At 38.6% G+C, this 72,089-nt stretch overlaps 3 protein-coding genes and 2 long non-coding RNA genes across 14 annotated transcripts; 3 read left to right on the top strand and 2 right to left on the bottom strand.

Annotated features, from left to right (window-relative positions):
• Positions 1 to 9,157: 9,157 nt before the first annotated feature.
• LOC137249672 (uncharacterized) lies at positions 9,158 to 16,583 on the top strand. The gene is made up of 11 exons (XM_067781402.1): positions 9,158 to 9,188; positions 9,817 to 9,882; positions 9,944 to 10,108; positions 10,485 to 10,711; positions 10,772 to 12,230; positions 12,289 to 12,629; positions 12,683 to 12,933; positions 12,986 to 13,145; positions 13,208 to 13,322; positions 14,940 to 15,288; positions 15,348 to 16,583. The coding sequence occupies exons 2-5, from the start codon at positions 9,838 to 9,840 to the stop codon at positions 10,845 to 10,847; spliced, it is 513 nt and encodes a 170-aa protein (XP_067637503.1). The 5' UTR covers positions 9,158 to 9,188; positions 9,817 to 9,837; the 3' UTR covers positions 10,848 to 12,230; positions 12,289 to 12,629; positions 12,683 to 12,933; positions 12,986 to 13,145; positions 13,208 to 13,322; positions 14,940 to 15,288; positions 15,348 to 16,583.
• Positions 16,584 to 30,443: 13,860 nt separating this feature from the next.
• On the top strand, positions 30,444 to 34,678 carry LOC137247864 (uncharacterized). 3 transcript variants are annotated; one of them, XR_010951913.1, is made up of 4 exons: positions 30,444 to 30,471; positions 30,527 to 30,738; positions 32,265 to 32,376; positions 32,536 to 34,678. It is a non-coding gene; the product is annotated as an uncharacterized lncRNA (long non-coding RNA). The 3 variants fall into 3 exon arrangements; XR_010951912.1 differs by having other exon boundaries at positions 30,527 to 30,753; XR_010951911.1 differs by lacking the exons at positions 30,444 to 30,471; positions 30,527 to 30,738 and having other exon boundaries at positions 31,863 to 32,376.
• A 1,538-nt stretch (positions 34,679 to 36,216) lies between these two features.
• On the bottom strand, positions 36,217 to 38,972 carry LOC137247863 (uncharacterized). Its single transcript, XR_010951910.1, has 4 exons — positions 38,708 to 38,972; positions 38,574 to 38,651; positions 38,309 to 38,494; positions 36,217 to 38,255 (listed from the first exon to the last, which is right to left on the bottom strand). It is a non-coding gene; the product is annotated as an uncharacterized lncRNA (long non-coding RNA).
• Positions 38,973 to 44,744: 5,772 nt separating this feature from the next.
• On the top strand, positions 44,745 to 53,004 carry LOC137249671 (protein transport protein Sec24C-like). Of its 6 annotated transcripts, none has more exons than XM_067781397.1 (10): positions 44,745 to 45,035; positions 45,589 to 45,656; positions 45,718 to 46,180; positions 46,245 to 46,471; positions 46,532 to 46,761; positions 46,819 to 47,158; positions 47,212 to 47,708; positions 47,766 to 47,916; positions 51,522 to 51,773; positions 51,833 to 53,004. In XM_067781397.1, exons 4-5 carry the CDS (start codon positions 46,326 to 46,328, stop codon positions 46,701 to 46,703), a joined length of 318 nt encoding a protein of 105 aa, XP_067637498.1. In that variant the 5' UTR covers positions 44,745 to 45,035; positions 45,589 to 45,656; positions 45,718 to 46,180; positions 46,245 to 46,325; the 3' UTR covers positions 46,704 to 46,761; positions 46,819 to 47,158; positions 47,212 to 47,708; positions 47,766 to 47,916; positions 51,522 to 51,773; positions 51,833 to 53,004. The 6 variants fall into 6 exon arrangements, with proteins under 6 accessions (XP_067637498.1, XP_067637500.1, XP_067637499.1 ...); XM_067781399.1 differs by having other exon boundaries at positions 44,745 to 45,656; positions 47,212 to 47,500; positions 47,566 to 47,708; XM_067781398.1 differs by having other exon boundaries at positions 44,745 to 45,656; positions 47,212 to 47,500; positions 47,556 to 47,708.
• Positions 53,005 to 56,438: 3,434 nt separating this feature from the next.
• On the bottom strand, positions 56,439 to 63,522 carry LOC137249670 (PHD finger protein 12). Of its 3 annotated transcripts, none has more exons than XR_010952480.1 (7): positions 63,366 to 63,522; positions 62,991 to 63,181; positions 62,465 to 62,898; positions 62,148 to 62,410; positions 58,925 to 60,549; positions 58,479 to 58,857; positions 56,439 to 57,140 (listed from the first exon to the last, which is right to left on the bottom strand). XR_010952480.1 is itself a non-coding variant. In XM_067781394.1 (6 exons), the coding sequence occupies exons 1-6, from the start codon at positions 63,405 to 63,407 to the stop codon at positions 58,683 to 58,685; spliced, it is 2,730 nt and encodes a 909-aa protein (XP_067637495.1). In that variant the 5' UTR covers positions 63,408 to 63,522; the 3' UTR covers positions 56,439 to 58,682. The 3 variants fall into 3 exon arrangements, 1 of the variants encoding a protein (XP_067637495.1); XR_010952479.1 differs by having other exon boundaries at positions 56,439 to 57,113; XM_067781394.1 differs by having other exon boundaries at positions 56,439 to 58,857.
• Positions 63,523 to 72,089: the final 8,567 nt, after the last annotated feature.

Raw genomic sequence — 72,089 nt, 5'->3', positions numbered from 1 at the left:
TGAAACCACCGTTGCATTCTTTCTGGAAAATTCCTTCAGTCGTTTTCGTGCGTCCCTTTGGTTCTGTCAATGCCAGTGGTTCTCTCGCAGGTATTTTTGATTTCTTTTTTTTGACCCATTCGTTCCATCAACCTTTACCTTTGACTTTCGTGGTCTTCTTTGCCAACTCTTCTCCACCAGTACTGGATTACTGCTGAACCCATTTTCCAAACTGAAGCTAAGTGGCACATCCTGGTTCTTATACCGCATAATCTGATGTCATGGTCAACTAAGGAGTTCACTCCAAATATGACTTCAACAATCTCCGCCACAATGAATTTGTGTAGAACCATGACCTTTCCAATTAATACTTCACATACCACTTCTCCTTGGACTTGATTATACTCGCCAGTGACCGTACGCAACCTTGCTCCGTAACGGTAACGGTTTTACTCTCCTGTTGACCAAGTCAGATGGATTAAGGAATGAGATGCGCCCGTATCTACAGTCAGTACACGCTCCTTGCCATCCAGCCTTCCTTCGACGGCAAGACTGCTCAATTTTCTTCCAATTTGCAACACAGATATCACAGGACATTCAATAGCTGGGGCAAGTTTTCGTTCTTTACATCTGACACGCTCTTGCTTATCTCCTCCAGCTTTGCGTTTACGGCCACCCACATTGTTGGAACTATTAGGACCAAGATCGCAATGACGTGCAATGTGACCGGGCTTCCCGCATTTGAAGCATTTGATAACTCTTCCACTACGCTTTTGCGACCCTTTCAGCACCTCCAATATTGCGTCTACCCACTCTGGCCTTTCTACTTCCACACGGCGTGGTTTGGAAACTGGCTTACACAGAGGCGACGCTGTTTCCTGAATCAGAGCTTGTGACACCGTTTCTGCGAATGTTGGTTTTGGGTTTGCGTATGTAGCTCGCTTTGTTTCACGTCCCGTATGCCATTTATAAAGCTCTGAATCTTTATCCTTTCAGTGTATTCCACGGGAGCGTCCGCATTCGCTAAATGTGTCAGCCTTTCCACATCCGACGCAAACTCTTGCAATGTTTCACCAGGCCTCTGGAAGCGATTCAGTAACTCAATTTGGTATATCTGTCTCCTATTCTCAGTTCCCTATCGCCTCTCTAGAACGCTCATCAATGTTTCGTAGTTGTTCCGCTCTCTCTCGGGAATAGTCTGTAGGATTTCAGCAGCAGATCCTTTCAATGCTACGAAGAGTGCGGCAACTTTATCTTCAGTATTCCAGTTGTTCACTGTTACGGTCTTCTCAAATTGTAGCTTAAAGACCTGGAAAGGAACAGAACCGTCAAAGGATGGTGTTTTACCTTTGGATTACTCGTTGAAACTGCTGGGCGATTTAGTTGCAACTGCTCCATACGTCCTCTCAAAGCATCCACCTCGGCCTACATTTTTTCTTCAAACTGTAAAATTTTTGTATCTTGCGCCTCCAACTTCGAGGAAATACGTCCTTCTTGCTCTTGCAGTTGAGCACAGATCTGCGATGATATCTGTGCTGAAATTTGCGCCGACATTTCGGATATACGTGCCTCTTGTGCTTCAATCTTCGCTGTTATTTCAGATGACATTTCTGCAATACGTGTCTCCTGTGATTCCATCTTGGATGCCATATATGTCTTCTGTTCTTCCATCTTGGACGTTATGCGTATATCCTGCGATTCCAGTTGAGATGCCACTGTCGATGTTTGAGCAGTTACAATATAATAAGAGCCGTCACTTGTTATTTTTTAGGCACTTACTCGATGTGATGTAGTCGCTACTTTTTTATGATGGACATTTTTGAATTGCCTCCCATTTATCCATGCGGTGTTGTCACTTTTTGCAAACGTGATTTTTGGAAAGAGAATTAAATAATTTATTAAATACAGTCGGAAAAATAAACACAAATACCCCATGAAAATGTATAGAAGACATTTATAAACATCTCGCCCAAAAAAAAGTAGTGACTACCTCACAGTTTACATCGAGTAAATCCTAAAAAATAAGGAGTGGCGGACATTCGGACGGGACCTACATGTTTTATGCCGACTCCGAACGGCATCTGCAAGGCAGATGAGTTTTCACTGAGATCTTTTCAAGGCAGAAATACACTCGGAGCGCTTGCCAGTCACTGCCGAGGGGCGACCCCGCTTAGAAAAATTTTCTTCTAATTGAAAAACCTTATTTCTAAAATTTTGATGTTGCTTTGCCCGGGAGTTGAAGCCAGGGCATACGGTGTGATAGGCGGAGCATGCTACCATCACACCACGGTGGCCGTCGAATTATTGGGAGCGAGGCAAAACGCGTCTATTAATACCCCCTCAACGGTTTTGGTCGTGTCTTAGCAATCGTGCCCGGTAATAAAGTATCACAATTTGTTAATTAAAATTGTCCAAAACATATGGATTTTAAAGAGAGATGGAATTAAGTGCTCATTTGAAAGTAAATAAGGATATTTCTTTGTAATTTTGCAACAAAAATTTTACACAGTTTTCGTTAGCAGCTACTACACTTTTCTTGGACCTAAGAAGTACAACAGTGCCAAATAGCATCCACACAAAACACGAACAAGAACAAGTATTTTATCAGGTGAGCGTGGCGGTGTATGTGCGCGCTGCTACATATCCTACTTGTAGACCTGTACTATGCTCGCTTAAGTGGGCATAACTGGAAAATCTGGGTTGCCATTACTGTTTCGGTTGAAAACGGTCAGTTAGGGTTCTGTGCAGAGACGTAAAAGATTGAAACAGGGTTTATGTAGTCACAAAAATGTTGCTCCTGTTCCACAGCATTTTAATTTTATATCATGGCGAAAAGTGTTCAGTTCAGAGTTATTGATTTTCATTAAAAGTTTAATTTATTATGGAGGGTTACTCCTTTAAGTGTAAAAAGCAGAGAAAACGTGGAGTTTTTCAAATTATTGTGAAAAACTTTTTAATTTGAATTTCTGTACCCAAGTTCACTATATTTGTGTAACAAAAGAATCTGGAGGTCAATTCCTTAACTATGAAAAACTGAAAAATGTACACTTATTTAAAACTCATTTGCATACACAATTTACACTTTGAATTTAGTTGTGTTTTTATGCGCAAAATTTTGAAACTAAAAACAAAATTTTCATTTGTCAGAAAAACTTAATAAAAACAACCTAATGTCAAACAACCCTATCGAAATACAAACTGGCTTGATTGTTTTTAATGAACTATGTTGTATTTTTCTTGTATTTCGTTAGTTTTTTTTAAATATAGTTCACACACCTACACCAGTACTAAACCTTATTGGCTCGTTCGACAAAAAATGTAAGAGAAAATACAAGAATGGAAAATAAAGTAGTGTCATATAGGAGTTTGATTTGTTTGCACACAGACGCTTTGGTTGTGTTGCATTCATTAATTCATCCGTCGGGCAAAGTATCGAAAAATTTACATAAATGCTTTGGTTGCGTGCCTACGCTTTGACAACGCCAGACGAAAAACAATGAAACGCCGTACGTTACCTTTGCTTTGAAGCGACCAAAGCGTTTATATAATTTTGCCCTTATGCATTTGTGTAAACAGCCTTAGAAGTGAAAATTTTCCATGTTACTCGTGTGGCGCTTTATATTTTGACTCCAATTTGAATAAATTTTGCTTTCCGTATGTTTCCGCATTGTTGCAGGCTATTTCGTCTATAAATACTACAAAGTTTTATTAAACTATCAAATGCAACTCATCATGAAGTATCTTGCGTACCAAAAATGCAACTCTAGCCCTGCGATTTGCATCAGGTAATCGAGGCTGTTTGTAGTTTTGACGTTTATCGCTTAGCTGGCACACTTGTATAGGTACACTATGGACAGGATGTTTTTAGCTTTTTGACAGAGTGTTCAATATGGCGGCGCCTATCTTCAGCGGGTGATAGAAAGAGATACAGAATGAGACAGCGATAGTCAATTACAAATCAGGTGATCCAATCACTTTGGAATTTTGACGTTTATGCAGAAGATATCACACTTAGTTATTATTCACAATGTTGTTTACCATGATTCAATCACAAGAGGTTTGCTCGACAGCCAAAATTTTTGACAATTGCGGCCATCTTGCTCCCAAGTTGAACTGACATTCCCTGACTGTGTTGCTTCTTGGCAAGTTTGTTTAAAAAAAGGACTTAAAGGCAAAATCTTAGAATAAAAATATATTTCAGCAACACTTATATCTATTTGACGTTGTAATTTTTATTTACTTTTGAAAAAAAAAAACTGTTTTCATCACATGAAAATTGGTAAGTTTAAACAAAAATTTAATAGTGAAGCAATATACAGGAACTATTCTTCATTTTGCAGGTGTTAAGCATCAGGAAATACCCGCTACTGCAGTTTAATTGTTGTGCATTCGATTGCTTAGTTAGAGGTAAGACAATTAATTGTAAAACATAAATTTAAAATTTATTCGTGACCATTTTTCAGATTAATCAAAAATAAAGGACACCCATCCAAAACCACTGGGACGGTGAGCGACCGGTTCTGGACATTTTAAGTGTATTGTATACCTTTTCCTTTTCTATTGAGCACGGCTTTAATAAATTTTTTTGCAAGATCTCCAATGGAGTGCTATCCCATCCCAATCCTTCGTGTTCTGCTAAAATAAGTCATTGTTTTGAAATTAAAAGGATGACAATCTTCTCCTAAGGCCTTTTTACAAGCTCTCAATCGGGTTGAGGTCAGGGGTTTGACTTGGCCATTGCATACATGTGACAATTCCATTCCTGAACCACTGAGATACCAACCGAAAAATATGTCTTGTACGTTATCTTGGTTATAACTCAATGTGAGTGGCATGTTTTTCCATTCATATGTCAGCTTAACATTTCGCAAAATATCCCTGTACTCCTCAGTAGACATTGCGACCTTTATCCAAAATAAAGGACCCACACTTCAGTCTTTCGCACATAAACCTGAATAAATGTAGAATGTTGTTTCAGGAAATGATTGAGTTTAAGTAACTACTTAAGCATTTGAAACAAATAAACCGCGTTTAATACATATATTAACTCTTTAATATCATTATATATATAAGTCTTAGCTTTCTGAACTTTGTTATTGATTTAGTAAATGTGAAATGCCGAAAGCAAGCTGTACTTTGTGTAGAAGAACCTGGACCCAAGAGGGGTTTAAGATGTTACATGTCCCCAAGAATGAGTTAAAGAGAATGTACTGGTCCGAATTGTGCGGAGAGCTCCTAAGCGAATCTTCGAAAATTTGTATCCTACATTTTAGTTCGGCTGATTATTTATCAGAACCAAATTCCAAACGAATAAAGTTAGCAAACGACGCGTTACCTATGCGTGTGGAATTACTCGAAGACTCTCCTCAGAGTATCGACATAGGAACCCAAACAGAGTAAATATTCAGTAAATAAAAAAAAAAATGTCTACTAACTTATCCTTTAAGAGTCAGCATATATAGTGGATCTAAATCCCCTGATGATGAAATTATCAAAAGCTTAAAAGCGCGCGTTGAAGAGTTGGAAAAACTTGAGAAAGGAATTTCTTCAATTTTCACGAAAGGCCAAGTAAAGAAATTATCTAATTCGGCAAGAAGTACTGTTTGGGACTGGGAAGATATATCTGCCGCCATTGCGCTTCATGCTGCAAGCCCCAGGGCATATGGTCATTTATATAAAAGTGGATTCCTATTGCCAGGTGAATCAACCATTCGAAAATGGTTGCTGAAAGTGCCCTTCCAAGAAGGAATTTTGGGTTTCTCCTTGGGAGTTCTGAGACACGTAAACCAACTGCCTCTTGCAGACCGGTTATGTATTCTTAGTTTCGATGAGATGAAAGTTCAAACCGTTTATGAATACGATGCTGCGCAAGACACACTTCGGAAACCCTCCAACAACGTACATCTAGGAATAGTGCGCGGATTAAAGTCATCCTGGAAGCAACCAGTTTTTTGTGCATATGACTGCAAAATAACTAAACAAATTTTGGAAAACTTATTAATAAAAATTCAAGCAGTGGGATATACAGTGGTCGGAGTTGTCTCCGACATGGGCTCAAAGAATATTTCTCTTTGGAAAGAGCTAAACGTTACGATTGGTATATTGAACTGTCTATTTAAATATTTCTTGTTTTTGTAGTTCATATATTTAACATATTTTTTCAGAGCAACCATGGTTCCAAAATCCGGCCATCAGCGGAAAGGTTTTCGTGTTTGCCGATACTCCGCACTTACTAAAACTTATCCGTAACCATTATCTGACCACCGGTTACGATGTTTTTGGCAAATTTCTTACCCCTGTCACTCTTACCTCAGGATCAGATGCATCGATTTCGTACAAAATAACTGAAGAACACCTCACAGCCCACCACGCTGGTCGTCAACAAGTCAAGTTGGCTGCTCAACTGTTTTCGCATAGTGTCGCAAGTGCCATTCGACGGTGTATGATTTATACAATCCTGTGGAAACCGCCGAATTCATTTCGACGGTTAATGATTGGTTCGACGTGTTTAACACTAAGTTTAGCACGCTCCAATCACATCCAGCAAAGCAACCTTTCGGAATGAAAATATTTGAGCAGTTGCACATTTTGGCAAAAATGGACGAATATATAGTAAACATGAGAGCACATGGTCGCCGGTCGTTGCTACCATTTCAAAAAGGGGTTCTTATGAGCAATAATGCACTAAGGGGGTTGTACGACTACGTGAGGGAGAGTTATGGTCTGCAATATATTTTAACATACAGACTAAATCAAGACATTCTTGAGCATTTATTCGGCGCCATGCGTGCAAAAGGTGGCCTCTTTGACAACCCCAGCCCTATGCATTTTAAATACCGACTACGAAAGTATTTGCTAGGTAACATCTCACAATTATTTCTTTTAACACCTTTCATGAAAAAGAATGGTTTATTTAGTTTGTTCCGAACCTCTAAAATTCTATGTGCTTAAAGGAAAAAAGATAGATTCTGCAATAAGTGTTCAGAATTGATGAGGATGATGAGTTTAGTTGATTTTACAATGTCCTTCTGCCTGTCTCATTGAACGCAAAGAAGTCATAAATTTTTTAGATATCTTCATATTCATAGAATATGTCTCCCATAAAACCTATCTTCACATGACAGGATTTTCGCAATTTCTTCCTTATTTTGTTAGCTTCTAACATTTCCCACGATGCTTACATTGTTGTCTAAAAAAATCATAGAAATCAGTCGTATATGTATATATAATTTATATCCCATACAAAGTGATTGTTCAGACTTTATGAATTTTTTAAATTTCATCAGATTATTGCTAGGCTTCATTCATGAAAAGTAAGAGGTCCTCGGCACAGCCGAAGACAGCCCCGTCCCTATCTTATTTAAGCACAATATGTACCTAATTTTAGCACGCAGTACTGAGTACCTAGCTGGTCGTGGAAATGTAGAGTCCGACGAAACTGAGTGGATTCGCCTCAGTGACACATCTGTGGAAAGCCTTAAAAATATTCTTACTGATGAAGAGGTGGTTTTGAAGGAATTCGAACTTTCGGATGAGTTGGCATTTCCAGAAGAGATGCTACAGGACATCGCAATAAGCGAATTTCATGAAGACGCTTTGGAATATATTGCAGGTTTCCTTATAAGGAAACTTGGATTATCAAACCAAGTTACGAAAACGGCAACTTTTACGTATGTAGACGAAGTGTCAATGGGTGCATTAACCAAGCCGTCCAGTGAATTTATGAACACTATTAAAAGACTTGAGACGATATTCACTTCTTTTAATGGTGATCAAATAAATACATGCGCAAATTATATGCAAAAACTCCTTGATTGTTCCGAGCACGTAGATGCAGGAATCGAAATAAAAAAATTATTTTTCAAAACACGAATGTACCAACGCATAAAGAAGTTAAATAAATCGGTAAAAAGTAAAGACAGCCGCTATTGAAAGTGAGCATAAATGCAATCTTGTACAATTATTTAACAGGTATTTAATATCAAATATATTTTAGTGTTCTATTCTGCCGTGAAAATTAAATAAGTAAACACATAGTTTCAGTATCATTTCGCAACTATCCGCAGACCAATTCGCCATTATATCGTGATCATTTCGGGACGATCTCTAGATCATTTTGGGTTTGTTTTTGAGACTATACCGGGACCATTTGGCGAATATCTTCTAGAGGTTTACGCTTTACTACCACTTTATCGGCTGCGGCGGCAAAGCTCTATTATAATCGGCCTCTAAACTGAATAGCTGGACTTCAGAATAACACATTGTCCACAACTAATGAATATGGAAGCATACTGCTGACGTCAATAATATGTTTGACAATCTGGAACAATATCGTAAAGTTGGGATGAGTATCTGGGAGGGTTGTCAAAAAAATAAAAATATTGGGAAGAGTTTTCTTATACGTATGTAAGCAAATCGACGTTTCGGCCATTTGGAAAGATCCGCGGGTTTTGCCTCAAAATCGTCCTAAATAATGCACTGCAACGAACTAGTCAAAAACCAATAGCCGGCAATCGCGGACGCGCTCCTTTTGGATAACTTTGCATACCAATCATGTATTTATTGTTAAATGTTTGTAAAAAGTGAATTTTGTAAAATCATTAATAACTAAAGAAAATATTAAAAACTGAAACTATAACGTCTTGAAAAAACTAAACAATCATCTTTTTATAAGAGAGGTCAATTATTCAGGTACAGTAATACGATTATACATATGTACTTATTTATTTCGTCTGTGCGTGTAAGCATATATACTTTAAATGCAAAATTTATAACTATTAACATACTACCTCTCATACTAGTATACTACCATTCCTACCATCATGGGGAAAAATTATTCCCCTTTTTGCTTCCTACAGAAATGCAACCCGGAGTGATTTTAGAATTTGGGAGTGTCAAAGCTCTGCTGTCAGTTGGAGAACAAACCTCTTGTAATTGAATCATGGTTGTTTCCCTGCAAAAATCGTGTGACCAAAAACGCACACAGCCACACGAATTTTTGACAAGGGTGACGATTTGGAATGAAAAATCCCCCAAATGAAATAGCATGTTAACAAATTTAGCTTTCCCAAAAGGTATCGTGCTCTCTCGCACCTATTATTTTTATAGGGATAGCAAAATACGTCATTTTTGCGTGCATAAAAATCCGCCATTTCTAATTCAGCAGAGACAGCAAAACATTTCGTGGTGGAATTTTCAGAGTTTTAAGTGTAATATCTCCGGAAAGATTTAAACTTAAGAGGGAGTTCTCCAGATCACAAATACATATATTTTAAAGTGCGCAAACTTATAACTTAAAAGTTATTTGGTGTTAAAGTTTGCAAATTTCTATACAAATTTTATATGTGTATACGTATATATATGTGGCAGAGCACAGCTTTGTAATGTCAAAATATATATATATATATATATATATATATATATGTGCATGTTGCTACAAAAGTGCTATTGATTTAATAAAAACATTTATAATAAATAAAAACAATGCAAAAATGAAATGTGAAATATACAAAAATGCAATTTAAGTTTATCGTTGCTAATTTATATAGATATGTATGTGGATTAAGGTTTTGAAAGATGTGTAAATTGTAATTTAAAGTGCTATAGAAATTTGTTAAATTTGCAAATTTTAACAACAAATAACTTTTAAATTATAAGTTTGCGCACTTCAAAATATATATATTTGTGATCGGGAGAACTCCCTCTTTCATTTGATACCAATTTTTACCCCGAACTCGGGGGGTGCTATTCTAAAATTTTCCCAGTCTTTAATATACAATGATTTTTGCTGTTTATTTCTACAAAAACTTTTGATTTGATTTTTGTGCTCATGGAAAGAATTCACAATTATATAGCACCATGCCGCGAATTATGATAAAAGGTGGTATGTGGAGAAACACTGAGGTAAGCATTTGACGCGACTGGTTACTCTTGGCCGTTTATTAACTAAATTGAAAACTTTCAGGATGAAATCCTCAAAGCAGCTGTAATGAAATATGGCAAAAACCAGCGGTCACGTATTGCATCACTGCTGCACCGCAAATCTGCCAAGCAATGTAAGGCACGCTGGTACGAATGGCTTGATCCTAGCATAAAGAAGACAGAATGGTCACGGGAGGAGGATGAAAAGGTTTTTATTTTGCCAAATTAATGCCAACACAATGGCGTACAATTGCGCCGATTATTTCAGAGGGTTAACTGGCACCAATTGTTCACACCAAATTGTTAGGTACAGGATTCGCCACGGGTAGGTGAGGTTGGCAATCACAACCCCTTGAATCATTTTGGTCGGCAGGTATGCCGCGGATATGTTCTTGGCACTTGTTATTGATGGCTTTTATGATGCCACCAACACAACCTGGACAGATGCCAATGCTCAGTCAACCACCCAAGCCGGGTCAACCCCCAATACCCGGACACGTCCGGACGCCCTAGTTATAATATATGCTAATACAACTAATAATTTACAAATTTGCTGATGATTATTTTTGTGTTATTTTCTTTAGGAACCACCTGCATCTGTTACTGGTAAATATCAACAGCCGCAACAGTATGATCAAGCCCAACGCCGTTTAGATCCCGATCAGATACCAAATCCGATGAGCGTTATCATTGAAAATCAAAAAAACGCTGGTGGTGCTTTTATTACTAATGAACAGGGTTTATTACCACCATTGGTGACCACAAAATATGTGGTAGAAGATCAGGGTAACTTCTCGCCACGTTACGTTAGGTATCGATAATCGAAATTAATGTTTTGTTTGGCAATTACATTGATCTTTCTTCTTTGCAGGTCATCTTTGTATTGCATACATGGCGGACAAAAAATTTACGGTGTCTGTCTTCTTGGATTTAAAACGGGCTTTTGAAACTGTCGATAGATCTGAGCTATTGGAGGTTATGTTTAAAATTGGTATAAGAGGAAAGGCTTTGGAATGGTTCCGGAGTTATTTGGGTGACAGAAAACAGAGAACGATAATTGGAAAGGAGGTTTCATCAGTGGTGGATGTTAACATTGGTTTACCACAAGGCTCGGTCTTGGCGCCAATATTGTTTACATTGTATATCAATGATATCAAAAGATGCTTAAAATATTGTAAAATACGTCTATTTGCGGATGATGCATTGCTTATCATAAGTGAAAAATATGCAGAATGTGCCATGCTGAAAGTACAAGACGACCTGGATTCGCTATACAAATGGTTATGCCTTAGAAAACTGAAATTAAATGTCGAAAAAACTAAGTTCATGATATTTTGTAAAAACACTAATATCATAAGTAACAATAGTTTAAATAATATTACGCTGAAGGTAAAAAACATGGAAATCCGAAGAGTAGAAAAAATTAAGTATTTAGGAGTTTTGATTGATGATAATCTAAATTTTGGAGAGCATGTAACTTATCTGGAAAGGAAAATTGCACAGAAAATAGGCTTCATGTATAGAACATGTAAACATATCAGTCAAAGTCATAAAATATTGGTATATCGTTCAATTATTGAACCACACTTTATTTATTGTCCTACTATTCTGCTATTAAGTAATGATATATATATTAAGAAACTTCAAATACAGCAAAACAAGGCAATGCGATTTATTTTAAAATGTCCTCCAAGAACGCCAAAAATTGTAATGCTCAATAGATTAAACTGGCTTAGTATTAAACAGTCAGTTAGTTATTTCACATTGAAATTTATACACCAACTTAGGTTAGGAATGTTACCGAATTACCTGAGTAGTAAAATACATTATAATCATGAAATCCACAATTATGGAACAAGAAATTGCAATAATATAAGACTGCCTAGAATAAGAACTGAGTTCGCCAAAAGGTCTCTTGAATATTTAGGGTATAAAATGTATAATGAGTTACCTTCTGATTTGAAAGACTGTGAAAATATTAGTAAGTTCAAAGAAAAATTGTTTTTATATTGTACGTCACTAAATGTGACATGAGTATTTATGTTTTATCTCTTATTTTAACCTAAACTAGGTCTTAAAGACCGTAATAATAAATAAATAAAAAAAAAAAAAAAAAATACCTGCAACAGCTGATTTATTAAAAACAACAGCTTTGTCCAGTACACTTGCCGTCTCACCAATGGCACGCACGGCTGAGGGTGAATATGAGCCACCCATTGTAAATTTTGGTGAATTGGGTGCAATTAGATGTAATCGTTGCAAGGCTCATATGCAACTTGTAGATGCTGGTCGTCGTTTCCAATGTCTAATGTGTAAAGTAACAACAGATGGTAAAAAAAAATCTTTCACTTTTACTTGTGTTCATTGATCAATATTTTTTCTCAACAGTGCCAACTGCATATTTCCAACATTTGGGCCACACCGGACAGCGTGTCGATAAATATGAACGTCCTGAACTTGTATTGGGTACATGAGTATTTGTGAAAAAAATGTTTGGGTACCGATAGCTCTCAAGGTAAACCTCAAGTCATATCCAACATCAATGCCTCGCATTCAATTGTGGACGCTGTACGCACTACATTGGGTTCACGTAGTATGGACAAGCATATTGTTGATTCCAGTGGTAAGGCCACAATTTCAAATGATGGGGCAACAATTATGAAACTATTGGATATTGTCCATCCAGCCGTAAAAATCTAATCGACATCGCCAAATCTCAAGATGCTGAGGTAAGTTTTTTGTTATATTAGAATGTGTAGAATAAAAATGTTTCTCTTATCAGGTCGGCGATGGCACCACTTCAGTAGTTAAACCATATGTTGAGGAAGGCGTGCATGCACGTATCATCATTAAAGCTATACGTAAAGCATTACAATTATGCATGATAAAATATGACATGGCTGTACATGTCGAAGCGCCAATCAAAGGAACAACAAAGTGCTTTATTGGAAAAATGCTCTGCCACAGCAATGTCCAAGAGTATCAGAAAACTGTTGATGCTGAATGGCGTCTCCTGTACAATAAACTAGCTAAGTAAGGCGCCAATGTTGTGTTTTCTAAACTACCAATTGATGTTGCTACACAGTATTTTGCAGATTGTGATATGTTCTGTGCTGTTCATGTACCAGAAGAAGATTGGAAACGAAGAATGAAAGCTTGTGGGGGTGCTGTTATGACTACAGCTAATGATATTATATCAAGTGTTTTGGGTCAATGTGATTACTTTGAAGAACGTCAGGTTGGTGGTGAGCGTTTCAACATTTTCCAAGATTTGATAGTGGGTTTGACATTAATTTCATTTTTATAGTTTATAATTATTTAAAGGTTGCGTTAATGTTAGAACATGTACATTGATTTTACGTGGCGGTGCCGAAAATTTTTTGGAAGAAACTGAGCTTCGTTACATGATGCTGTTGTTGCTGGTAAGTCAAAATACAAATTGAAAAAAATTTCTAATCTTAAATTGTTAAGTAATATTATGAAAAGGTTGTGTCCAACTCCGGAAGAAAAAACTATAAAATTTGTGTCAGTGAAATGATAATTATTGCTTTTGGTTGTAGTTTTGAGGCGTCGTCTTCGAGTGCCTTCTGGTCGTATATGCCGTTTCTTTTACCAACTACCTGTAAGGCGTTAAACTGATCAGTAACGTCGCCGTGGCCTCGTTCAGTGTAATGTGTAATGGCGACCCCAAGTTCCTCGTGTAAATAGGGGGTGGGGCGGGATGGCTTAGGAGGTTTAAAGTGATGATATTAATCGTTCCCGAGATGGTTGTTGTTGTAGCAGTGCGTCGCCCCACCTAATAGGAGCGACCGATCACAAATTGTCATCGATATCCTCTAACGGGAGTCCAAACTTGCTGTTTCAACAGGGGTGGACTATAATGAAAGGGGTGTTAGAGGCGTTGGTTCCACATTACAATTAAAGAGATGGTTGGTGTCATGTGGGGACACATTGCAAGCGGGGCATACATTTTGTATGTCGGGATTGATTCTGGATAGGTAAGAGTTTAACCTGTTACAGTATCCATAACGAAGTTGAGCTAGAGTGACTCGCTTTTCCCTGGGGAGTATGCGGTCCTCTTCCGCAAGTTTTGGGTACTGTTCTTTGAGTACTTCACCGGGCAATTCCTAGCATAAAGGTACGACGCCTGTTTGTGGAGTTCACTGAGGACCTGCTTGTGTTTTTTTGCTTCATACGGCTGAGTTCTCAGGTGTCGTATTTCCTCATAATGCTTACGGAGATTACTCTTTAAAGTCCTAAGTGGTGTTGGATCAACAATCAGCTGTCTGTTGGGATGCCCAGGTTTCTGGGTATTCTACAGAAACTGTTTGGCTAGCATTTCATTTCTTTACCTTATTGGGAGTTTTCTCGCTTCATTGTGCAGATGGTGTTCCGAGGGCAGCCCGTAGCGGTTTTGGGGGCAGCATTTTGGCAGGCCTGTATTTTCTTCCAGTGAGTAACCTTTAGGCTTGGCGACCATATCGGAGACGCGTACCATGCAAACGTCTATTTATATTTACCCCAAGTACTGCCGATTTATCGAATTATATTAAATATTTGTTACAGCTCTGGGTAATGTCATATGGTCGACATTTGGCGCGACCATGTTTTAAATAAGGTCACCAATGATTTGGTTGGTGACAATATCAGGTTTCGCGAGGCGACAAAACTGGAGAGATTGGGGAGATAGCTGTTTTTTTTTATTACAAAGCTCATCGATGTAGGAAACAATAGCATAGTCGTAGAAGCAATAGTGACTACTTGTGGTAAAGGTAGCTATTGATATGTGGAAGTTAAGCAGAAGTTTGAATATGAGTTTTTTAAGTTGCAAAAAAAGCGTTGAGGGTTTTTATTATCTTACCAGGTACCTTCGTACATGTTTCTAAGAATGAAGAATAAAACCTATTCAAACTCAATTTTGACCAGGACAAAGCCGCTGAGACTTCGCTATACCTTAACATACAATACGTTACCCCATTTTAGCACAACTATCATTTTTTGATTTTATTAAATTTTATAAAATGTTTCTTCCTCTACAGTTCCATTTCGGTATTGGATGGTAAATATGTGGAAGAAATCTATGCGCGTAAATCGCAACATATTATCTTGGTGGAGCGTTTCTTCAATAGCTCTCTAGTGGTGATAGTGACAGCAGAGAAACCCAACTGTTTACAAATGTTACACTTCAAAAAGAATCAAAATATCTGCCATTGCGTCTACGGCTCAAATACCCACAGTATATGAATGAATCGATTGCACCTAATTGTCTGCCTAACGGATAGTATACATATTCATCAAATCGAAAATATTGCACCAAACGACTGGGTCTGAATACTGAAACAGTACACATATTCAAAATCGATGAGAAGGCTGTGATGATGGTATAGGGTGAGTTGTTGAATAACATACGAAAACCACTTTAACCCATCTATATATTTGCATTACAGCTCAAGCTTTACAAACAAAAATTGCTGGCGCCAAGCAATTGGAAAAGGCAGTGAAGCATTCATCACACTGTACGGATGGTGCAAAGTTAGAAACTGCTGTTGTAACTGCTGCCACCGACACAACGGTCATCTCTACTTCGCCGAGTAGCGGCTCGTCCGACTATCTATCGAATACAGTATAATCATATCTTTTGCCAACATAGGTTAGCGATATGCTTGCACAGGAAAATATTTCAATTGGAAAGCAAAAACCAATTAAGAGAGTTTATTTATTATTAAAATACTTACTTTTCTTTATATGAACTCTATTAATTTAAGTTACAATTTCATGTACATATATAATAAAGTATGTCGTGGAACGATTGCTGTTGGAATTAGATTTGAAACCAATCAATACTTCTGCTAAGGGTAGCAGATATATTGCTGGAATGATTAGATTTAGAACAATAATAAGTCTGACTCAATTACTAGTCGTACATTTTTAAGTTCGCCAATTACGACAGCAATCTGATTCCACAACACCTTTGAATATTCTTGATCTGAAAAAAAAAGTAAACCTAATCTGAATTTCTACTAAGCTTTAAGTTGTAGATTATTCAAATAATTGTAGTTTTTCTAAAGCTTAACATTATTTTCTGTTCGCTTGGAAAAGATTTCAATTGGAAAACAAAAACCAATAATGCGAGTTTATTTGTTATTAAAATAATTACTTTTCTTTATATCAACTTATTAATTTAACTTACAATTTCATGTAAATATATAATAGGGTATGTCGTGATCCGATTGCTGTTGGAATTAGACTTAAAACCAATCAATACTCCTGCTAAGGGTTGCAGAATTATTGCTTGAATGATTAGATTTAGAACAATAATAAGTCTGACTCAATCACTAGTCCTACATTTTTAGGTTCATACTTTACTTTATTACTTTCAAATTCAATTACGACAGCAATCGGATTCCACGACACCTTTGAATATTCTTGATCTGAAAAAAGAGTAAACCTAATCTGAATTTCTACTGAGCTTTAAGTTGTAGATTATTGAAATTATTGGACTTTTTTTCTAATGCTTAAAATTATTTTCTGCTCGCTTAGAAAAGATTTCAATTGGAAAACAAAAACCAATTAAGCGAGTTTATTTATTATTAAAGTACTTACTTCTTTTTTGTATGAACTGTATTAATATAAGTTCCAATTTCATGTAAATATAATAAAAATAATAAATATTGAAAATTCAATTTTTTTGGTTCATATTCTATTCATATGGCTTCTCCAGGTAAAGTAAATCTGCAGGTAACATTCACGTTATATGGCGGTTATATAAATGGTAAAACCGCAGTAAAATTGATTGTCAAATGGCTCGAAAACGTAGAGTTAAATGACGGAAAAATGACCGCCATTTGACGAGCATTGTGACGTGTGTGAGCAGCACAGTGCTATGCTCACATGTTATAAGTGGGAGCGGAATGCACGTTCACATTAATAGGAACGAAACGGAAAATTTGGTCACAAAACCTAATCACGCCATGCAAAAATGACTATGAATATAACCGCTGCAGAAAGTCACAATGACCGTAAAATGGCTAGTAAAATGACGTGGAGCGTTTTTGCAGGGTTACTACATGATACAAAAAAGAAGGTAGTTCACTCAAAATTTTTTGACGTTTTTGGGGATTTTTGAAGTTTTATAATGTTTGTTTGTTTTTTCAGAAGCGTTGCCATACCGTTACTGTTTAAGGCGAAATTGTGGTTTTTCGAGATGGAAATTTTTTTAGGATGAAAAGGCAATGGTCATTTGAGACAATGATAATATGATTTAGCACGATTTATGTGCATATATATCGATTGAGAATACAGTAAAACATGCAATTTTATTGAAAAATAGTCGATAATTACTCATACATTGGTTAATGACTCATTTCTTTATGGCAGCTTGACCCCTAGATAGAAAAAAATACACGAAAAATCCTGTCGCTGCTAGCATCTCCAAATGTACCACTCTTCTACTACGTGGTTTTCCAATGGTTTATATGCGGTAGATGGTGTCACTGATCATCACAACTTTGTACGGGCCTTCCCAACTGCACCAAATTTGGATGGAACACCTTTCCGCCGGTGCGGGTTGTATAACAGTACCAAATCTCCCGCCAAGAAACCTTCCGAATTATTGTTCTCATCGTACCTGTGTTTCATCATACTACTTATTACACTGGTTCGTTCCTTCACACTCTGTTGTTTGGCCAATGAACTACTTCGCATAATCAGTATCGTTCCCACGTTTCACAACAGCGGTGCGCCCTGGCTTGAAACCACCCTAGCATTCTTTCTGAAAAATTCCTTCAGTCGTTTTCGTGCGTCCCTGCCAGTGGTTCTCTCGCAGGTATTTTTGATTTCTTTTTTTTGGCCCATTCGTTCCATCAACCTTTACCTTTGACTTTCGTGGTTTTCTTTGCCAACTCTTCTCCACCAGTACTGGATTACTGCTGAACCCCTTTTCCAAACTGAAGCTAAGTGGCACATCCTTGTTCTTATACCGCATAATCTGATGTCATGGTCAACTAAGAAGTTCACTCCATATATGACTTCAACAATCTACGCCACAATGAATTTGTGTAGAACCATGACCTTTCCAATTAATACTTCACATACCACTTCTCCTTGGACTTGATTATACTCGCCAGTGACCGTACGCAACCTTGCTCCGTAACGATAACGGTTTTACTCTCCTGTTGACCAAGTCAGATCGGATTAAGGAATGAGATGCACCCGTATCTACAGTCAGTACACGCTCCTTGCCATCCAGCCTTCCTTCGACGGCAAGACTGCTCAATTTTCTTCCAATTTGCAACACAGATATCACAGGACATTCAATAGCTGGGGCAAGTTTTCGTTCCTTACATCTGACACGCTCTTGCTCATCTCCTCCAGCTTTGCGTTTACGGTCACCCACATTGTTGGAACTATTAGGACCAAGATCGCAATGACGTGCAATGTGACCGGGCTTCCCGCATTTGAACCATTTGATAACTCTTCCACTACGCTTTTGCGACCCTTTCAGCACCTCCAATATTGCGTCTACCCACTCTGGCCTTTCTACTTCCACACGGCGTGGTTTGAAAACTGGATGACACAGAAGCGACGCTGTTTCCTGAATCAGAGCTTGTGACACCGTTTCTGCGAATGTTGGCTTTGGGTTTGCGTATGTAGCTCGCTTTGTTTCCACGTCCCGTATGCCATTTATAAAGCTCTGAATCTTTATCCTTTCAGTGTATTCCACGGGAGCGTCCGCATTCGCTAAATGTGTCAGCCTTTCAACATCCGACGCAAACTCTTGCAATGTTTCACCAGGCCTCTGGAAGCGATTCAGTAACTCAATTTGGTATATCTCTCGCCTATTCTCAGTTCCGTATCGCCTCTCTAGAACGCTCATCAATGTTTCGTAGTTCTTCCGCTCTCTCTCGGGAATAGTCTGTAGGATTTCAGCAGCAGATCCTTTCAATGCTACGAAGAGTGCAGCAACTTTATCTTCAGTATTCCAGTTGTTCACTGTTGCGGTCTTCTCAAATTGTAGCTTAAAGACCTGGGAAGGAACAGAACCGTCAAAGGATGGTGTTTTACCTTTGGATTACTCGTTGAAACTGTTGGGCGATTTAGTTGCAACTGCTCCATACGTCCTCTCAAAGCATCCACCTCGGCCTACATTTTTTCTTCAAACTGTAAAATTTTTGTATCTTGCGCCTCCAACTTCCAGGAAATACCTCCTTCTTGCTCTTGCAGTTGAGCAGAGATCTGCGATGATATCTGTGCTGAAATTTGCGCCGACATTTCGGACATACGTGCCTCTTGTGCTTCAATCTTCGCTGTTATTTCAGATGACATTTCTGCAATACGTGTCTCCTGTGATTCCATCTTGGATGCCATATATGTCTTCTTTTCTTCCATGTCTTCTGCGATTCCAGTTGAGATGCCACTGTCGATGTTTAAGCGGTTACAATATAATAAGAGCCGTCACTTGTTATTTTTTAGGCACTTACTCGATGTGATGTAGTCGCTACTTTTTTATGATGGACATTTTTGAATTGCCTCCCATTTATCCATACGGTGTTATCACTTTATGCAAACGTGATTTTTGGAAAGAGAATTAAATAGTTTATTAAATACAGTCGGAAAAATAAACACAAATACCCCATGAAAATGTATAGAAGACATTTATAAACATCTCGCTCAAAAAAAGTAGCGACTACCTCACAGTTTACATCGAGTAAATCCTAAAAAATAAGGAGTGACGGCTCTTATTACATCTATCCTCTTTGGTGAATGCAAAGAGGATAAATACAATAAGAGCCGTCACTCGTTATTTTGTGGCGAGTATCTCGCTGGAAATTGAAAAAATTGATGGCGAATGTTTTCTGAAAGGGACATTTTTAATTGTCTCGCATTTATCCATGCCGTGTAGGCCCCTTGTGCAACTGTGATTTTTGGAAAGAGAATTAAATAAATTAATTAAATACAGTCGAAAAATAAACACAAATACCCCACGAAAATGTATAGAAGACATTTATAAACATCTCGCCCAAAAAAAAAGTAGCGACTACCTCTCAGTATACATGGAGTAAATGCCAAAAAAATAACGAGTGACGGCTCTCATTGTATTTATCCTCTTTGGTGAATGTGCGAATTTTTACCGATCAGCTGTTGCGCTACTTGGTATGATTTACAGTGGGATCAAGTACATTTGCCGTCTTTCAGTAAGTTTTACAGCTCAGGCTCACGCTCAATTCTGACGGGAATGCTATGGATCATTGAGAGACTTGAGAAGCAGATGTCGTGAAATTTTCGCACACGTGAAATGTGATAGGCAGATGCCGCCGCTGTTTTTCATTTAACTCATACGCAGGGATGCACCTTAACGTTAAGCTAATCGTTTATCAAAAAATTTCCACCGTTTCCGTTGAAACACTTCGAAATATTATCGATTAAGAAATTATCAAGATAAATTGCATCTCGTTTTTAACCGAAACGAAAAGCTTTCGTTAACGTTAAAAACGTCAACAAAAACGTGATACTTTATGTTTGAATTGTGCTGGCAATGCTATAGCCATGGTGAAGCCGTAAGGTGGTAACAACGAGCGCACATACACACACAAAATCGATATAATTTGTTTGCGTAATTCGTTGGTGGTAATGTCAAAAACCCTATGAGAAATGTTCCTGCTGTCAAAATTGATGAGAAAAGTTGCAATCAGCTTGGCTAATGCTTTCACCTTTAATGACTCCGCCATCAATCAGCTTTGCCAGCATAGTTTGAAATTAATAATCAACATAAACGATTTGATTCCGTTTTGATACGGCAGAAAACGAAACGAAATCATTTCGTTAATTTGACGTTCTTAACGTTAATAAACGAAACGAAATGACTTTGTTTCGTTTATTAACGTTAATTATCGTAACGAAATGATATCGGTTCGTTGGTTAAGCATGCCTGCTCATACGGCGAAAGGCAAAGCAGCGACATCTATTTTTGAAAAAGTAGGTACATTAAAGGCCGCGTTGCCAACCTAAAAAGAAGTAATTAACAAATTATCTGTCTCACAAATTGAACCAGGGGGTCAATTCCGTAACTGTGAAAAACTGAAAAATGTACACTCATTGAAAACTCATTTGCACACACAATTTACACTTTAAATTTGCATGCGATTCTGTAAATTATTGTGTACATTGTTTTGCTGAATGAGCGCTGAATGTAAAGTCTTATTTCAGTGAGAAAATATTCATCAAACGCCATGAAAACAAAAAAGTCATTCTGCAACAGTGCGTATGAGTTTTGAATGTCAGAATAATGTACACTGGCTGCCAAGAAAACTCACAAAGTTTTTATCAGTGAGTTTTTTTCACAGTTTTGCTTTACAGAATCAGAATTTCAATGTTTACACAATTTCTTGTGTACATTTGAAAACACACAGTTAGCGAATAGGGCCCCAAACTTCTATCTGGATTTATCTGGCTCAAATCGTTGTTGTTGCATTTACATCATTGTAAATTTTACCAAGTAGCGCAACTAACAGCTGATCGGTGAAAATTCGAACATTCACACGCACAGTTCTCGACTCAGTTTCAAAAAAAAACTTTAGATTATTTAACTCAAATTTTAAAGTGAGATAATCCTTACGAATTTATGTATATAGAATATATAAGGCGTTTTTGTTGTTATTAAAACAATAGTTTTATTTATATTAAAGCTTTTATCATTTTTGTTTAAAACATTGAAAAAACTCCGAACACCATTCCTTCATTATATGACATTCGACTGCCTAGTCCACTGCCTTCCACTCTATTCGCAACATAACCTCTGTTTAAGCTGCCAAACTATATAGTAAACAATGATTTACATGCAAAATTATTTATCTGGCTCAGGATTTTGCCACCGGATGATAGCTGTTGTAAACCATGGCGGAACCATACCAGGTGGCAGCATGATCCATACCTACAAACATAAATAAAAGTTCCATGTACTTTGTTTTTGTAAATTCGATGGTCTAATGTCAAAATCGTACTGCGCTGATGTATCAAATCAAATAAAAAAAGTACAAATCAGCTGTCCCGTGCCACCTTGCATAGTTCCGCCATGTTGTAAACCTTAAGGTCCATGCACATTATACATGTAGCGACAAAATATTCTTTGCATGTATTCTTACGGAGCCATACATATCTCCAATTAGACAAAAATGCCGCGAATATTTTGTCGGAACGTGCCGCTACATGGCGCTTAATTTTTCGTACAAATTCTTCGAATAATCTAGTTTTCTGTAAAATTTTGTCTATATTCTGTTAGAGAATACAAAGTTACGTTATTCTTTTTGGCTGAACAATTCTAGTAACGGCTTATATCAAAGAGGATAAATATAATAAGAGCCGTCACTCATTATTTTTTAGGCATTTACTCGATGTAAACTATGAGGTAGTCGCTACTTTTTTTTTGGGCGAGAAGTTAATAAATGTCTTCTATACATTTTCATGGGGTATTTGTGTTTATTTTTCCGACTGTATTTAATAAATTATTTAATTCTCTTTCCAAAAATTACGTTTGCATAAAGTGACAACACCGCATGGATAAATTGAAGGCAATTCAAAAATGTCCCTCATAAAACAAAAGTAGCGACTACCTCACAGTTTACATCGAGTAAATGCCTAAAAAATAACGAGTGACGGCTCTTATTATATTTATCCTCTTTGCTTATATAGTTATAATATTTCTTAACGTATAGTAAAATCTACGACGATCGTAGTAGAACTCAAAGGCAGTTCTGTATGATAGACAACCCTCTAAATTACGCATGCCGAACTTGTCAGAATAAGGGAAAACGTCAACGGGATGAGAACACCTGAATATTAATTTCAACATGGCGCGTCGTATAATTTGCATGAACCTTTAAAACATGGTTCAATTATATGGTTGGCTCATCTCATCAGCTGATTTTATTTATTTCATTGCATAGTCGATGGGATTGTCAAAAGGAGATGGAAAACATTGTGAATAACTAAATATGATATCTTCTGCATAAACGTGGTGATTGGATCACCTGATTTGTAATTGACTATCGCTGTCTCATTCTGTATCTCTTTCTATCACCCGCTGAAGATAGGCGCCGCCATAATGAACACCCTGTCAAAACGCTAAAAAGTAGCCATATTGAACATGCTGTCAGGCAGTTGACAGATAAGATAACACACTTAGTCATCATTCACAATGATGGCAAACTCAAAATGAAACCAACACATTGGCAACGTTTTCTTACACATATAAATACTGCTAAGTTTTAAGGTACGCGCACATTACGCTGCGCGACACGTAGCAGCAGCGGCGCCTCACAGAGCGACAATTTTGGCAATTCACATTAAGCGGCAATCGAGCGACACATTGCGGCAAATGTTTGTGTTTATTTTTGTTTGCAAAATGTACGACACAGTTTTTGAAGCTGTAATTATTTCATTTTTGTGCGAAGAAGAGGAAAGGAAAAGAGAAAGGTCGTGGCTATGGGTCCAAGGCATCTCATCCTCAAGATATGAGGAAGGAGAGTTCCACACTCTTTTGCCCAGATTGAAAAAGGTGGTGCAAAATTCTTTGCATGTATTCTTATGAGGCAATTCACACCTAACGGCAGCAGCACTGCGCGACACTTCCCAACGCGGCTTTTTTGCCTAGTTGATCAAATTTGCCGCGCTGTGCTGGGTCGCGCAGTGCTGCTGACGCTAGGTGTGAATTGCCTGGTATGAATACATGCAAAGAATATTTTGTAGTGCAGTGCAGTGCTGCGTAGTGCAGCCTAATGTGGCCTTACCTTTATGTTTCCATTCCATAGCATTCGCACCAACACCAATACACAGATTTTTACAATTTGAACAGACATATTTTGTTATTGTATAGATGAGCCAACCATATACATAGTGTACAAGTACAAGTGTGTTGACTTCTTCTGACAGGCACTCGCTTACATGCCAACCTAATAAAACCGCACTGCATTTTTTTAGCGCACGCAAACACCCGGCGTTTTTTGCCCTGACCCAAATAAGCATGCGTTGCGACAATGTAAAGCATGTGTGCAAACGTCAAATCTAAATGTCACGCAGAACAAAAATTGGAAATCGAGTTAGGTTTTCACGCAGCACATTCAATTCGGGTTGCTCTCATACAAGTTGTATGTGCATGAGACATTTTTGACAGAAAATGACTTGCGTGCGTTTATATTAGGTTGGCATGTTAAGTGAGCATAACGGGAAAATCTGGGTTGCCATTGTTGTTTCTGTTGAAAACGGTCAATTAGGGTTCTGTGCAGAGACGTAAAAGATTGAAAAAGGGTTAATGTAGTCACAAAAGTGTTGCTCCTGTTCCACAGCAATTGAATTTTATATCATGGCGAAAAGTGTTCAGTTCAAAGGTATTGATTTTCATTAAAAGTTTAATTTATTACCGAGGGTTAATCCTTTAAGTGTAAAAAGCAGAGAAAACGTAGAGTTTTTCAAATTATTGTGAAAAACTTTTTAATTTGAATTTCTGTACCCAAGTTCACTATATTTGTGTAACACAAGAATCTGGAGGTCAATTCCTTAACTATGAAAAACTGAAAAATGTACACTTATTGAAGACTCATTTGCACACACAATTTACACTTTGAATTTAGTTGTGTTTTATTCGCAAAAATTTTGAAACTAACAAAATTTTCATTTGTCAGAAAAAATAAAGAAAAAACGGCCTAATGTCAAAAAACCCTATCGAAATACAAACTGGCTTGTTTGTTTTTAATGAACTACGTTGTATTTTTCTTGTATTTCGTTAGTTTTTTTAAATATAGTTCACACACTTACACCAGTACTGAAACCTTATTGGCTCCCTCGACAAAAAATATAAGAGAAAATACAAGAAAAATACATACAAAATAAAGTAGTGGCATATAGGCGTTTGATTTGTTTGCACTTAGATAGATAGATAATTAATTGAGGATCGCACTGCGACCACTGGTCTTTTGTGCCCTCATCCGCTTCACAACACCTCATCCAAGCCGACATCTCTGATGAACCCTAGCAGTTCACCTGACTTGAGGGATTTGATGTGAGAATGTTCTGGCCATGGTGAGCCCATAAACTTAGCTCTACGTCTTGAGATTGCATCACACTCCAGGAGGATATGGTCCGCCGTCTCCGCTGATCGATCACAAAATCGGCATGTGTTGTTCGATATTATACCCAGCTTTTGCATGTGGCTGTTCAGTCTACAGTGTCCTGTAAGAATAGCTGTTAGAATTCTTAGGTTATTTTTCGAGAGGCCTATAAATGCCCTGTATCGAGTTGTGCAGTAACCCCCTAACAGTAGCTTAGATTGTCTCAGGCCTGGCATATTACGCCATTGTTTTCCCTCTTTTCTTTTTCTTCTGCTAATAGATGCTCCCTAATTTCCTGCGGGCCTACTGCCAGGAACGGCTCAGGACCAATAGGTCGTATCGTTGCTGCCTCTCTGGCCAGGCTGTCCGCCTGCTCGTTTCCCTCGACTCCCCTGTGGCCAGGAACCCAGGCCAGCAGTAGTTCGTTGTGTGCTTCTAGTTGATTCAGCTTTTCCACGCACTCAAGGACTAGTGCTGATTTTATTTCAAATGCCGAGATGGCCTTGAGGGCGGCCTGGCTGTCACTGAGTATGGCAATTTTCTCATTGGAGTATTTTCGCTGAAGGTTCAGGTCCGCGCACTGGCTTATGGCGAATACCTCCGCTTGAAAACTGCTCGGGTATGCTCCCAGGGGTATTGATATCTTGGCTCTGGGTCCAACTACTCCAGATCCAATCCCCTCTGGGATCTTCGAGCCATCGGTATACCATACTATACTGTTTAGCTGCTGAATGCTCTCAATTCTGTTTTCCTCCCACGTACCCTTGTCTCCCAGTTCTACTTTATATCTTTTCTCATATACTATCTGCCTGAGGATATCATCCCTCGGGAGTTGAGAGATTGGGATCTTCTCTCTCAATTCCTCCATGTTCCGGGACGATATGACTTTACCTTTGTCCGAGCCCTCCTTGACGATATTAAGGAGGGCTCGCTTGGCTGACTGCTCTATCGATATATGCAGCGGGGTTAGATCGAGGATAGCTTCCAGCGCTGTTGTGGGGCATGTGCGCATAGCTCCCGTGATGCACACACATGCCAGTCACTGAAGTTTTGACAGTGCTTGCCTCGTCGTCGCCCGAGTTGTTCTCGATGCCCAGGCTATTGAGCCATATGTTATCATAGGTTTTACTATCATGGTATACATCCATCTTAGCACGTGTGGGCTACAGCCCCATGATTTGCCTGCTAGACGTTTGCATACCATGATGGACCTCGTGGCCCTAGTCTTCATGGAGTCGAAGTGTTGTTTCCATAAGAGCTTGGTGTCAAAAATGATCCCCAAGTATTTCACTGCGGTTCCATATTCTAGTTCCACGCCATCTATTGTTATTGCTCTCAGGGCTGGTAGGACCCTTCTTCTGGTGAAGGGGATGATGGTTGTCTTAGATGGGTTGATGTTAAGACCCACATTGGCACACCATTCCCTTGTGATGTTCAATGCTCTTTGTATTATGTCACAGAGCATACTCTCGAATTTACCCCTTGCAATTATGACGATGTCGTCAGAATATCCTTGGCATCTTATGCCACTGTTTGATAGCTTTTGCTCCACAAAAGGGGTGACAGGACACCTCCCTGGGGGCACCCTCTCGTGGTAATAACCTTAACTGCGCTGCTGCCTACTTGGGCTTCAGCGATTCTTGTACGGAGTAGATTGTCAATCCATCTCTGGATAGGCAACTGAACTCCTCTTCTCTGCAGTGCTATGTTTACGCTTTCGTGAGATGTGTTGTCAAAGGCACCCTCGATATCAAGGAAAGCGCAAAGCACTGTTCCTCCTGTTTCGAACGCCCTCTGTATTTCAGATGTTAACTGGTACAGAGCTGTGTCCGTGGACCTACCCGCTCTGTAGGCATGCTGGGTATAATGTAGGGGCCAGCTCTTGAGGGCGTTCGACCTGATTTCTTGGTCTATTATCTTTTCCATTGCCTTCAAGACAGAGGAGGTTAGACTTATTGGTCTGAAGGACTTTGCTTGTGAATAGTCCTTTTTACCTACTTTTGGTATGAATACTACTCTTGCTCTTCTCCACATCATGGGTATATATCCCAGTGCCAGGCTATCTCTCATGATCCTGGCGAGATGTGGGATGATCTGTGTCCCTTGCTGCATTAGCGCCGGGTAGATGCCGTCCATCCCGGAGATTTGTATTTCTCAAAAGATTCCACTGCCCATCTGACTCTGGCCTCACAAAAGAGGGAGTTGGCTAGTTGCCAGTCTGTTGGGGTTGATCTATCTCTGGGGAATACAGGTTTCGGTACTTGCGGGGAGGCCTCAGGAAAATGCGCCTGCAGCAAGGCCTTTGCTCGCTCTTCCACCGTTTCGGTATAGGTGCCGTCTGGGAGCCTAATTGCTAGGTTTGTCTGTCTCTGCTCTTTGGCTAGGGCCTTGTGTAGCCTTGCCGCTGCAGGCGTGCTGGAAATTTCCTCACAGAAATTCCTAAAACTTTCCCTTTTTGCTTTTCTTATCTCCTTATTGTACTTAGTTAGATTTTGGGTGTATTCCTCCCAGTTGCCGGTTCTCCTTACCTCGTTAAAGAGTTTCCTGACTTTCCTTCTTAGCAACGTAAGGTCATAAGACCACCAGGGGGTTGCCTTCTTATACTTTATCAAGGAGAAACGGCAACTGGAGTTATATGCATCTATCATTATTTGATTTGCCCTTTCCACCCTGCTCTCTAACTCGGTACTTCTGCCTTTACTCTTAAGGCTATCTATGTTAGCTTCTATAATGCTTTTGTAGCTGTCCCAGCTGTTTTCCTGGGATTTCTTCTAGGGTTGGTTTGCCCCGATATAGCACCCAGCTCAAACCTTATGATTCTGTGGTCCGAAAGGGAGGGTTATTCTGAGACCCTCCATCTCGAGATCATATTCTCAGTTAGGTTGTTGCCGAGTGTTATATCAAGGACTTCTGCCTTAGCTCTCGTAACAAACGTCGGTTTACTCCCGACGTTGTATATACTTAAATCATTGCTGGCTATATATTCTAGCAAACACTCACCCCTTTGGTTGGTATCGCTGGTGCCCAATTCCGTGTTGTGAGCTACCAGCTTCTGTACGTTATCTGGGGGGACCATGTTATCGTCCCCTGGGAAGTAGGCTGCGGCTAACACAATGCTGGAGTCTTCACCATTGACTTTCGCATCTATTTGTACCGCCACCAGATCTCGACTTAAAAACTCTGTAATGCAAAAATAGTTAATATTTGCTTTAAGCATTACACATGCTCAGCTGGGAGAGATCCCAAATTACTCTACTGTTACTTACATTAAGGCCCCTCACCTGTCCCTTGTATGCCAAGGTTCCTGTATGAGGGCTATGCCCAGATCATCCGAGGCAAACCTCCTCGCCAGTACAGCCGAAGCTGCAATGGCGTGGTGGAGGTTGATCTGGGCTATCTGCATGCTTAAGCCGGTCATTTTGGCCCGGCTGGCCTCATCGGGTCGTCGTAATCCGACAGCCCGCTTTCGCTATCATCCCGCTTGTCCAGTGCCAGCTCTTGGAGGTCCAAGCCCTCAATGAGCTCCTGTGGGGTGGGTATGTGTTGGTCTGTTTGTTCCGCGACCTCATCGCTATTACTCGCTGCGGAAGGAGAGCTTGTAGTCACACGTGCCTTGATGGTGTCGGTGCTCGCGTCCGACATCTTGTCTATGTCGACGCCCTCTACCGCCTTGTCTTCCTGCCGCTCACTATTCCCTGGTAGCTACTGCCTCCAGGGTCTTACTTGGATCAAGCCGTAGCTGTAGTGCAACTTGAATCCATTCCTACGTGTGAGCTGGTAGGATTCTTCATCAATGCCCACGTCGAGACGTAGGCCCGTTTCTTCCCCGCTGCTGTTTATAACACGGCACCTCTGCGCCTTAAGGCCCTCGTTCTGGTTAGCGAGTGGCCGGATCGCAAATTCTCTGGGGCGGTCCGCACTCCTGGGGAGGAACATTGTCACGTTATGCGTGGGCGGTATGTCATCCCCGCGCCTTGTGCATAATTGTGTCCCTGTCCACCCCTCGAGTGTTGGCACTACTTCCTCGAGCCACCTTGCGGTTTTCTCGTCCTCGCAGTCAACAAGGAGGAGCCCTGCTCGGAAGTACACCCCGAAAAATACTAGAGCATGCCCACACCCCTGAACACTCTATCCATAATTAGCTCCTGGAAATTTGTCAGGTCCTCTTGACTTAGAGCATCCGCTGGGTAGTTCCTGGGCAGCACAGCCACTCGGGTACCCCTGAGGGCGTCCGAGTAGCTCTGCTGTCTTGGTGCTGCTTCAGCGGGTCTCCCAGTCGCCCTGGTCCAATTCTCCCGGCGCATGGTTGCCGTGTTCTGCGGAGCATGAGGCCCGTTGCCTCTTTGAACTGGGAGTTTCCTCCGGTGTGATCTGCCCGATCTTACGCTTTCCAGCGGGAGCGGGTGTATGCTGGCCAGCTGCCGCTGGATGTTCTTTACTTCCGACTCTGTTTCTCCGTTCGGATGTCGCTGTACTGTGCTCGTGGGCTGGTTTATGCCTGTGCTCGTCTACCCTGGCTCTTGCTTCCCTGGGCGACAGGCCCTCCTCAAGGTATCGGAGATACCATTTTACCATGCGAGGGAGATTCATCGTCCCTCATATGCTCTCAAAAGAGCATTTCCTCCTCTCTCGAGAGGCTCTCCAGGAATTTCCTGGAGTCAGTAGTTGTCAAATTATTTAAATGGGGAACTGGGTTGGTCCGCCGCGGCAGAGCCCCTTGACGCGGCAAGGCCATGATTACTCCCCAAGGTGGCCCGGTGTTGGGGAGGCGCCGTTATAATACAGCCGGTGTTGTGGACCTCCTGGCTGCAAACTAGTCCAATGGGTACGGTGACGCATGACACCCTGGATTAGAAGGTGACAGTCCCTGGTTACCGATAGCATTCGACCACATTTGTCAGGTGAGCGCGGTTGCGCCGCTCCCATCTGACCAATTAGTATCAAATGCGATCGGCATAAGCCCCTGCACCGCTACAAGTTGACTGTCTTCGCAGGGGTTTGTTTGCACTTAGAGCACCATTTTATTTGCAGGAGACTTTCACAGCTACAAAAATTAAGGCGGATTTACACAGAAGCTTTGGTTGTTTTGCATTCATTAATTCATCTGTCGTGCGAAGTATCGAAAAATTTACATAAATGCTTTGGTTGCAAAACAATGAAACGCCGTACGTTACTTTTGCTTTGAAGCGACCAAAGCGTTTATATAATTTTGCCCTTATGCATTTGTGTAAACAGCCTTAAGCGTGGTACGCAGATCACAAGAAAGTAAAAATTCCATATAAAAAACGCTCAAGGAAATTCCTTGTGGTAAATTTTCTTGAAGTAGTACGCAGTTTACAAGAAATTTAGTACGATACTTTACTACTATTTTTCCATTAAATTTACATACGGCAACACCGGTTTCCGCAAGAAATATGTCAAGTGCCATATATTTCTTGAAGAAAAAAAGGTAAACAACTGGAAAAATTAGGTAAGCAAATGGTTTTTTAATTTTTCTGCAATAAATAATTATTATTTTATTTCAGAAATGGAAATAAATATTGCTGCAGCACCAAAACGCAAAAAGCGCGTATTAAATTTCACGGCGGAGGAGAAACGGGCTCTGATAAGGGAAGTGGAGTGGCCCAGGATATGGGATACTTCTGATCCATTGCATTGCAACAAAAATGCAGTGGATCAGGCCTGGGTCCACTTAAGTAGCTCCCTTGGGAAAGAAGCTATGTTAATAAAACTTTTTGTATGTATATTTGTGGTAATTGTTTACTTTAGCTCACAACTGCTAAAACTCGTCCAAAAATATCGGGAGACGAGTAAAAAGACGCGCTTTTCACCCAGGATCACGAATCCGAAGGCGGAAATTCAAAATTTTATTTCGTTTCGGAGATATTTGGGTAATAGTCTAGTTGAGGGATCGACTGCTAATACGCGTCAAAATATATCGAGAGAAGTGTCAAAAGACGCGTATTAATCTCGAGAACAATAATCCGAAGGCGGAAAAGAAAAATTTTGTCTCTGTCCGGAGATATTTGCAGTTGAAATTGGCGATTTTCATGTGGTTGTTGTTGTTAGTACCCCCAAAAAAAATTGTGTATCACCGTGGCGGTAGCCACGGTTATACCACACACTCGGACTTGGCATGGCGTAGCCCAGGGTTATTTTTTATAAGCGCGGCCGAAGGCCGCCAACGCAGAAAGGTGTTCTGCGCAAAAATACTATGGATCCCACCCCCGGTTTCGGAGGTACCCGCGAGTCTTTTTTCGGTTTTTCGTTAATATCTTTTGAACGAGTTGAAATTTTTATTTTCCGCCTTCGGATTATTAATACTGATGTCAAGACGCGTCGTAGCGTATTAGCAGTCGACCCCTCAACTAGACTATTACCGATATTTGCAAACAAAATTGAAAATTTTCATGTGGTTGTTATTTTGATGATTTTGTAGTACCCACAAGAAAAACTATGGGTAAAAGTGTGTTGCGCGGATATAGTTTTGGTCTCCAAACCGGTGTTGGACCCACCCAGGGTAATTTTTTATAAGCGTGGCCGAAGGCCGCCAATGCAGAAAGGTGTTCTGCGCAAGAAAACTATGGATCTCACCCCCGGTTTCGGAGCGCTCCGGGGCCATTTTTCGGTTTTTTGGAAATAACTTTTGACAGAAATAAAATTTTGAGTTTCCGCTCCCAGAGTCGTGGTCTTGGGATCAAAACTCGTCTTTGGACACCTCTCCCGATATTTTTGGTCGGGTTTTTGCAGTTGTGAGCTAAAGTAAACAATTACCATATTTGTGTATTTTAATTGGTAATTATTTACTTTAGCTCAAAACTGTTAAACCAAAATATATGGAGGAGTGTCAAAAGACGCGTTTTGTCTTTTATAAATAGGTATTTGCAAGCAAAGTTGGAAATTTTCTGTAATTTCCATTTGGTTCGTGTACGCACAAGTATTGCGTGTTCCGAAAAATCAATTTTTTTTTACTTTGATATCAACGAAATGAAACTTTTGAATATCGAATAAAAAACGAAATATTTTTATTTTTTTTAAGAAAATAACCAACACTGTCTACAAAAAAAGTTCTGAAAATTCGGGGAAACTTCTGAGAAATTCTAACTTGGACATTACAAAACTGCATATTCGAAAATTTTTTTGAAATTCGGATAAAAAAATTCAAGTTTTGATAAAAAAAAGTTTTTGAAGTTTGATCCATTGTCATGAATTCTGTGTGTATACTTCAAAAAATGTTAACATTGTACATGTACTCCCTTGCAGAACATTTACATCTTCATCGAATTTCAGTGAGGAATCAAGCCAATCTCCCTTAGATCCCTCAGAGGACTCGAAAAGCACGCAAATTAGTGACAACGATTCCCAATACGACTATGTGAGTATGGGTGCAGATGGTAATATCGACAGCAGTATTGCGCATTTGCACCAGCATCACATTCTGCGTTGATGTCTGGCAATATGCGCAACAGCATGACGTTCTATAAATAATAAATAAATAAAATATATATATAGACCTATCATTTTGTATTTACAGAATCCAAAGCGTTCGAAACCGTATACGTTATCTCAAAGTCCAGATGAGAAGTGGGGGCGCTTCAATAGAATTTTAAAAAAGCAAGAGGAGTTTTTGGAGGATCGTAAGAAATCCCCATACGCTCAGGCATTATCGACTTTTGACTGGCTGCTAAATAAGCTGCCACGTTCTGTCGGAGATGACATGTGTCTTCACATAAACAGTATACTTCTACAGAAAATCGTGGAACACAAATCCAGCCAGACCAGAGAATAAATTGGTCTGTACGTCAGTGCACCACCTGTGATCACATATCGTCCTCATTAAAAATTGTTATAAATTATATTTAAGTAAGCAGGCTAGACCGCGCCGTCGAAATTATGATTCCTTATGTTGGTACGAACAAAAAATTGGTCTACAACATACACTCATTGCCAAATTAATAGGTACATAATTGATCGGTGAACTACACCTTTCAGAATAGTTAATTGAATTTCAAAATTTGTCATTTGGATTAAGAATAGTTATCTGGATTTCAGAATATGTTAATTTGATTTCAGAATAGGTAATTGGAATTCAGAATGTGTGAATTGGATTTCAGAAATCGTCAAGTGGATTTCAGAAAATACCTTTCGAACCATTTTACATTTAAATGAATTTATGAAATGCCTTGAACTTACAAATTATTTTCCAACTTTGCGTAATAAATTGTTTGATATCTGAAATCCAATTGATGCCTTCCGAAATTGAATTGTCTATTTTTGAAATCCACTTCACACATTCTGAATTTCAATTGCCTATTCTGAAATCCAATTACCTATTCTGAAATTCAGTTGACGTTTTCTGAATTCAAAATGGAAAAGATTTTGATTTGCGAATGATTCCTTCTAAGTTTTTAATTTTTTTTATAACAACATTAAATTTTTGGTTCGTACGAACATGAGGAACTAGTGATGGAACGATATTTCGCTATTTGTGATTGCATCGCCGCTATTGTCAAATCGCTAATAGCTATAGCTATTGCAGTCCAAAAATATCAGTGATTGGCGATTTTCCTTCATTCGATTCTTTTGAATGGCAATCACCTCTGGCAGAATATCGCCAATAGCGATTATAGCGATTGGCGATTTTCCTTCAGCATGAAATTCTAATACTAATATTGATAGCGGGGATGCAATCATCGATTGTGAAATATCGTTCATCACTACTCATCTGTGTGCTTTGCTTTCCGACTGAGTAAAAAAGTTTATTGGCGAAAAAAAGAAATAATTTTCTCGAAAATTGGAAAAAATATACTTTTACAAAAGTTTGCCACCTATTATCGAAAAATGGGGATAGTTATCTTAAGAACTTCACAACGAAAAAATTTCTCGTCAACAGATAGTGGTAAATAAGGGCGAAAAAAGTATGCTTTTTGTGCAGAGAAATTGTGGAAACGGCGAACGGAACAAAGCAAACTTGTTCAACAACAATTTCGACGACGAAGTGGTGTGCAATAATTGCAAAAAATGGTTTTGCAATGGGCGTGGAAGCACATCTGGATCCCAAATTGTTAAACTTTCGGTGAGGGCTAAACATAGGGAAGTCACCCTACATTCTGAAGGTCCACTTCGAGAAAAAGTACTAAAATTTTACTCGTGTTGCGTACGTAATGTATATGAATTGGGATCAAGAACAATGGAAGCCACTTTTAACTGATCGTTCGTTTTTGCCATGGTTGGTTAAGGTGCCTACCGAGCAAGAGCAGTGGCGTGCACGACAAATATCAGCAGCACAAATAAACAAATTAGAGGAATTATGGAAGGAAAATATCGATGCAACATTTCAGGATTTAGAGAAGCCAGGTATAGACACTGAACCATCACAAGTGCTATTGCGTTATGAAGATAGTTATCAATATGAGATAGTTTTTGGTCCACTTGTGCGCCTAGAAACAGAGTACGATAAACATTTAAAAGAATCGCAAACACAGGAGGGTATAGAAATAAGATGGGACGTTGGCCTAAACAAAGAAACAATAGCATATATTACGCTTGCTCAAACTGATTCGGACATGAAACTAATGCTTGTGTTATTCATAAGTTAATACTTCTAGGATGTAGCCGTTAACAGTTTTATAAAATTTGTGTTTTTGATGTAAAAATAAAAGAATTATAGATACATATATCACTCGTCTTATTGTAAACAGATTAACTCAAAATTTAAGTTTTTTGGGAGAATGCAATTCAAGCTTTGTCATATGGTTTGTATATGGTTGAATTCTCCGGCTAATTTCTAGGGCACTGAAGTGGGTGGCTAATTTTCTGCTAAAGAATATTTTTATAATAGTTTGAAGAATTTTCTATATTTTTCCTCTGTATTTTTCATTAAAAATTGTTTCACTTTACTATACAAATATTATGCAGCCAAATACAACTTTCAGAATAAATTCATACGGAGTATTTCTGAATATATCGGTGTAGTATAATATAGTAAATAAATCATGTTTTTATGGTGTTACATATACAGATTTAATTCGGGTTGATTCATCTTACATTTAAAAATCAAAGCATTTTCAATTAACAAAATTTATAAAACAAAGATGCATAGATGTCTATTCCAGCTAGTTTCATCTCATTGAGTATAATACGAGACTGAACATATTAGAATTTCACATTTCATCAGTTTACTATAAAAGGTACATATTTTCGTCTTTTTATTCCAATTTTGGTTCATATATTCTGTATACTAAATTAAATTAATGTATAACATTCAATCTAATCCGGTAAACAAACTTAAACATTCAACTTTTATAATCAAGTATACAAATAATTGCAGATTCGCTTATCAAAGATAAATGAAAGCGATCGCCATAGCTGTAAAAAATAGCCATATCTATATTCACTGATAGCTCAAAATCGCTGTATCGACCATCATATCTTCTGTATATAATCGCTTGTTAAAACAAAGCGATCGCTATAGCTATAAAAAATAGCCGTGATTCAAAAATAGCCATATCTATTTTCACTGATAGCTCAAAATAGCCATATCGTCCATCACTATGAGGAACTATAATTTCGACGGCACGGTATAAATTGCCAAATCGCCTGAGCCTAATACAGGCCCTTATTGAAAGTATACATTTAATAAATTTAATAAGCTCTTAAAGCGTCCACATATTGAAGTCTATTAGCAAACTCTTTTGTTCATATTACCCAATATATTATTAGATAAAAAGAAATGTTATTTTATGTTTGTTATAAATTATACCCCTTATTCATAAAAATATTGAGTATATGTTCTTCCTTAATAAAAGAGACTTAACATCCTAGAACTTATAATTGACTTTTGTTGAGCTATGTAGATGTTCTGAAAGGAATTTCGGTGCTTTATTTATGTCGCACACTATATATCATAAATTTCACCAACAGACTTCAATATTTACTCTTGGAGAGCTCATTAATAATACAATACAATAAATAATAATAAAGGCATGCTTTCAATAAGCGCCTATAAACTTCCCCTCTTATCCATAAAAAAATAAAATAGGTTTATTAAGCTCTTATAATTGGAAATTTGTATGGAAATGTCATTTTAAAAATCTTTATAAACCCTCATGATTTTTTATGTATAAGGGGGTATATTTATTTAATCCCATTATTCATATAAAATATTGAAGGTTTATAAAGCATTTTAAAATTACATTTCCATACAAATTTCCAATTATAAGAGCTTAATAAACCTATTTTATTTTTTTATGGATAAGAGGGGAAGTTTATAGGCGCTTATTGAAAGCATGCCTTTATTATTATTTATTGTATTGTATTATTAATGAGCTCTCCAAGAGTAAATATTGAAGTCTGTTGGTGAAATTTATGATATATAGTGTGCGACATAAATAAAGCACCGAAATTCCTTTCAGAACGTCTACATAGCTCAACAAAAGTCAAATTATAAGTTCTAGGATGTTAAGTCTCTTTTATTAAGGAAGAACATATACTCAATATAATATATAAATGTTTAGTATATCGACGGCTCAGTGGAAGATCACCCTGTTTCAAAACATTTAAAAAAAAATGCCCTTTCTCAGAAATTGTTTCAAGAACGCCTTAACTTAGAATTTTTTCCTAAAACGCCCTATTTTATAACTTAGTTCCAAAACGCCATATCTTAGAATGAGTTTACAAAAGGTCATATTTGAACGAAAACTAAATACACTTGCAGCTGAGATAGGGCGTTTCTGAAACTCATTCTGAGATAGGACGTTCTTGAACCAAGTTTTGAAATAGGGCATTTTTGAAACAAGTTCTAATTTAAGGCGCTCGTGAAACAATTTCTGAGAAAGGGAATTTTCGAAAAATGTTTTGAAATACGGTGATGTTCCACTCAGCCGTCGATGTGGTCTTCACAAATAAAAGCAAAATATTGGGGCATATTCATAGTCAGAATTAAGTGGGTACTTAAAGTTAGTTGTAGCTTTTTGACAAAACTTCCAATAGGCTATCTGTCAAAAAAGTTGCAACTAATTTAGAGTATACGCCCCATTGAATTAAGAACTTGCATTTAAGATTTTGCTTAACCAAAAGCAACAGAGACTTCGGTGCTTTAGTTTTGGCGCACACTGTACATATCGTCACTTGATTGCCAGAAGCGTGAGTGTGCAATTTTTTAAACTTTGATCTAATCAGGTCATTAGATGAACCATTAAATATTCTATATTGTATTAAAATCTCGATTAAAATGCATCACAGGAATGCTGTATAATTTGCATAACAAAAAGGCACTCTAATTTGCAAAATATAGCTAAATCTATAATAGAAGCTACCTAAACCAAAGTTGCAAAAGTTACAAAGAATTAATCAAACTTTGAAAAACGGACATCAAAATTTGCAACTTTTTTGGCAGAGAGTCTAACAAATTTTTGAGTACGCAGTTTTGTAGCCCAATCAATTTCAGAATAATGGTGTAAATGCTAGAACGACTAAAAAGTTTATCTGAATTTTCAGAATTTTTTTGTAGAGGCTGTTGAGAAATTTCTTCCATACAACGCATGAGAAAAATTTTCTTTTGTATGGAAGAAAATGTTGAACAGCCTCTACAAAAAAGTTCTGAAAATTCAGATAAACTTTTTAGTCGTTCTAGCATTTACATTATTATTTTGAAATTGATTGGGCTACAAAACTGCGTACTCAAAAATTTGCTAGACCCTCTGCCAAAAAAGGTGCAAACTTTGATGTCCGTTTTTCAAAGTTTGATTAACTCTCTGTAACTTTTGCAACTTTTGTTTAGGTGGCTTCTATTATAGATTTCGGAGCCACTGTTTGTATGTATATTTATTTTTAGTTTTTAATGTTTCTTTGTATATACATACATTGTATGAAAGTGAAATTTATAGACTGAATAAAAGCCTTCAATTCCAATTCTATATTTAATTTTGCGATTTTATATTTTTTGTATGACTTTGGGTCCATTAAAGGAAAGTACAGCGTCCAAAACCATTATAGAAAATAAATCTTTTTGTTGATGAATAAGTTTGGAGGACATTGCTGTGGCAGCGCCTTTTTCCAATAAAGCACGTTGTTATTCCTTTGATTGGCACCTCTACATGTACAGCCATGTCATATTTTGGCCATGCATAATTGTAATGCTTTACGTATAGCTTTAATGATGATATGTGCATGCACGCCTTCCTCAACATATGGCTTAACTTGTTTTAAGATTTCACCTGCTTAAAGTACTACTGAAGTGGTGCCATCGCTGACCTGATAAGAGAAACATTTTTATTCTACACATTCTAATATAACAAAAAACTTACCTCAGCATCTTGAGATTTGGCCATGTCGACTAGAGTTTTACGGCTGGATGCACAATATGCAATAGTTTCATACTGCTTGCCCCATCATTTGAAATTGTGGCCTTACCACTGGAATCAACAATATGCTTGTCCATACTGCGTGGACCCAATGTAGTGGGTATAGCGTCCACAATTGATTGCGAGGCACTGATGTTGGATATGAGTTGAGGTTTACCTTGAGAGCTATCGGTACCCAAACATTTTTTACACAAAAACTTATACGTACCCAATACAAGTTCAGGACATTCATATTTATCTACACGCTGTCCAGTGTGGCCCAAATGTTGGAAATATTCAGTTGGCACTGTTGAGAAAAAATATGGATCAATGAACACAAGCAAAATTTACAGATTTTTTTACCATCTGTTGTTACTTTACACACCAGACTTTGGAAACGACGACCAGCATCTACAAATTGTATATATGAGCCTTGCAAAGATTACATCCAATTGCACCCGATTCACCAAAACTTATAATAGGTGGCTCATTCACCCTCAACCGTGCGTGCTATTAGTGAGACGGTAAGTGTAATGGACAAAGCTGTTGTTTTTAATAAATCAGCTGTTGCAGGTATGCAATACAAAGACGACCTGCAAAGAAGAAAGATCAATCGCTTCCCAAGGCAGTCGGTTCTATGTACCGGAGCGACTCGGGATTTTTCCCGACCAAGGACTGTCATTTCAGTGTAACCCCATTTAATTTGTTTCGTCCCTCCCACAAATTGTCATCCTCCCATCAGCTCCTTGCAGCAGGACTGCTACATATTCTCTTACTCCGGGAAGGTATCGAACCCAATCCGGGTCCGTCTCCTGACCCCGGTCATGAGAAATGGTTTTGCTGCATTTGCCAGAAAAGAAACTTTTTAGGACGGTCATACTCTGTTCAGTGTGTCTCGTGCAAGGGATGGTTGCATCGAACAGGTTGTTCTGGTCTTGATCCCAAAACCCGACGTCCACGTAACTTTTATAAATCTTTTGTGGCTCCTTGCTGCTCACGCCCAAGGGCGTCCCGTAGTCTACGCCTAAGCGTATCCCCACTACCTTCCAGCAGCTTCGCTGCTCAGCAAGCCACAACAAGTACCCGCTGCTGCTCGCGCCCCACGGCGCCAACAACTCAAACAGCTGATACCACTCATAACTACTACCTTCGTAGTAGAGCTGGTTGCAATGCTGAGCATCAGCCCCTGCCCCCGTCTCCTTCTCCCCCCCTCTTTTCTGGCAGCAATCGTGCAGGTCAGGGAAACAGACTCTTAGTCCCTGCCTCCGTTTGCACCGTCTGCCAGCACAGAATATATAGGTTTGCGACATCCGCTCAATGCAGCTCCTGCCTTGGGTGGTGCCACTTTCCTAGATGTTCTGGTCTCCGCGACGGCAACCCCCCGACGGGTTTCATCGCGCCATGTTGCCAGGTCGCAAACCCAAATCATCCGGGTACCCCAATGCTTGCCCAAGGGCGCCCAGTCCCAAGGCCACAACAGCAATTGCGTCCTGGCCTTCCACAACCTAGGCGTAGTCACCCCTCACTTACCCCTAGAGGGGCGGCGTCACCCCTCATGCACTTCAGAATTCTGCAGTTCAACTGTAATAGACTAACTGGGAAGATTACGGAGATAGTCGATTTCATGAAGCGGCACAACATCCGCATTGCTGCGATTCAAGAGACTAAACTCACAGCAAGATCTGCATTGCAGACCTGCTCTGGTTATAATGTCCTCAGGAAAGACCGCGAGAGCGGAAATGGAGGCGGCCTCGCGTTTATTATACACCACTCTGTGCAATATCATATATTTGATCCTGGCATCGACCGCAGTGACAATGTCTTAGAACGTCAAGGCCTATCTGTCCGGTCAGGCGATGCAAATCTAGAAATCATCAACATACATCCCTCCTGTCACCTGTTGCCCCAGTGGATACCGCCCTAATATCGAGGCCTTACTCACTGGCAACAATCGCATTATCTTAGGCGATTTCAATGCCCATCACGACCTATGGCATTCAAACTTGCGGGCGGACAGTAGGGGTGAGATGTTGGCGGATCAAATAGACGAAACGACGTTCTGCACAATAAACGGAGACGCCCCCACACGTATGGTAGGAAGCTGTCATAGCTCGCCAGATATCTCAATCGTGAGCGCAGAACTCGTAAACTGCGTCAACTGGCAGCCGATGGTAACATTGGCATCCGACCACCTGCCCATACTTATTTCGTTCGAGCGTACCGCCGACTTCATCGTCACCGAAAAACGCACTTTCATAAACTTCAAAAAAGGAAAGTGGGAAGAATATAAATCTGCAACAGACAGCAGCTTTGCAGCCCTCCCTATCCCGACTGATGCCCGCCAAGGGGAGCGTGCCTTCCGTAAGGTCATTGAATCCGCCTCGGCACATTTCATTCCCGCCGGGAGAATTCCCGAAATCCGGCCCCACTTCCCGGCGGAGGCCGCGAGCTTAGCAAGGGAACGCGACCTTATAAGACAGCTTGATCCAGGCGACCCCCAAATAAGGGATATAAACCAACGCATCAGATTGCTTGTGGACGAACACAAGCGGGCGAAATGGGAAGAGCACCTAAGAGGTTGTAACCTCTCTACCGGTGTAGGTAAACTTTGGTCCACCGTAAAGTCCCTATCGAATCCGACTAAGCACAAAGACAAAGTTTCCATCGCCTTTGGCGATAAGGTGCTGTCGGATGCGAAAAAATGCGCGAGCGCTTTCTGCCGACAATATATAATGCATCCTACGGTCGACAAAGATAGACGGAGAGCCAATAGACACGCACATAAACACAAACTCAGCGCGTCACCAATTACCATCACCGCTAGAGAGGTTGAGGACGCCATTGGTCGCGCTAAACCATCCAAAGCAGTGGGCCCAGACGGCATAGCCATGCCGATGCTTAAAAACCTAGGGAAAGAGGGTTTCAAATATTTAGCGCATGTCTTCAACCTGTCTCTTTCCTCCTTTGATACCCGAGAAATGGAAAATGGCCAAGGTGGTCCCGCTACTAAAGCCTGGGAAACCAGCTAACGTAGGTGAGTCATATCGTCCGATATCTCTCCTATCGCCAGTGGCAAAGACGCTTGAAGCCATTTTGCTCCCTTATTTCCAAGCACATTTGCAGCTAGCCTCTCATCAGCATGGCTTCAGAAAACTCCATAGCACTACCTCCGCGCTAAATGTCATTAGCACCCAGATAAATTGCGGTTTGAATCAATATCCCCACCATAGAACAGTACTCGTGGCGTTAGACCTATCAAAAGCTTTTGATACGGTCAACCATGGCTCGTTACTGCAAGACCTGGAAGGGTCCACCCTTCCCCCATGTCTTAAAAGGTGGACCGCAAATTATCTGGGTGGTCGGCAGGCATCGGTGCAATTCAGAAACGAAACATCAAAACAAAGGAGAATTAAACAAGGGGTGCCACAGGGTGGTGTCCTATCCCCGCTTTTGTTTAATTTCTACATATCTAAGCTACCTTCACCACCGGAAGGAGTCACAATCGTTTCCTACGCCGATGACTGCACAATAATGGCCACAGGTCCAGGCCCAAAGATCGATGAGCTATGCAATAAAATAAACGACTATCTCCCTGATCTCTCCAGTTTTTTCGCCTCGCGAAACCTGGCATTGTCACCGACTAAATCTTCCGCGACCTTATTTACAACATGGACGCCCCAAATGTCGACCATATTGAACATCCGCGTCGATGGCACTACGCTACCGACTGTCCTACACCCCAAAATCTTGGGTGTGACGTTTGATCAGGATCTACATTTTGGTGCGCATGCAACCGCAATTGTTCCAAGAATTCAGAGCCGTAATAAAATCCTCAAATCCCTTGCTGGCAGTACCTGGGGAAAAGATAAAAGAAACGCTCTTGACCACATACAAAGCAATTAGCTAGCCGATTACGTGCTACGCGTCACCCATATGGTCGCCAAGCCTAAAAACCACCCACTGGAAGAAACTACAGGCCTGCCAAAATACTGCTCTCATAATCGCCACGGGCTGTCTTCTTATGTCCCCAGAACACCATCTGCATAATGAGGCAAGAATACTCCCCATCAGGGAGAGAAATGAGATGCTGACGAAACAGTTTCTGTTGAATACCCAGAAACCTGGGCATCCCAACAGACATCTGATTGAAGAACCAGCACCGCCTAGGGGCCTAAGGAGTCATCTCCGTAAGCATTTTGAGGAAATACGGCACCTGAGAACCCAGCCGTATGAAGCGGAAAAACACAAGCAGGTCCTTGGTGAACTCCATAGACAGGCGTCGGACCTTTATGTCGGGAATTGCCCGGTGAATCCAGTACTTGAAGAAAAATATCCAGAACTCGCAGAAGAGGAACGCAAACTCCCCAGGGAAACGCGTGTCACTCTTGCTCAACTTCGTTCTGGATACTGTAACAGGTTAAACTCTTACCCATCCAGAATCAACCCCGACATACAAAATGTATGCCCTGCTTGCAATGTGTCCCCACATGACACCAACCATCTCTTTAATTGTAATGTGGAACCAACGCCTCTAACACCCCTTTCCTTATGGTCCACCCCTGTTGAAACGGCAAGTTTCCTTGGACTCCCGTTAGAGGATATTGATGACAATTTGTGATCGGTCGCGGCTATTAGGTGGGGCGAGCATTGCTACAACAACAACAACAACAACCAGTTTGCCTGCATGCTTATGCAAACATCAACTTTTGGAATTACAATTTTTCATTGTGCAAATGGCAGAAACAAATACTGAATAAGAATTTCTAGTTCATTTATTTGTAACCTCCAATTTTATATAATAATTTTAGGATAATTCAAAAAAATTTTAAATAATCATTGGTCCAAACATAGCACACAAAATGTTTAATAACGAACTCTGCCTTGTGAGAGAACGATCAGCTGACACGTTCTTACGAAAAAAAAATTAAAATTCCGGGCTACATACGTACGTGCGTTGACCGTCGGTGAGTTTTCGTTTACATTGTACACTCATAAGATAGGTCGTGTCAGCTGACACGTTTTTGGTACGTACGTTCGTAACTGCCGCTTTATAGTTTTGGAATATATAGGCGCATAGTCATAGTCAATATAAAATGGGTTTTGTATTTAGTTACAGCTTTATGATAGCTCATAGAAAATTATGTCAAAAAAGGCTGCAACTAAATTTAAAACCTATTTCATTTTGTCTATGCTATGAGCTATCTGTCAAAAAAGCTGAAACTAAATTTAAAACCTATTTTATTTTGACTATGATTATGCGCCAAAATGTTTGCTGTTATTCATGTATTTAGATACAAAGATTTAAGGTATAGTGATGCAATGCAACTCCCTTCCTCCTGCCATTCTTCATTCCACCTCATTCGACTGCTTTCTTTACTGCAGCAAAACTTCAATTTAAGCTGCAGACATTGGTGCTTTATCGGTAACCTTATAACAGCTGATTCGACCAACCTTATGGGAATCAATGCAATCGATTATTGGTGCTGCTAAGGTAGTAAACGTATCGCAGCCATCCAAATGGTTTCTGGTTTAAGCTGGAGACATTGGTGCTTTATCGGTAACCGTATCGGTAACCTTTTAACAGCTGATTCGACCAACCTTATGAGAACCAATGCAATCGATTATTGGTGTCGCTAAGGTCGTAACCGTATCCATAGTACAGGTCTACAAGTAGGATATGTAGCAGCGCGCACATACACAGCCACGCTCACCTGATAAAATGCTTGTTCTTGTTAGTTTTTTGTGTGGATGCTATTTGGCACTGTTGTACTTCTTAGGTCCAAGAAAAGTGTAGTAGCTGCTAACGAAAACTGTGTAAAATTTTTATTGCAAAATTACAAAGAAATATCCTTATTTATTTTCAAAGGAGCACTTACTTACATCTCTCTTTAAAATCCATATGTTTTGGACAATTATAATTAACAAATTGTGATACTTTATTACCGGGGACGATTGCCAAAACACGACCAAAACCGTCGATGGAGGTATTAATAGACGCATTTTTGCCTCGCTTCCAATAATTCGAATACTTTTCCGCCTTTGGACTATTGATAACAGGACATAACGCGTCTTTTAATTTTTCTTTCCGCTTTTTTGCACGGGTTATTGCAGTCGACCTCGGTTTCAAACTGTTTTTCGCGGAGAACTTTTGAACGGGTAGAAAAACTTAGCTCCTGTGTTTCTATTCTTAATACTGGAATAACTACGCGTCCTCAGATACCCCAATTGAAGACTTTTTTATAATTTTCTGAAGGACCCATATGGGTGCACTTACAATTTCCTACTAAATTCATTCAAAAAAATTTAACATCACAGCAACCCATATCTGATATTCCGATCCCTTTTTTCCTTCCCTCCCTGCAAAAATCGTGTGACCAAAAACGCACACAGACACACGAAATTTTGACAGGGGTGACGATTTGGAATGAAAAATTCTCCAAATGAAATAGCATGTTGACAAATTTAGCTTTCCCACAATGTATCGTGCTCTCTCGCACCTATTATTTTTATAGGGATAGCAAAATACGTCATTTTTGCGTGCAAAAAAATCCGCCATTTCTAATTCAGCAGAGACAGCAAAACATTTGGTGGTCGAAAATTTTTTCAATTTAGAGAGTTTTAAATGGAATATCTCCGGAAAGATTTAAAATTAAGAGGGAGTTCTCCAGATCACATATATATATATTTTAAAGTGCGCAAACTTATAATTTAAAAGTTATTTGGTGTTAAAGTTTGCAAATTTCTATACAAATTTTATATGTGTATACGTATATATATGTGGCAGCACAGCTTTGTAATGTCATCAATAAAATATATGTATATATATATGTGCATGTTGCTGCAAAAGCGCGATTGATTTAATAAAAACATTTATAATAAGTGAAAACAATGCAAAAATGAAATGTGAAATATACAAAAATGCAATTTAAGTTTATCGTTGCCAATTTATATAGATATGTATGCGGATTAAGGTTTTGAAAGATGTGTAAATTGTAATTTAAAGTGCTATAGAAATTTGCTAAATTTGCAAACTTTAACAACAAATAACTTTTAAATTATAAGTTTGCAAACTTTAAAATATATATATTTGTGATCGGGAGAACTCCCTCTTTCATTTGATACCAAGTTTTACCCCTAACTCGGGGGGTGCTATTCTAAAATTTTCCCAAAGTCTTTAATATACAATGATTTTTGCTGTTTATTTCGACAACAATTTTTTATTTGATTTTTGTGCTCATCGAAAGACATCACAATTATGTAGCACCATGCCGCGAATTATGATAAAAGATGGTGTGTGTGGAGAAACACTGAGGTAAGCATTTGACGCGACTGGTTACTCTTGGCCGTTTATTAACTAAATTGACAACTTTCAGGATGAAATCCTCAAAGCAGCTGTAATGAAATATGGTAAAAACCAGTGGTCACGTATTGCATAACTGCTGCACCGCAAATCTGCCAAGCAATGTAAGGCACGCTGGTACGAATGGCTTGATTCTAGCATAAAGAAGACAGAATGGTCATGGGAGAAGGATGAAAAGCTTTTGCATTTTGCCAAATTAATGCCAACACAATGGCGTACAATTGCGCCGATTATTTCAGAGGGTTAACTGGCACCAATTGTTCACACCAAATTGTTAGGTACAGGATTCGCCACGGGTAGGTGAGGTTGGCAATCACAACCCCCTGAATCATTTTGGTCGGCAGGTATGCCGCGGATATATTCTTGGCACTTTATGATGCCACCAACACAACCTGGACAGACGCCAATGCTCAGTCAACCACCCAAGCCCGGTCAACCTCCAATACCCGGACACGTCCGGACGTCCTGGTTATAATGTATGTTAATACAACTAATAATTTACAAATTTGCTGATGATTATTTTTGTGTTATTTTCTTTAGCAACCACTTGCACCTGTTACTGGTAAATATCAACAGCCGCAATAGTATGATCAAGCCCAACGCCGTTTAGATCCCGATCAGATGCCAAATCCGATAAGCGTTATCATTGAAAATCAAAATAGCGCTGGCGGTGCTTTTATTACTAATGAACAGGGTTTATTACCACCATTTGTGACCACAAAATATGTGGTAGAAGATCAGGGTAACTCCTCGCCACGTTACGTTAGGTATCGATAATCGAAATTAATGTTTTGCTTGGCAATTACCTTGATCTTTCTTCTTTGCAGGTCGTCTTTGTATTGCATACCTGCAACAGCTGATTTATTAAAAACAACAGCTTTGTCCATTACACTTACCGTCTCACCAATGGCACGCACGGTTGAGGGTGAATATGAGCCACCCATTGTAAATTTTGGTGAATTGGGTGCAATTAGATGTAATCGTTGCAAGGCTCAATAGCAACTTGTAGATGCTGGTCGTCGTTTCCAATGTCTAATGTGTAAAGTAACAAGAGATGGTAAAAAAAATCTTTCACTTTTACTTGTGTTCATTGATCCATATTTTTTCTCAACAGTGCCAACTGCATATTTCCAACATTTGGGCCATACCGGACAGCGTGTCAATAAATATGAATGTCTTGAACTTGTATTGGTTACATGAGTATTTGTGTAAAAAATGCTTGGGTACCGATAGCTCCCATGGTAAACCTCAACTCATATCCAACATCAATGCCTCCCATTCAATTGTGGCACTGTACGCACTACATTGGGTTCACGTAGTATTGACAAGCATATTGTTGATTCCAGTGATAAGGCCACAATTTCAAATGATGGGGAAACCATTATGAAACCATTGGATATTGTGAATCCAGCCGTAAAACTCTAGTAGACATCGCCAAATCTCAAAATGCTGAGGTAAGTTTTTTGTTATATTAGAATGTGTAGAATAAAAATGTTTCTCTTATCAGGTCGGCGATGGCACCACTTCAGTAGTATTTTAAGCATGTGAAATCTTAAAACAAGTTAAGCCAGATGTTGAGGAAGGCGTGCATGCACGTATCATCATTAAAGCTATACGTAAAGCATTACAATTATGCATGCTAAAATATGACATGGCTGTACATGTCGAAGCGCCAATCAAAGGAGCAACAAAGTGTTATTGGAAAATATATCTGCCACAGCAATGTCCTCTAATGTCCAAGAGTATCAGAAAATTGTTGATGCTGAATGGCGTATTCTGTAGAATAAACTAGCTAAGTAAGGCGCCAATGTTGTGTTTTCTAAATTGCCAATTGGTGATGTTGATACACAGTATTTTGCAGATCGTGATATGTTCTGTGCTGTTCATGTACCAGAAGAAGATTGGAAACGTAGAATGAAAGCTTGTGGTGGTGCTGTTATGACTACAGCTAATGATATTAATTCAAGTGTTTTGGGTCAATGTGATTACTTTGAAGAACGTCAGGTTGGTGGTGAACGTTTCAACATTTTCCAAGGTTTGACATTAATTTCATTTTTATAGTTTATAATTATTTAAAGGTTGCGTTAATGCTAGAACAAGTACATTGATTTTACGTGGCAGTGTTGAACAATTTTTGGAAGAAACTGAGCTTCGTTACATGATGCTAAATTGCTTGTGCGGCGTACAATTAAACATGATTCTGTTGTTGCTTGTAAGTCAAAATACAAATTGAAAAAAATGTCTAATCTTAGGGCCTCATTCTCTATTACGAAACGAACTTTCGATGCGGATCAGAGACGAATCGCTAGTGTATTTGCACTATGTTAAACAATGGCAACTTATCACTTGACAATTACTTTTGCCTTCCTGTTAGTTAGAAAGGTAAAGACCGAACGAAAATGATAGAGAATACCATTGCTAGACGATATCGTTTGGAGGCGAATCGTTCGTCTGAGCTATCGTTCGCAATACAGAATGAAGCCTTTAAATTGTTAAGTAATATAATGAAAAGATTGTGTCCACATACCCCCAGCGGGTTAGGGGTCAGAATTTATCTGCGGTAGGTATGCCTGTCGTAAGAGGCGACTAAAATACCAGATTCAAGGGGCTGTGTAGCGCAACCCTTCAGGTTGCCAGCGCAATATATAGCTTCTCCAAACCCAATTGTCAACCTCACTTATCCGCGGCGAATCCTGTTTCACTAACAGACAAGGATCTGGGGGGGGGGGGGTTGGATAGGGAGGGATGGCATTAAGGTTTAATGTGGCCACATAAATCGTTCCCGAGATAGTCGGGCTAGCACTTTAATGGTGCTGTGTTACTGGAGCGTACCGGATCTGTATCCGGCTAAAGGACCATCACATCGATAACACTCCCCAAAGCCTTCGGGGAGCAACCTTATCGCTACAAAAACAACAACAAGATTGTGTCCAAATCCCGAAAAAAAACTATAAAATTTGTGTCAGTGAAATGATAATTATTGCTTTTGGTTGTTAGTTTTGAGGCATCGTCATCGAGTTCCTTCTGATCGTATATGCCGGTTCTTTTGCATTCTTTTACATGCATAAAGTGCCGTTGAAGCCTTCCTCACCCTCTCCTCCACATTGAGCTTCCATGACAGCTTACTGTCTAGGATCATTCCTAGATAATTTGTGCAAGGTTTCTCCCGTAGGGTCGCCCCTCCTAACTTAGGCCTGGTCCAATTAGGGACCTTGTACCTCTTTGTAAACAAGACCATATGCAACGTCATCTGCGTAAACCGTAAGTTTTTCTGGTCCCTCGTAGAATCCCCTAAGCAGCTGGTTAATGACCAGCGTCCACAGCAGAGCTGATAGCACCCCTCCCTGCGGAGTGCCCCTGTCCACTAATTTCGTGGCCGCGTACAATCCCCATTGCGATGTAATCTTACTGCAGTTTAACATGCAGTCGATCCATCTGGGTAAGGCTGGATGTACTTTAACGTAATGAAGACCATCAATAATCGCTCATTTAGAAAGCCCCGGCAATGGTTAAGAAGACTTCTAGAGCATATTCCTTATATTCCAGGGCTTTTTCTATGCCTATTACCACCCTATGCAATGCGGTGTCTACTGACTTGCCTTTGGTGTACGCCTGTTGTGTTGTGGAGAGCAGCTTTTCATCCACGTTGGACTTTATGTACACATCTAGCAGCCTCTCAAAGGTTTTGAGCAGAAATGATGGTAAGCTATTGGGTCTATAATCTTTGGGATACACGTGACCGATCTTCCCCGCCTTTGGTAGGAAAGCTACACGAGCAGTTCTCCAAGAGTGCGGTACATGATTCAGTTTATGCACCCATCGAATATTATTTTAAGCCATCCCACGACCGCCCTACTTGAAACTTGTAGCATGGCCGGACATGTACCATCTGAGCCCGGCGATTTCACCACCACTACGAGGTCCTCAGTAGTGTAATTAGGCAGCATATATGAATGCAGCTGTTTCCTTACCATTACTACAGCTCGCACCCGTCCTTCCCTTTGCGCATAGTAAACGCCAAATCCGCGCGCGCTAATTCCAGAAACCTTTCCTCCCGATGGAAGCCACGGCTCCTGGATCAGCGCGTTAGGAGGAGGAGTTCGCTCGACGCCACTTTACTGTGTTGGAGGTTTATCTGTAGGACTCGCAGCACCAATGGGCTGCTTGTCCCCCTCCAGCACCTTCATCGGGACGTCGTCGTCCTCCCCTAGCCCTTTTGGTTTAGAGTGTTCGAAGCCCCCTTCAGACTCTTGTACCTGTTGTGCCGGGTGTTCCTCTGTGCGACTCACAGCACCATCTGGCTGTTGGTCCCCTTCTAACACATTCGGAGTGACGTGGGCTACCTCCACCTGTCTTTTTTCCCTTAGGCTTTTGAGGTCCTTTTCGACTTCGCCCACGTCCAGCGTGTTAGGACTTTAATACCCGCGACTTCTTTTCCTGAGTCGCATATAAATTTTGCCTGTACCTAAGGACATTTTTCCAAGCTGCGCGTACAATATATCCTCCGCCTGCTTGTTTATTTGGAGGATGTATAACTGACCTTCCTCCGTAGGCCGAGATACAGTAAGTACCTTCCAATCCTGTGTCGGTATGTTCGGATTCTGATTCTGAAAAAGTCGCATTGTATCCTCCGACTTCATCACGCATGGTATCCATACCTTAACTTTTGGTACCTTGGGGATTTGCTCTTTATCCACCATCTCAAAACGCGCGTTCGTGCCCTGCCTTTGGGGGTTTGGAACCACTTCCTCCAGCCACCGCAAGCTCGCGATGTTGTCGCACGCTATCATCTTCATACCATTATACCATCCCCCGAATCAAAGGTTGGAAGGAGCTTACTTGGTTATTCCCGCATCATCTTAAGCTCCTTTTCTACAGATCTCCACCTTTCACTGGTCATCTGTTCGAAAGGACTGCTACGATCAACCAGCGCCACAGTCAGTGACTGCTTTGCCACATCACTCATTTTCTCGGGAAAAGCCGGCGTCTTAGTGTTATTTCCCTTTGGCACCTCCGAGAAAGTCGGAGTCTTAGCGTTATCTCCCTTTGGCTAATCTCCTACTTCCATAGTTGGAACTTCCCTCTGACTCGCAGCCTTCGAGGTAGTTGCTACCTCGCTATTGGGGCCCATCTGTCTTACAGCTTTGGGCCTACTTGTCTTGTCTATGGGATTGCCCTGCGTCGCGGCTCTGGGACTGGGCCCTTTCTGCCATTCGACGCTTCTTCCTCCTCATACCGGTTGCAAAACCGAGGGTTTCTCGCAGCAAACCTTTTGAACTGCCTTCGACCTACTTCTACCGCCTCATGAGCCCATGCCAAGCGCTCGATCTCCTCTTCTGTTGGGTCCACCACTGCTCCCAAGCACGGTCGACATTTGGCATGTTTTAAATAAGGTCACCGATGATTTGGTTGATGAAAATATCAGGTTTCGCGAGGCGACAAAACTGGAGAGATTGGGGAGATAGCTGTTTATTTTATTACAAAGTTCGTCGATGTAGGAAACAATAGCATAGGCGTAGAAGCAATAGGGACTCCTGGTGGTAAAGGTAGCTATTGATATGTAGAAGTTAAGCAGAAGTTTGAATATGAGTTTTTTTAAGTTATAGCAAAAAAAGCGTTGAGGATTTTTAATATCTTACCAGGTACCTTCGTACATGTTTCTAAGAATGAAGAATAAAACCTATTCAAACTCAATTTTCACCAGGACAAAGCCGCTGATACCTCGCTATACTTTAACATACAATACGTTACCCCATTTTAGCACAACTATCATTTTTTGATTTTATTAAATTTTATAAAATATTTCTCCCTCTACAGTTCTATTTCGGTAAATCTCACATATTATCTTGGTCGAGCGTTTCTTCAATAGCTCTCTAGTGGTGATGGTGACAGCAGAGAAACCCAACTGTTTACAAATGTTACACTTCAAAAAGAATCAAAATATCTTCCATTGCGTCTACGGCTCAAATACCCACAGTATATGAATGAATCGGTTGCACGAACTGGGTCTGAATACTGAAAAAGTACACATATTCAAAATCGATGAGGAGGCTGTGATGATGGTATAGGGTGAGTTGTTGAATAACATACGAAAACCACTTTAACCCATCTATATATTTGCATTACAGCTAAAGCTTTACAAACAGCAAAAATTGCTGGCGCCAAGCAATTGGAAAAGGCAGTGAAGCATTCATAACACTGTACGGATGGTGTAAAGTTAGAAACTGCTGTTGTAACAGCTGCCACCGACACAACGGTCATCTCTACTTCGCCGAGTAGCGGCTCGTCCGACTATCTATCGAAGACAGTATAATCATATCTTTTGCCAACACAGGTTAGCGATGTGCTTGCACAGGAAAATATTTCAATTGGAAAACAAAAACCAATTAAGAGAGTTTATTTATTGTTAAAGTATTTTCTTTTCTTTATATCAACAGTATTAATTTAAGTTGCAATATCACGTACATTTATAATAAGGGATGTGATACGATTGCTGTCGGAATTAGATTTGAAACCAATCAATACTCCTGCTAAGGGTTGTAGAATTATTGCTTGAATAATTAGATTTAGAACAATAATAAGTCTGACTTTATTACAAGTCGTACATTTTTGAGTTCATCAATTACGACAGCAATCGGATTCCACGACACCTTTGAATATTCTTGATTTGAAAAAAGAGTAAACGTAATCTGAATTTCTACTAAGCTTTAAGTTGAAGTTTTTTCTGAAGCTTAAAATTATTTTATGCTCGCTTAGAAAAGATTTCAATTGGAAAACAAAAACCAATTAAGAGAGTTTATGTTATTATTAAAGCACTTTCTTTTCTTTATATCAATTGTATTAATTTAAGTTGCAATATCACGTACATATATAACAAGGGATGTGATACGATTGCTGTCGGAATTAGATTTGAAACCAATCAATACTCCTGCTTTGGGTTGCAGAATTATTGCTTGAATGATTAGATTTAGAACAATAATAATTGTGACTCAATTAATAGTCGTACATTTTTAAGTTCTTCAATTACGACAGCAATCGGATCCACGACACCTTTGAATATTCTTGATCTGAATTTCTACTAAGCTTTAAGTTGTAGATTATTCAAATAATTGGAGTTTTTTCTGAAGCTTAAAATTATTTTTTGCGCGCTTAGAAGATATTTTAATTGGAAAACAAAAACTAATTAAGCGAGTTTATTTATTATTAAAGTTCTTCTGTTTTATATGAACTGGATTAATATAAGTTCCAAGTTCAAATACATATATAATAATATTGAAAATAATAAATATTGAAAATTCAATTTTTTTTGTTCATATTCATATGGCTGCTCCAGGTAAAGTAAATCTGCAGGTAAAATTCACGTTATATGGCGGTTATATAAATGGTAAAACCGCAGTAAAATTGATTGTCAAATGACTCGAAAATGTAGAGTGAAATGACGGAAAAATGACCGCCATTTGACGAGCATAGTGACGTGTGTGAGCAGCACAGTGCTATGCTCACATCCTATAAGTGGGAGCGGAATGCACGATCACATTAATAGGAACGAAACGGAAAATTTGGTCACAAAAGTTCATCACGCCCATGCAAGCGTGACTATGAATATAACCGCTGCAGAAAGTCACAATGACCGTAAAATGACTAGTAAAATGACGTGGAGCGGTTTTGCAGGGCTGTGTCGCTTTCGACGAAGCAACCCCGGTAATTTTGACACTTCGTTCAGTGTCAAAACTCATGTTCCACGCTAGTTTGACACTGACCGAAATATCAAACTGCCGTGTGTTAGAAAGGGAAAGAAATTGTTTCCCTCTCATACATATCATACTTGTAAACCTGTACAATGACCGTATCGTAGCCAACCAATTGGGTTTTGGTTTACCGTCGTAACCATAAACAGCTGATTACGTTAGGGATACGGATACAGCGATACGACATACGGCACCAATGACTCGGCTTTACCGTCGTAACGATAAACAGCTGATTACGTTAGGGATACGACTACAGCGATACGACATACGGCACCAATGACTCCCGCTTTAAGCGCGTATACGTTTACATTTGCGCGTAAAAAAAGCGCTTATTCTCGCTTAGATAATGCTTAGCAGACCCATCTAGCGGCAGTGGGTAAATAACTAGCTACAAAACATGTTGAACCGAAAAGCGCAGATACAAACCTCTGGTGGCCATAGTGTATAACATATAGCTGAATCAGTTGCGATGAATAGTGGACACACACCATTTATAGAGGTGATACATAGAATTAGTGTAGATATCAAGCATAGACACATATTTCAGTTGTATCTGAGGATGCATATTAAAATTTAATAGTACTAATTTTATGCGCAGCAGTTTCAGAAGAGTAGATAAAGTTTGTCGCTTAGCAGTCAATATAAAGTTTAAGCGTAAACGTAGATAGATGTAAAGAAAAATACGGATATTGATAGATTAATCTACGAATAGGTACCTACATAATACAAAACAAGAGTTTAGAAAATCTCGCTTGCTTCAAGAGATATAGGGCAATTTAGTGCTAGGTCATTTGTGTACCGATAGTTCCCATTCTTGTCTTGAACGGTTAATGATAGAACTTTATAACAAATGGTGGTAATAGTCTATTTGAGGGATCGACTGCTAATACGCTACCAAAAATATCGAGAGAGCTGTCAAAAGACGCATATTAATCTCGAGAACAATAATCCGAAGGCGGAAAAGAAAAATTTTATCTCTGTCTGGAGATATTTGCAGTTGAATTTGGCGATTTCCATGTGGTTGTTGTTGTGTTGTACCCCCAAAAAAATTGTGCATCACCGTGGCGGTAGCCACGGTTATACCACACACCCGGACTTGGCATGGCGTAGCCCAGGGTTATTTTTTATAAGCGCGGCCGAAGGCCGCCAACGCAGAAAGGTGTTCTGCGCAAAAATACTATGGATCCGACCCCCGGTTTCGGAGGTACCCGCGGGTCTTTTTTCGGTTTTTCGTTAATATCTTTTGAACGCGTTAAAATTTTTATTTTCCGCCTTCGGGTTATTAATACTGATGTCAAGACGCGTCGTTTGACACCTCTCTCGATATTTTTGGTAGCGTATTAGCAGTCGACCCCTCAACTAGACTATTACCTGCCTCCCTCTACAACTAGCTAGCTACATAACGCGGTAATAGTCTAGTTGAGGGGTCGACTGCTAATACGCTACCAAAAATATCGAGCGGTGTCCAACGACGCGTATTAATCTCGAGAACATTAATCCGATGGCGGAAAAGAAAAATTGTATCTCTGTCCGGAGATATTTGCATTTGAAGTTGGCGATTTCCATGTGGTTGTTGTTGTGTTGTACCCCCAAAAAAATTGTGCATCACCGTGGCGGTAGCCACGGTTATACCACACACCCGGACTTAGCATGGCGTAGCCCAGGGTTATTTTTTATAATCGCGGCCGAAGGCCGCCTACGCAGAAAGGTATTCTGCGCAAAAATACTATGGATCCGACCCCTGGTTTCGGAGGTACCCGCGGGTCTTTTTTCGTTAATATCTTTTGAACGCGTTAAAATTTTTATTTTTTTGGTAGCGTATTAGCAGTCGACCCCTCAACTAGGCTATTACCCATAACGCAAAAAAAAGTTTTGAAATTTTGCTTAGTTCAATCAGTAAACGGTTAATTCGACAACAGTTGATAGAAACTTGGGTAGTAGTGCAGTTTAGGGGCCCCACCCTAAAGTTGGGCCAAGATTTTCGAGTGAGGTATCAAAGGACGCGTATTAATCTCGAAAACAATAATCCGAAGGCGGAAAAGAAAAATTGTATCTCTGTCCCGAGATATTTGCAGTTGAATTGGCGATTTTCATGTGGTTGTTGTTGTTGTACCCACAAAAAAAATTGTGCACCCGCCACGGTTATACCACACACCCGGACTTGGCATGGCGTAGCCCAGGGTTATTTTTTATAAGCGCGGCCAAAGGCCGCCAACGCAGAAAGGTGTTCTGCGCAAAAATACTATGGATCCCACCCCCGGTTTCGGAAGTACCCGCGGGTCTTTTTTCGGTTTTTCGTTAATATCTTTTGAACGGCTAACAAAAGTTAACTTCCGCTTTCGGATTATTGATCTAGACGTGAATACGCGTCTTTTGATACCTCACCAAAGAGTATATATATATATATATACTCTTTGACCTCACTAAAAAAAAGGCCCAATTTTAGGGTGGAGCCCCTAAACTGCACAATTACCGAAACTTGGATCAAGTTGTGGATTAATATTGAAGCAGGTTGCTTATAATGCTATATGAGTTAAAGAAATCTTGCTTGGTCCAAGAGATAGAGGGCAATTTATGTGCTGGATCATTTGTGTCCCGATAAATTCACATTTCGGCCAAGACTTGGTTTGGTTCAAGAGATAAATCGACAAAAGTCAAATAGACAGTAGTTATCTACAAACCAATTAATCCAATTAGCTCCTCAGCCGTTAATGATAGAACCTGGAATCAAGATGTTCCTCAATCTACAAGTAGGTTGCTACACAATGCAACAGAAAAAATTGTTATTTTAAACAATTGTATATGGTAATGTTATTGAAAAGCCTCTGACAACAGCAATTGTACTTCGGGAAAAACTTTTTTAAACCGGTCGTATTCCTACAGAGTATGCCGAAATGATAGTTTTTGATTGAGTTGGCCACGGTTTTAGTGCCGCTAAGCAGCACACTACACTACGCATTTAATTTTTAACATGGTGAGCAGAATATTTATTTCACTAAGATAATCTTTATTTAACATCTAAAACTCATAAAATATACATTTTACATTAATAACTTTGTAAACGCTTACCTGCGTATACATACGTAATATGAAAATCTCTCATAAAACAGCTAAGTAAATTTGTACACATATATTTAAGCAGTATGTGTGCATGTTGTATGTACTAGAGTATTACTTACAGTTCATATTCAAGAAATAAATAGTTAATAAAAAAGTTGTTAAGCTTTCATTGAGAAACAAGAACAGTGTGTGCAAAATAAGTTTGTCATTTAAATGTCACAAATATGTTAGATAATAGTTTACATGTAATTTTATATAGTAATAAGTGCAGATATGAGTAAAGGAAGGAAATACATACATACATAGATACAAACACATTGTATCTTTGATTGAAGTTACAACTCAAATAGCATAAATTGACTCACAAAAAATATGGTCACAATGGTTTTCAACACTTTTTGATGATTCCAAATCTGAATTAATTGTTTATGCATTATATTTTTCCATTATTCAGGCAAAATAAAACAGTTGGCACACTTAATCTCTTATAGACGAAATGGTTGAACTCAGTTTAGCGGTATTATCTAACGGAAAATCGTTACCAGTTCATGTAACCGCGATTCTTGTATGCACGGTTGTACCGTCAAAAACCAGAGATGCGCTATTGAAAAATAAGGGAAAATGTCAACTAAATTTTGTGTTAAAAAGTATATATATTCTACATTAACCAGAGAGGATAAATATAATAAGAGCCGTCACTCGTTATTTTTTAGGCATTTACTCGTTGTAAACTGTGAGGTAGTCGCTACTTTTGTTTTATGAGAGCCTTTTTTGAATTGCCTTCCATTTATCCATGCGGTGTTGTCACTTTATGCAAACGTGTTTTTGGAAAGAGAATTAATAATTAATTAAATGCAGTCGGAAAAATAAACACAAATACCTCATGAAAATGTATACAAGACATTTTTAAAAACATCTCGCCCAAAAAAAGTAGCGACTACCTCATAGTTTACATCGAGTAAATTGCTAAAAAATAACGAGTGACGGCTCTTATCATATTTTTCCTCTTTGCATTAACACGGATACACGTTTTTCATTGTTTTTGTGTTGAAACAAATATTTAGCAATTACGTGCTTTTAGCGAGGTAACGAGGCGTTAACACCTATTTTGCTATTTTGTCCGCAATCAGAATACGAAAAATGATGTCATTTTCGTAACCGGTAAAAACAACAATATTGTTACCAGCTTAGAATAAGGATGTTAACAAAGAGGATAGATATAATAAGAGCCGTCACTCGTTATTTTGTGGCGAGTAACTCGCTGGAAATTAAAAAATTGATGCCGAATGTTTTCTGAGGAACATTTTTGAATTGCCTCCCATTTATCCATGCGGTGCAAGCACTTTAGGCAAACGTAATTTTTGGAAAGAGATTTAAATAATTAATTAAATACAGTCGGAAAAATAAACACAAATACCCCACGAAAATGTATAGAAGACATTTATAAACATCTCGCTAAAAAAAAGTAGCGACTACCTCTCAGTCAACATAGAGTAAATGCCTAAAAAATAACGAGTGACGGCTTTTATTATATTTATCCTCTTTGGTGTTAATAAAAGCTTCCCTCGTAATTTTTCTTAGCTGAAAATTTACAAAAAAAGTAGTTTAACACCCTTAAGCTGGAAACCGGTAACCAAAATGACAAACAACTTTTCTTGTTCTAATTGCGGATAACAACGTTACCAACAAAAAATATTGTAACGTCTCGTTACCACGCAAATATGCACGTGTTTGCTAAATATTTTTTTAAACAAAAAAAGTGTATCCATGTTAATGCACACGAGGCACAATTTACAATATCAATTACTTAAAAGTTTTAGGTTACTGCTGTTCAAAATAACATTCACTGGTTTCTTGCATGTGGGCACAACTTACAAATTGATATTCAGGAAAATAAGATTCAAATGCATACTTGATGTAGCATTTTTTTAATTCTGAATCTATTTGGTTGGGGTGCGGTACTTACTTTAAGGCTCTTCCTTTAAGACCATCTCTTTTAAACAGATTTGACATTCACCAAATCCTTAAACAAGCTTAAATTCAAAAATGCGACATAGCACCCTCATTAATTATGTACTCTTATACCAGCTTCTAAAATATGGTAACTTTTTGCAACTGCTCAAAGAAAAATTTTCGTTCCAATTATTATAACATACATATGCACATACTTTTAGCCCTGGCCATTACATGAGCCTATTTCAGGTATTGAAAATACAAACGATAAGCAACCGAAGCGTATTAATGTGCCATGTGTAAGTATGGCTGTACCTTCCCAAGCGCCATTAAGCATTGGGGGCTCAGACACGTACGTGCATTTACATGCAGGTTTAATTGGTGGTGCCATTCTAAAAATACACATAAATTATTTAATCTTTAATAAAAAAAAAAACATTCATTTATTCCAGCAATTACCTCGAATTCTTGTCTACTATGTAGTGTTGTCTTTGTATACCCCGCCGTTTATCTAAAATATCTTGTACGCGTTTCTGCAATGCGATATCCTCACTTTTAAGTTTTTTAGCTGGTGTCGGGCCGTGATCAGTAAAATCGCATGAATATAATTGACCGTTAACTTCGGTGCCATATTCTGAATAATTCATGAGCTCATAGGTTTTTGTGAAATCGTCATAAAATATGGTAGCATGTTTGGGCGAAACGCGACAGCAATTTCCAATTAATGAAAGATTTACATCCATAGCTGTTTGTCCAGTGCCAATATGCATGTTGCGATATCGCATAAAGAACGATGAATGCAATTCCACATTACTAAACCAACGATTATCTTCGAGAATGTCACCAAGTGGTGTTAGTACGGCACGTGCACGCACTTTGCAACGCATAAATTTTAGTTCAAGGCGCGTTGCTATTTCGTAAGCTTTTTCAGCGTCACTCCGAATACGTGGTTTGTACTTTTGTTCTTCCTCATCAGCAGCAACAATGGCAGCAGCAGTGGCGAGAGCTGGATGTAATTGTGGTAAATCATTATCGCTAACAGTTTGATGTTGCGCCAAAATGGATGATGTTTCACCTGTAAACATAATCGATAGACGCCGTACATCCTCAGGGGAGAGTATTTGTGATGGCATTATTTGAGTTTCAGCCTGACCGACGATATCACTAACCGGCTGCTTTATCGTTTGTTGTGTTAGTTCACGTATACGTTTTGCGGCAGAACGATTTTGATATTGTACTACAATTTCTGGATGTTCTTGCACAATTTGTTGCACACGTTGAAATGCTAATTTCTTAATTAAATCGACATCTAAATATCGTAGCTCTGCATCTATTTGGGCTTTAATCTTAACGTCGTCCTCGTCATCCTTTTCTTCTTCATATTCGCTTTTAATTTTAACCAAATCTTGCTGTTTTGTTTGAGAGGCTTCGTTTGTTTTATCAGCAGCATTATCAATTTTTAAATCTTCCTCGCTCTTTATGAGGGTATCTACTATGTTGCTTTTTGAGTTTTCTCCACGTTTGCTACGTTTCTTACTACTTTTACCCTTTTTAATTGTTTGACCTTCCGCAACTGTTTTCTCCTTGTTAATGTCAATTTTGGCATCTGGGCCCTGATATTTGCTACTATTTTCTGTAACATCTTTAGCATCATCAGCGTTTTCTTCTTCATCACTACTACTTAAACCATCTAATTGGCCGAGTTCTTTTTGTATTTCACGAAACTTGGCTTTGGCGCTTTGAAGCGCCTCTAAATCTTTGAAAACTGATTCAGCCACACTTTCTTTTGATATTATTTCTGGAGAGCTAGGAAGACATTTGCGCCTTTTAACTATGTCATAACGCAATGTTTCACGTAACGATGGTAATAGTGGTGGAGGGTTTTCATAATGATACCTGACCATCGCTGGAATTTCAATTGTTTCGTTTAATTTTATTGGCACTTTGACACGAAATGGTGGGTTCCGCATATGCACACGTCTAAAAAATTCCATTTTTACGGATTCATGATCAAGAGGCTGTGAAAACTTATCCCACAATCGTACGCGTTCAGTCGCTGAAATGCTATTTACAAGATGGTTGTCCTAAAATTAAAAAAATGAGGACTTATTTATCAAAACGTAATAATAGCACTAATAATAATGATATATTCTTCTTTTCAATGTCTTCAAGTTGGTTTGTAAAAGGTGTAAAGAAACTGGCCTAACCTACTTAAAATTCGCTGTATTAATTTGGATTTGCCCGAAATTTTTGAGAATCTGCCACTACATTTTTGATTACATATTTACACTTTTCTTGAAACTGTTCGATTGTAATTGCTTTTAGATGCAATTAGAACGTGTCAGACAATTTTTGTTTGAGAATAAAAATTCGCTGTCCTAAGCGTTTAAAAAGATCAGTAGAAGCTTTATAACCTTTGTGTAATCCTGTTTTTTTGCCATTTTTCTTCATTCCGGACGAAATAAACATTTTTTTTGGTTGAATATAAATCTTTATACTATATAGAACAATATTTATAAAATAGAAAAAAGGTTTCTAAAGCTCTTCCAATTAAAAATTTGCATGGAAATCGTCGCCGGTTTAAATTTAAAGCTCTTAGTTTTATTTTTTCGTAGTATTCGCTTTTCCATACGATTAGCAAACCCTTTTTTTCTACTGTATTTTATAATATTCACAGAGAATTGACACATTCTAGTTACGGTATCCTGCATTGGGATAGAGATATGCCAAATTTGACCTTTTGCTGATGCTGCAAGGCTTCCCCATACTTATAAAAAACTGTGTACACTTTGATTTAAAGGACAATGGCAGGCCACTCAATTACATATATATTCACTTAGCACTTAGTACTCATTACCCCTGAACACCACCTACCGAAGAGCTCAACATAAATGAGCAAAAAAGAAATGCTGAACATGCAGTTTTTGCTTAACCGTCACAAACCGGGACACCCTGGCAAACAACTGCTCAATCTAGCCCCGCAGCTGAGATGATTAAGGGACACGAGTCACCCAGGCCTAACTTTGTTCTGGATACTGTAACAGGTTAATACTCTAATTGTCTCAGATGAAGCACTGTTAACACAACAACAACACTAGTACTTAAATATGAAAAAGTTAGTTAACTTATACACACGTTCCATGCTAGTTACAATATAAAAATGGATGTAGAATTATATCACAAAATACGCAGGCAATTCTCGTTCCAAATCAAAAAATTTCTGATAATTGCCAGTATCCCAAGCAAAGATGTTTAGACAGTGATTTATTTCCGTTCCTTAACTATTAAAGGCTACCCCGAAATTTTTTTATTTCAATAAACAGACTTGTTGTTGTTGTAGCAGTACTTCGCCCATGCAATAGGCGCAACCGATCACAACTTATCATCAATATCCTCTAACGGGATTCCAAGGAAACTTGCAGTTTCAACACGACATTACATATTGCAAGCACACATCGGGGTTCTGGATAGGAAAGAGTGTAACGTGTTACAGTACGAAGATCGAAGTTTAATAATCAGACCGAACTGTTCTTGCCAAATTTTTAATTTTCTTTTTTGATTTTATTCCTTATTCCGGACGAATAGCTACTCCGATCTCTTTTTGCATCCTTTTTTACCCTCTATTCCGGACGAAAAATAAATTTCACGGACAAATAACCATAATCTTAAAATTTTAACTTACAATGAAGTTTTCCACATGGTTTGGGCACATCCAAAGTCCTGTTGGTAATGCCGTCATTGGCGGATTTAGACAATCTTGATGAAAATATAAGGGACAGTAATCACATGCGACCAGCGGAGCTTTCTTGCATGATTTATGACAGTAAAAACAGGTTTTTGCGGGCAATGGCACAAGCCCTTGTGAATCTAGCTCGTAGGGTTTGGAATTTCGACGGATACTATTCGGTTTTTTATTACCATTTCCATTCTTACGTATCGGTTCAACTAAAAAAGACGTAAAACATTAAATTTGTCACACATACTTAATGATGAAAGTACCTTTATCGTTGCCCGGAAATTGGGTATGTATTTCCAATTCACGTGGTAACTCAAATTGTTTCGGATTCAATATACTAGCCGCTTTTATTAATTCATCGAGTGGTGTGGGTTTTTTATTTGGATCCAGTGCTCTTTGTATGCCTACTGGTAGCTTCGACAAATATTTCTCAGTACTGCCAAGATCACTGCAAACCGACGCTCGGCTACTACTGCGTTTTCTCAAATTACGAAATTTGAAAGGTGCAGATTCTGTTTCATTTGGAGCTGATGGGGTGCTAGGTCGCGAGCTTTCGGTACGTGCAATAATATTAGCACCAGACGCACTACGTTCGACAGAACTAGATTTTGATGTTGGCGTAGGTTTAAGGGTCATGCGGCAGTTATGGCATAACCATTGGCCGCTCGGTATGTCTTCCTCGGTAAGTGGTGGATCGCTAATATGTGTAAAATTTGTCAACATATATACATATATATTGAATATGCAAATATATATTTGTAATATTTGCCATCGCATACGTGTACTTACTGGCACTGTAAATGAAAGCTTGATGGACAGCGATCACAGCACAATAGATCTCCACCTTCCTCACAAGCATCACATAGATCATGATTATGGCCTCGTCCTGGTCGTTTATAGTATGGATGTTTGGTATTCACTGGGCGTAGGGCTATTTTTTCCTCTTCAGATGGTGGCGGTTTGATGAGGACTTTAATTTGCTGTTGTAAAAAATATTTTGTTTATTTCATTTTAGATTTTTTTTTTATTATTTTGAGTTCATAACAATAGTTTTCGTATTCATATAGACAAAACATAAATTTGACGTCCATGTTCAAAGCTCTATTAGAACAATCTGAACCCAAACTTTTCCTTGATTTAAAAAGAATTAACAGTAGCACTTACATCCATTATCGGTACATTTGGATCGAATTCAAACTTGGACATATTAGTGGAGATCCTTAAAATAGTTTTCTGAAAATTATTTTCCTATTACTCGCAATAACCAAGTTATTCCAAAGGACCTTTAGCTGCAGTTAAAATGTTTGACAATTGTTCAATTCGATGCTGCGACGTGTGTTCAGTGGTTTCTTATATCATCCAGGGTTGATGTTACAAAGCAAGGTATCAAAAGCATTTATATAAGGGCCGCGTCAGTGTTGCTTTATAGCTCCAACACATAAGCAGTTTTTCATCAGTAGGTTAGGGGATCAGAATATACCCGCGGTAGGTATGCCTGTCGTAAGAGGCGACTAAAATACCAGATTCAAGGGGCTGTGTAGCGCAACCCTTCAGGTTGCCAGCGCAATATATAGCTTCTCCAATCCCAATTGTCAACCTCAACTATCCGCGGCGAATCCTGTTTCACTAACAGACGAGGCTCTGGCGACCCCAAGCTCATCATGGAACTTGAGGGTAGGGAGGGAGGGAATGGCCTGAAGGTTTAATGTGGCCACATAAATCGTTCCCGAGATGGTCGGGCTAGTACCTTAATGGTGCTATGGTACCGGAGCGTACCGGATTTGTATCCGGCAAAGGGCCATCACATCGATGACACTCCCAAAAGCCTTCGGGGAGCAACTTTATCGCTTCAACAACAACAACAACAACAACAGCAGTTTTTCATATTGATGAGTTTAACACATGCTTATGCATTATGTGTAGATTGCACGTATTTTTATGGAGAATGGTAGAATGAGCGACACTGGCGCCATCTGATATTGAAAAGTAGCCAACTCCCCAATTTTTTTTCAAGCAAATCATGAGAAGAATTTGACATTTGCTTTGGCTAAGGGTGTTGGCACCTTTGCAATTGAAATTATTTTTCCCACTGGTTGGTAAATTTTTTAACATTTTTTGCAGTTAAAAACTGCAATATAACAATCGAATACGACACAAAATATGTTAGCAAGTATTATTGTTGTATAGGGAGAATGTTAATTCCTGTGCTTCGCGAAATTTTGTATGTGAATGGGCAAGGCGAAATAAACTTCAATTGCCAAGTCTGAAGTTCCTTCATATTTACAAACGCAACATCTTGGTGTGGCGATGTTATTGGAATGCATAAACTTGTGTTAAACGCATCTATATGAAAAATGTCTTTGTACCGCGGCCTTTAAAGCCCGGCCATATAGTAGTTTTTTATATTAACGCGTTGAAATCAATCTTTTGCATGATGAGTAGATAACACTCATTTTTATGAACTAGGGTAGATCGCCGCTTTTATAACATTTTTCGCAGTTAAAAACAGCATATATTTGGAATGTTTATAACAGTGCTTTATGAAGTTGCTACACAATACCATACGTGATTCTGGCGATGATACTGGCATGTATAAGATTGCATTGAACGCATCTATATGAAATATCTTAACTACAAAAATCGTGGGATCATGTGGTCCACTGGTTCCCTGCGAGGACAGGCACCTTGTAATGGTGCAGGGGCTTACGCCGATCGAAAGTGGTTGCGAGCCGGCCGGATAGGGGCATCCTGGCTACTAACATCCGGCTGATTCGTCGCGCATGGGAGCGGTAACCAGGAACTGTCACCTCCTAATCCAGGGTGTTATGCGACACCGTGCCCATTGGACTGGTTTGCAGCCAGGAGGTTTACAACACCGGCTGTATTATAACGGCGCCTCCCTGACACCGGGCCGCCTTGGGGAGTAACTATGGCCTTACCGCGTCAAGGGGCTCTGCCGCGGTGGACGAACCGAGTTCCGATATTAAAATAGATCACATGCTTGACTTGGCAAGCGTACGAAAAAGATGATGAATACAAACATGAACAACAAAAACCAACAACAAAAACGAAGTGAAGGAAAAGAAATGAGGTTAAATGCTAACAACAAACGCGGTAACAACAAACGCCGAAGAGAAAAACAGGGCGAGAGAACTTACTCCCTCAGTCATCTAAACCTGACGGCGGAAGAACTTGCCCTTTTCGAGGAGCATGCCAGAGACGACGATGATCAAACGTCCGGGAGCGAGCCAGACTCCAGCGCCAGAGTGGGCAGAGCACCACCAAGACGGTTAGCGAGGACAAACAACACCACGGTGGGCCAACCACCACCGTGAAGAATGTTATGGCCAACAAAAGTGAACAGCACAGTGGGCATAGCACCACGAAACCGGAGAGCAGCGCCAAACCAAACCATGGTGGGTTAATCACCACCACTGGGCCAAGCCGAGCAGAGGCTAAGAAAAGCGATAGGAGCCCGGAAAAGGGGCACTCATCCATCCAAGAAAAAAGCGCACTCAGCTACAGCCATTGCAAAAACCGGCAAAGGAGAACCCGAGGAGATATGGAAGAGCGGCGGGAGAGTCGCAAACGCTCACCCTCAGAAGAAAGGCATCGATACAGTGTAAGGCAACCCTTATGATAAGTGTTGAGTGACCATAACATCAATCATTAAATATTAACCACGTCAATTTTTTTGACCACACCAATCACTCACCATGAGGGTTACCTTCATAAACGTCACTTCGAATGACGCCAATTAATTTCGCGCATTCAACTTGAAAAGAAGCAAAAAGTTTTCAGCAGCTCATATATATATATATATACATATATATTAAATTTTCTAAGTTTGTGAACATTTTTATATTCAACAAATAAAACTTTAAAAAGAATATATTTAAAGAGTAAAGTTCATCAGTTTCTTGTTTTGGTATTAGAAGCAGTGTATGTGCGAGAAGTCTACGCAATTAATATTGTGTGCTTTACTTAAGTTGCGTTAAAGCGTTTGGGCGATAACCTGCGTCAACTACGACGCAAGAATAAAGATGACCACGATGGTCATCTTACATGGCGACCGTGACGATGGTCGTCTTACATGGCGACCGTGACGATGGTCGTCTTACATGGCGACCGTGGCCATGCCTGCGGCAAAAACTGGCGTCGGGGAAGGAAAAAATTCCCTGCACTACAAAAGCAGCATAATTAAAAATAAAATCTGGAAGAATATGTGCGTGGTGGTTGCGACGATAAAGTGCGTGGTGGTTGTGCCAATATGAAGAAAATTTGTTTGCAAAATTCATAAAATATATGCAAAAAAGAAAATTACTCGAAGTAAGATAATTTCAAAAATTTACGAAAAATTACAAAAAAATACAAAAATATATAAAATTCCAAAAAAAAAAAATATAAAATTTCAAAAAAAATACAAAAAAGTTATAAAATTATAAAAAGACTACAAAAAAAATTCTACAAAATTACAAAAAGTCTACAAAAAATTACAAAATTTCAAAAAGACTACTAACAATTTTTTAATAAAACTTCAAAAATACAAAATCATAAAATTGCAAACCTACAAAACAAATATAAAATTCCAAAAACTACAAAAAAAAAAAAGTATAAAATTTCAAAATCTACAAAAAAAGAAAAAATTCATAAAATTTTCAAAAACCTACAAAAAAGAAAGTTATAAATTACAAAAACCAATACAATTTCAAAAAAATTTTAAATGGTAAATAAAAACCAAATTCAAAACTAAAAGTGGACTTTTACAAAAATTTTGGAACAAAATCCAAAATATACATACATTTAATATACTAAAAAGAAAGAAAGTTATTGGAAAATTGTGGTGTTACATACATACATACACATATATGTTAAAATTTTTTGAACTGGCTGTACTATGCCATAACGGTGATGATAAGCACAACCACCAGTGACGCCTTTACAGAGCACCGTTAATAGCGGTTAAATATAACCCCAAGCCATTTACTCATCCACAAAAATTCGAGAAAGCAAAAGAAGCAAAAAGACAGAAGCAAGAATGAGAGGCAGAGAAGCAGAAAAAGCATCAGTGGGTAACGGCAGCAAAGGAAGACAACAACAACAAATTTCAGCAGTATACAAGCAAAGGCAGCAAGCAAAGCAGAAAAAAGGGCGGTACAGTACCTTAAAATATACGTATATAAAATTTTAACTTTGTACATACGTAGGTAGTTTGGCTTTCTCAGTATAAATACATGTATACTATAAACTTAGCAACAATTTTTCGTAATACACATGTAGCCTTCGCATGTAGCAACACAATTTGACACTTTTGATTATAAACATACTTTTCTTAAACATTTGTTTACTACGCATGTAGCAACACAATTTGACACTTTTGATTATAAACATACTTTTCTTAAACATTTGTTTACTACGCATGTAGCAACATACTTTTTCTACTTTAAAGACAATAACATGTTAAACTAATTAAATTAAGAAATTGAATTTTTCAAATTACTTACATACATAAAATTATTATATTGAAATATAAACATTCAAATTTCGAAAAAAATTCAAATGTACATTAAACATAGTAATTTTAAATATACGACCATCACATGCAAATTATCACGCATATATTACTATATTCTTTCTTTTTCAAACATTAATTAACATGGAACTTGAATTTTTTTATTTTAAATGCGAACACTGCTTCGTAATAAATACAATCGGAAAACTATTTTTTCAAATTTAAACATTTTTTTTTAAAACCTTTTTTGAAACGCAAATTATACATCAATTCTATATGTATAATACCAAAAATATCAAATCTTTTCGCCAAAATTTTGCGATAGTTATTCAAACCTAATCAATTTTGAAAAATTCTCATTGACTTTAAATATCAACATAGACGGGTTACAGTCAATCAGAGTAATGGTGAAAATTTATTTTATCGGTGGAAGCTTACTTTTCTCTTTTTCCAATTATTTCTTCGGAAATTAAGCATCATAGATGTCTAAACATTTACATATTTTTTTTGCAACAAATACAGTGCCATTCAAATAGTTAACAATTCCTTCGAAGCATCACACGAATACAGTGTATTCCAAATATTTCAACATATCTTACATTTGCGACTCTTTTCAAACTGTGCATTATATACAGTGTCTTTCAAATATCCCAACAGTTTTTTCTCTTTGCATTATTAAACGAATACAGTGCGGTTAAAATATTTCAACATTCACTTGCATTTACAAAATAAGTCTTAAATACAGTGCCTTTCGAATATGCGAATCTTTACCATTTACCAATTAACTCATCGATTTTGAATATTTCGAATATTCTCTGATTTTTAAACAAAAAAAAAATTTTTTTAAATTACAAACCACAATTACTGAGCGAATGAATAGTTTCAACTTCATTCTTATATAAACAGTGCCTACAGCGTTAATCTAACATTTTTCCGAATTTTTTTTTATGAAACATTTTTTTCTGCCACGGAGGTAAACATTTTCGATAAATGTAATAAAGTTTTCAGATGTCAGTTGTCAAATGTCAGATTTTGATTCCAATTTCAAAAATTTACGCTCTAATTTCACTAAAGTTACTAAACGAGTTTTAAATAACCGATCTATCTCAGCGAAAAAATCAATAGAATATGAAGATGCTTTAATTAAAAGCTATAACCAAATCATAATACAAGTAAATTCATATTTTGAAAATCGAGATAAGCCTAGTTCAATAATCGAAAGTTTGTCAAAGTGCAGAGAACAACTCACTAAATGCTTTTCTAGAATTAACTGCAATATAAAAATACCCAAAGATCTTTCTGAATTAATACAAGAAAGCGAATCAAGTTCGGATTTTGACACTGAGGAAGAATTATCTGACGCATCGACAACTTCAGCTTACAAAGCTAGTATTATTAAAAAAAAGTCACGTATCTTTTCTTGAGGATTTCCCTGGATTTTCCAATTCACTCCACAATAATAATTTAGACACAATTAGCGAAGAACAACCAACAATGGCGACTTCAGAGCAAAAGAAAACTTTTATTACTATGTGTGCATCCATAATTAGAGAAAACTACAGCGGCGATCCGCTTTCACTTGCATCCTTTATAGATAAAATAGTTTTGATAGAAGATTTGATGGAAGAAAATTTGACAAATACTTTCATTTCGTTTATAAAATCCAAGTTAGAAGGGAAAGCGCGTGAGGCAATTCCAAATGAAGTAACAACAATTCAACAAATAAAAGATGCATTAAAAGGTAGAATAAAACCTGACAACTCAAAAGTTGTTGCAGGAAAAATCGCATCGTTAAAAGTTTTTAATAACAATCATACTGAATTCGCTAAACGTGTTGAGGAACTCTCCGATGCTTTAGAACGATCATTAGTTATAGAAGGAATGACTCAGGAAAAAGCGTACGAAATGGCAGTCGAACAAACCGTCAACGTTTGTCGGCTTAACACTCGCTCAGACCTAGTAAAATCAATTTTAGCGTCAACTACGTTTACTGATTCTAAGGATGTAGTTGCGAAAATGATCGTAGAACAAAATAACCAAACAAGTGAAAGGCAGGTACTAGCGTTTAGATCACGTTATAACAGGCAAAATAATAGTTTTCGAGGTAACTTCAGGTCAAATCAATATAATAGGAACAACTTTTCGAGGTACAACAACAATTTTAACAGAAACAACAATAGCAATTATAGGCATAATAACAACAATAATTATGGCTCGCGAAATAATGGTAATTTTCGAAATAACAATAGCAGGCCCGTAAACAGAAACAACAGCAATAACAACAGTAACAACAACAATCGACGTTCAAATACTACAAATAACGCTAGTGTACGCACTTTAAACGCCAACGGCCCTCAGGAGCGAACACTGGGGGACCAGAATCTGAATTAAATAACGTCTTTCAAAATAAATCAATTTATTGTTTAAACCTGAACTACTCAGATTTTATCGAACTGAATTGCAATGACTCTTTTAAAACATGCACTTTCTTAGTAGATACACAGGCTGACATATCAATTATAAAACTTTCAAGTTTAAAACAAAATGTTTCTATAAATAACAACAATATTATAAATATAACGGGTGTTACGACAGATACAGTTTCAACATTGGGTACCATTAAAACAGAACTTTTTTATTCAAATTTTTCAATTCCACATACTCTAAATGTAGTAGATGACAAATTCAACATACCGTCAGATGGTATTTTAGGCAAAGACTTTTTGAAAAAATACAATTGCATTATAGACTATGCAAACGAGAGCATAACAATTGGCATTGGCAAAAATATTCATAAAATTTCAATTTTACATAATACAACCGATAATACATTGATAATTCCTCCTAGATGCGAAGTTTATCGCTTATTTAAGCTGAAAAAATCTAAACATCCAGTTTTCATAGACGCACAGGAAATTTGTAGTGGTGTGTTCACCGCAAAGTGTATTGTTGACACTAACAATCCGATAATAAAGGTATTAAACGTCACTGACGAGGTAAAATACGTAAGAAATTGTAACATAGTTACGGATGAAATCACCAACTATAACGTGTATAAAATCAATGATCTTTCAAAAGATTCGAAAAGGTCAGAGGAATTAAAATCAATTTTAGAAAAACAAATGCCAAACTATGCCAAACCAAAACTTCTCGATTTATGTCTAAACTATGATGATATTTTTGCACTAAAGACCGATCGTATGACACTTAACAACTTTTATGAACAGAAATTACGATTGACAGATACAAATCCTGTTTACATAAAAAATTACCGTTTACCATACTGTCAGAGAGAGGAAATTAATAAACAAGTTGATAATTTATTGCAAAACGATCTTATAGAACACAGCTATTCCAACTATAATAGTCCATTGATACTTGTGCCAAAGAAAAACCCAAATGGACAGAAATCCTACAGGATGTGTGTTGACTTTAGAGCCGTAAACAAAAAATTGATAGCAGACAAATTCCCACTTGCACGAATAGACGATATTCTTGATAATCTAGGCAGAGCCAAATATTTTTCTACATTGGATCTGTATTCAGGTTTTCACCAAATCCCATTAAATAAAGATTCTAGAGACATCACTTCATTCAGCACTGATCGCGGTGCTTTTCGATGGAAAGTTTTACCATTCGGCTTAAACGTAGCTCCGAATTCATTCTCAAGAATGATGTCAATTGCCTTTTCAGGAATTTCTCCAAACCAAGCCTTTTTATATGTCGATGATCTTATAGTCATTGGGTGCAGCGAAGCTCACCATCTTAAAAACTTAGAACAAGTCTTTCAAACATGCAAAAAATTTAATTTGCGTCTCAATCCCGAAAAATGCAACTTCATGCGTTCAGAAGTCACTTTCCTAGGACACAAATGTTCGTCAAAAGGTCTACTTCCAGACGATTCCAAAATAATTGCAATAAAGAAATATCCGAAACCTTCCGATAAAGATGCAGTAAGACGATTCGTGGCATTCGCCAATTATTACAGAAGGTTTATACCAAATTTTGCTTCCATAGCAGCACCTTTAAATAAACTTAGCAGGAAAAGAGTGGAATTTAAATGGGATCAATCATGTGATATAGCATTTGAAAAACTTCGAAAATCTTTAATTTCTCCTCAAATTCTCCAATACCCAGACTTCAAAAAGGAATTTATAATTACTGTCGACGCTTCAAAAATTGGTTGTGGTGCCATTTTAAGTCAAAATAAAGATGGCATTGACTTACCAATTTGTTTCGCGTCCAAATCATTTAATAATTCAGAACAAAAGAAATCAATAATTGAGTTAGAGCTTTTAGCTATATTTTTTGCAATAAAACAGTTCAGACCATACATATATGGCACACACTTTACAGTCAAGTCCGATCATCGTCCA

The sequence above is a fragment of the Eurosta solidaginis genome, chromosome 4, assembly GCF_040869045.1.
Source record: "Eurosta solidaginis isolate ZX-2024a chromosome 4, ASM4086904v1, whole genome shotgun sequence".
NCBI lineage: Eukaryota > Metazoa > Arthropoda > Insecta > Diptera > Tephritidae > Eurosta > Eurosta solidaginis.
The sequence above is the reverse complement of the archived record's forward strand: the minus strand, read 5'-3'. Positions and strand labels throughout refer to the sequence as shown.

Coding starts and splice junctions, on each gene's coding strand:
- LOC137249672 (XM_067781402.1), top strand. CDS start 9,838: ATGCCGCGAATTATGATAAAAGGTGGTATGTGGAGAAACACTGAG. Junction 9,883..9,943: donor GTATGTGGAGAAACACTGAG/GTAAGCATTTGA, acceptor GAAAACTTTCAG/GATGAAATCCTCAAAGCAGC. Junction 10,109..10,484: donor CACGGGAGGAGGATGAAAAG/GTTTTTATTTTG, acceptor TATTTTCTTTAG/GAACCACCTGCATCTGTTAC.
- LOC137249671 (XM_067781397.1), top strand. CDS start 46,326: ATGCCAAATCCGATAAGCGTTATCATTGAAAATCAAAATAGCGCTGGC. Junction 46,472..46,531: donor TCCTCGCCACGTTACGTTAG/GTATCGATAATC, acceptor TCTTCTTTGCAG/GTCGTCTTTGTATTGCATAC.
- LOC137249670 (XM_067781394.1), bottom strand. CDS start 63,407: ATGTCCAAGTTTGAATTCGATCCAAATGTACCGATAATGGAT. Junction 63,182..63,365: donor CAAATGTACCGATAATGGAT/GTAAGTGCTACT, acceptor TTTTTACAACAG/CAAATTAAAGTCCTCATCAA. Junction 62,899..62,990: donor AGCTTTCATTTACAGTGCCA/GTAAGTACACGT, acceptor TACACATATTAG/CGATCCACCACTTACCGAGG.